The 71,918-nt window shown below is 39.8% G+C and overlaps 2 protein-coding genes across 2 annotated transcripts; both read right to left on the bottom strand.

Annotated features, from left to right (window-relative positions):
• Window positions 1-17,728: 17,728 nt before the first annotated feature.
• On the bottom strand, window positions 17,729-47,589 carry LOC149796354 (uncharacterized). Its single transcript, XM_089960212.1, has 3 exons — window positions 47,232-47,589; window positions 19,495-19,806; window positions 17,729-19,093 (listed from the first exon to the last, which is right to left on the bottom strand). The coding sequence occupies exons 2-3, from the start codon at window positions 19,798-19,800 to the stop codon at window positions 18,245-18,247; spliced, it is 1,155 nt and encodes a 384-aa protein (XP_089816338.1). The 5' UTR covers window positions 19,801-19,806; window positions 47,232-47,589; the 3' UTR covers window positions 17,729-18,244.
• LOC149796355 (general transcription factor II-I repeat domain-containing protein 2A-like) lies at window positions 26,520-27,419 on the bottom strand. The gene has a single exon (XM_089960219.1). It carries the CDS (start codon window positions 27,417-27,419, stop codon window positions 26,520-26,522), a length of 900 nt encoding a protein of 299 aa, XP_089816345.1.
• Window positions 47,590-71,918: the final 24,329 nt, after the last annotated feature.

Here is a 71,918-nt window from a genome sequence, read left to right as displayed (position 1 = left end):
CACACACACACACACATACAGAGGGAAGAGGAAAAAACAAATTCCAAATATACTATCAACACAGAAGGGAGATGATACAAACCCCAAATAAACTATCCACACAAACGTACGCGAACACATACAAACCCCAAATATACTATCAACACAGAGTGAAGAAGTAAAAGTTTTTTGAAAGCACCTAAGCCCTCACCTGCAATGACCAACTCTGCCAAACACCTACATCCCACCCCACCCCACCCCCCACTCCCAACACTACAAAACCCATTTAACCCGTTATTTTATGGCATCAGTGTGTGATTTAGGAAACATCAAGACACAAAATAATGGAGGAATAGACTGACTATTGTTTACCGACTTGCATGCCTAAAGAGCGTGCGTGAAGGAAAACATCCTTCCATTTCAATTCTAACTAAAACATGATCCAGAGGGATAGAGATAGGTGAAAGGGCACAATTTCATAAAGTGTGAGTAGAAAACAAAACACGCCATCCTTATTATAGAATGTCAAGACCAAGAGACACTTACGTGTTCTTTCTGGTCTATTCTCTTTTAGAAGGTAGTATGAAATTTCACATCAGGGCCAACGCATCGGCTCACATTGTCAATTTTTCCATTTCCATGTCTTTACTGGCACAAGTTCTTCATCATCTTCAATTTCTTCTTCTTCTGAATCCCTCTTCTCTGTTTCGTCTTGTTTTTGTTTATTCTCTTTTCTCGTAGGGCACTCTGAATTCCAGTGTCCTTTCTCCTGACAACGATATTAGGTATCTTGACTTTTGTCTCTCTTTCTTAGACGAAGCAGGTATTCTGGAGACAAATACCCATTTACCTTTGCAGATATAGCAAACTTCATTAGCACTTACACACTTTCGTATGACTCTTATCAAATCAACGACCAAAAGAGTAAGTTTTGTTGCCACTTTCGCATGTGAATTATGCTTTCGTATGACTTTTAGCAAATATTTGACCAGCAGGTCGATCTGTGCTGACTCTTCCATCTTTGATCGTTTGAGAGCGGAATGAATACTCTGACGCTAAGACACTCTCCTTATATACAGAGACCTGCTGCGTATGAAACCTAGTCAAATGTAATTTTGCAATAAGATGAAACGATTTCATTGAGGAAGTAAAAGGCAATGATGTACCGTATCGCCTCACACAAAACCTGAAGTGTTAGTTCAAATCCGTGTCAGCGATTTCGAAGACGACATAACTGGGCTTTAATCAATGCTCTCCATTTCTGCCACAAAACCACGAGTCCTGATTCACGCCAAAAGAAATTTCGTTCGGTCCATAAAAAATAGTATCACATCTGAGAAACGCAAAAACGAACTTCCAGAAAACTGAGAACGACGGCTTACACCTACAACGTAAATGTATGAGTTCAAGTAGTGCGTAAAACTTAGTCAAATTAAATTTTTATAGTCAAGACGAAACGATCTCTTTTCGAAGAAGAAAGCAGACACCAAACGACAATGGCGATCCGTGTCACACAACACTTTTCAAAATGTGTATGATCAGAGGTTTATTTAGCGATCTGCACGGTTAAATTAAATGTTGATGTATTTTGCAATAAGACGGACACAATTTCCATGGGATCGCCCATGGTACGATTGTTCGTGCATTAGTTTAATTTTTAAAAATATTTTTTTATATAAATCGCCTATAGGATAGACCCAGTAAAGCATGGCCATTCTCGTCACTGTCTGAATAGCTACTCAAGTCAATTCGAAGCGAACGCGGTAAGAAAATAAGTATAGCCAATGAAATGGCTTACAACGGGTGATGCATTGTTTTGTTCTAGGACTGTGTGGCATAATAATCCCTATGTTCTTGCGCTGTTACCATTACAGTGCAGACACTGAAATGTGAACTTACAAGCCCTCTTTGTGTGTGTGTCTTGTACCATTTCCTCTTACCACATCAAAATACTGAGCGTCAAAGTATTGGTTCGCGTTTTCAAGCTGACCATTTTTTTATATCTCACTTAAACATTTTGACATAAACACTCACATCGGTAGAATCAGAACAGACGTGTTACAGTATTGAGGGGCATGTTATCTTTTTTTTTCAGACTAATAAATTTGGGGTTTGTATGAAGTAAAGAACCGAAAGTACAGTGAAACTCAAGGATGATGACCCAATCTGTCTGTCTATTGATGCATGTATTTACTTAAGAAGAAATATGACCTCTAAAACACAAAGAGATACGGCAAGCATGATTAGATTAAACACAACGATGTTTTTCCTTCACGCCTGTGTAATTTAGAGTTTCAATCGTCTTTGAACACAGACTTGGTCTCCTTTTGTAGGGCTTGAAATAATAAAAAAAAGCTGAAAAATCTTAAGCACTTTGCTATAGATAATTTCATCAACAGACTAAACAACATAAATACCGTTACAACAATAGAAAGCCTTAAATCTTCTATCAAAAAGAAATGCATGAAAAAAATTAAAGATTAACGATAACTAACCAATGAAACCGAATTTAACAAAGGCAATGACATGTGAAGAAATGCCTCTCACTTTGGAAAGGTAGGCGAATGTACTCTGTCATGCACCATCAACTTGAAAAAAATTATAAACAGAGAGAAACCTGAATTCAAAATTCAGTTGTTTTTTTTTTCTTCAAAATTATTTCGTTTCTTTTTTCTTTTTTTTTTTTGGAACAAATCTAAGCACTAATATAGAGTGGAAAAGGGAAAATGCACATACAAGCTTTGATATTTCTGAAAAAATGAGCGGATATTCCTAACGTTCATAACCACCTATATATGCTTGGACTTGTCTGTGACTTATCCACAAAACAAGATGTACATTTTTCTGGTCAAGCTGCAAGTGTGTGCGTGTTTTTGAAAATGGTAAAAACTTGGATATACAATTTTCTCGTGACACTCATAAAGTGAAGAGTCTGTGCAAGTGTCAAAAGCCAAAGTCATATAAGTTTTGTATTTTGTACGGCTTGTAAAGATTTCCACTTTAGGAAATGTGAAGTATCACAAGTTATTATCACAAACAGAAGTGGAACATAGGGGCTTGCAAGAAAGAAAATAACCCAGACAGTTGGTGTCATCAAGAGTGCTAGAGACGGTACCCGAACTTGCTTGCTTGCTTACTTGAATTAAAGTGATTTTCGCTCTAATGGAGCATGTATCACTGGTTTAATAACGCACCGCGTGATTTTTAATTACTCCTGGGGAAGGAAAGAGAGCCTCATCCCCCAGGCTTTTATGTACTCACAGACTATTTTTAAATTTAGCCACTCAGGTGTAGGACTAACTAGTCCTTAACAACCTGACTGAAAGGCTTTACACATGAGTGGGAATTGTCTCACCACACACTCATTTTTCTGTCCGAGCGTGGTAAAGGAGGAAAAAAGGTGCTCAGCAAGACAGCCATGGATGTTAAGTACTCACCAAAACGCTAGCCCGTACTTATTTCAAATCAAGTCCTGTTTTTTTGCTAATAGACAATAATAAGTACCAATAATGTGTTAACCACCTGTGCAATTAGTTCAAATCTAACGAGTCTGTTAAATTTCCTAACATATCTGTCTAATATTAGTACTTAGTGTACATAAAAATAGCCATACTGATCTTATTTAAATTATTATGTCTAAGCGACATATACCAGTTTGGTCACTGTTAGGTTTAAAAAGTTAAGTTTGTTGCAGTGTTCCAATGGGTCAAGTTTGTTTCGAGAATAGTTTAGTCAAGGAGGGATACCAAGCCAAATATGGTTCCCTATTTAATAAAAAGCAATCTTTTGGAGCCCTAAAAAAAGTCTGTTTTTTTCGGTTAGAAGGTAACACGTCTCTCTTTTGCTCTCACTTTCTTTCCCGCACTCCTAGTCACATGATTCTTGATATCAGGAAATGCGTAACCATGATGGGCGGTAATGTAAGCAGCGGCTTCTACCAGTTGACTGAGGGGGTATCCAGTGTAGGTTTGTCTGTAGAATTGGGGAAGAACTCTGACCCCTAATCCCCATTGAGAAGGTCTTGGTTTAAAGGTGTCTAGAGATCTGTAGGCAACGTATTGTATGGCTCTAATAAACTGCCCTGCTATGTTGACGTCATACAATGCTTGATCTAGCCCCATTTCGGTGTACTTTTCAACGAGGGTCAGCGTCCCCCTCCTCCTCCTCAACCGCCTCAATTTCTTTTTCTGGTTCTGATACTAATTCTTGAGATAGTTTCAAATCCGCCGCTATGGTGTCTGTCGCTGTTATTGTTGTTGTGGTTGTTATTTCAGCTGAGATTGCCTGTAGTATCGGAGTGAGAAAAGAACGTAGTGCCTCCGATAATTACATTTGAGTTTGCCATACCGTTTGTCTAAGATAATTGGACCTTTGTTTTGCCACCACTCTTTCCGGGACGGGTTGTTTGTTAGGTATAGTCGGCTGTTGACTAGATGTTATTTGTGTTCTCGAGGTGGGTGGAGTGCTAACTGGCAGAAACCGTAAAGTGGGCAAACGACGTCAAAGAAGTCAAAGTACGTTGGAAAGGATATCCGACCAGTTATCATTCTTGGATCGACGCTTCGCACGTCATCGACTATAAAAAGAAGTGACCATCATTCCCTTTCACACAGATTCAGCTACTGCGATCACTCCTTCACCCAATTCTTCTCTGCAAGATTTACAAAAACAACCCTTGTGGGTGTAGTGTGGAGAACGTGTGCCTAAAACGCAAATCGTCTTTTTCTGCCTTATCTTCGTGGTGTATTGTGTCATCGGGGCAGCCATCGCCAATTTGAGTTTGCAACAAGGAGACAAACAATTGTGGACCATTGTATTGAGCAGTTACATCGATTACCTGCTTCCCAATCCCTCCCTGAAATTCTCCTCGAACGGGAACCACGGGAACCTTGTGTCCAGTGTCAGTGCCAGCCACCACTCCAACAACAACTCCATTTTGGGCGGAGACACTCCTCTGACTTCCAGTATCGCCTCGGAGAGCCACAAAACTCTGGAATTATGAGCAATAACAGCCAATTTTACTTAACCTTACCCAGTGACAGTTCCATGGAGGTGTTTCCCAACAACACGTTGTGCTGTTACACGGTCAAATTACCTCAGACCATCCAATTAGATCACGAAGCCCATTGGGAAGTGGCTTTAGTGGAAATCATTCACCCAACACAAATCAAAAACATCACCGAAAAGCAAAACACTTTCGAGGTGGAAATCCTGAATGCCCAATTGGAGGAAGAAATCAACAAAATCGGGTTTTTAGGGGACACAAGAGCAGCCAGCAATCCAGCCTTCATTATCTACACCTTGAAAATTCCTTCAGGTTATTATTTTAGTGGTGAACATTTGGTGGACACTATTGCGGACAGGTTCAACTTAGCCTTTGGCAAAGCACTGAACAGAGCCAAAAAAAGTGTGAAGATTGAGTACCATAAAGTGGCTCATCGTCTCGTGATCAAATTTCAAGATACATCCTCACTATTTACCCGTCAATAAGTCGTATTTAGACACTGTCAACATTGCTATAAAAGGAGATCTGGGACAAAATATTCCCTTCTCCAAAGGGAAAGTTACAGTGAAACTCCATTTTCGAAAACGGTTCTCTAACGAATTGTAAGTCAAGACAGCGACGAGTGACATTTTCACCCTATAAAATCCGGCCAGATGCGTGTGGAATTTCAGTTTGCAGAAAATCTACGCGCAGATAATACGGTGAACGTCCTCCTGTATGCTGAATTGGACAATACGATATAAGCCAACAGTTTGAGAGAAGTCATTCTACACTATTAGAAGTCATGGAAGACTTTTATCAATGTTTGTATAGTAGGGATTCTTTGGACATGGAATGTGAAGATCCTGAGGAAGGAGAACCCCAAGACAAAGACGAAGAAGTCAACATGATGAAGTCTAGATGGCCAGAACAAGAATCACATATAGTTTCCTGTTATGCTATAGTCTTGACAGAAAAAAAATTAAGGAATTGATCAAGAAATATTGCTATGGATGTCATAACGATCATCCCAGTCAAATTCAACACGATAAATGCTAATGCTGAGTCAAGAAGAAAAATTGGACGAATATCTGGACGAAGCTTGGAGTCTCATCTCGGAAGAAGACGTGTTACAACAGTGGTATAAAGGCTTGCGTGAACATTATTGTCCTCCATTAACAACTCAAGAGATCCATCGCATCGAAGCTCTGTTGGATCAGAGTTGGGAGACAAGGCGAAGAAAACGATTACTTGTCAGACATTTTCAAGCAGAAAGTCAGGATCGAATTGATGACTTAAGAAAAAAAACAAAATATGGATACCTGAGAACTTTATTACCTTTTGAACCACAGTTCGTATACGGCTTCTTGGAATCCTGTCGTCTGTGCTAAAGATGAACTCCCTCATCGCAAACCTAAAGACCATCAAGCTTACGTGATCAACACGGACGACAGTCATCTCCCAGGAACCCACTGGGTAGCCGTCTACTTTCCTCAAGAAGGATGTGTGGAATATTTCGATTCGTACGGATTGCCCCCTTTGGAAGACGATATCATCGACTTTATGAGAAGAAATGCTCAAACCACCCGATTCAATAACGTGAAATTACAAGGCACAGATTCCTTGGTGTGTGGACAGTACTGTGTGTATTTTCTGCATCATCGCAGCCTGGGCTATTCCTTAGAACATTTAGTGACTCATTTTGATCCTCGTTCTTCTGCTAGAAACGATGTGAAAGTAGATCGATGGTTTTGTGACCATTATGCTTATCTTTTGTCTCAAGCTAGGAAACGTAGTGTCCATCAATGGCCTAATGATTTCCAACAGTGGAAATCACAATTTCATTCACAACGTTGTCAGCCCTGTTTAAAGTAGAGTGTGAATTAAAAAAAAACGTTTGGTATTTGAAAAAAATGTTTGATGTTATAGTGTTAGATTATTGTTAAAAAAATGTTAGAGTTGTTTGTTAGTATGAATAAAAAAATGTTGTGTTTTGAAGAAAAAAATGCCTTTGTGGTTTGTTTGGCTATAGGAATGTTGAATTGATGCTCTTTGACTTCTTTCTATCCCTCCCATAACACTATTTGAACGTTCCGGCTCGAAAACCGTGTAGCAATGTTTTCCTTCACGTCCGCGCTTTGACAATACAAACGGGAAGTCTCCAGTCTGCCCATCCATTGTTAACTTATCTTCCTACGAAGATGTGCTCAAGATTAGCCAAGTTGAACGAAGCCTATGTGAATTTGCATAGGGTCATGACAAGTCTGATACCGAGACCTGAAGAGATAGACAATATCATAATGTTGAAAGTCACTGAAGACCTGAAAGAAGAGCTCTTCAAGGAGGAATTCAAGAAGGAGAAAGAAGAATGGATGGAGAAGTACAGACTTCCTAAACGGCAGAGAGAGCAGCAACAGCAGCAGCATGAACCTGACAGAGGCTTTGTCGATTGTCGTATCGACACCAAAGAGTTCTTCTTCTCTTTTCCGAAGAAGCAGACCTTATCCTGTGAGAAAGCCTGTCGTCAGAGGAGGCCGCCATCTTATAACCTAAGCGATCGCCATAGCTTCAAGTTCCCAAAAAATTTCAGGGCTACCATATACTCTCGAAAAGAAATAACATTCCATTGCCTTTGATATGTTAGTCAGTTAGAAGAAAAAATACAGAAGTGAGTCTATCAGCACATGATTTCTTTATCTTGGTTAGAAAGTGTGACTCTAAGTTGTTCGTTTCCGTCGATTATCAAAATTTTAAAAATAGTAATATTCTGTAAAAAAGTGAGTGAATGTTTCTTTTAGGTCTGTGCGTTTTTTTTTTTTTTGTTTTTTTTTGTTGGTGATAATATGGATAATGTAAGTTCGGGTACAACGAAATTAAAATAATTAGGCCCAGAACTCGGTGTGGAGGGAAGAAATATACGCAACAGCAGCGGGAGCAAGAAATGCAGACCTAGCCAGTTAGCATTGAGGCATTCTGCGTTTGACACGACTTGATTTGAAATAAGTACGGGCTAGCGTTTTGGTGAGTACTTAACATCCATGGCTGTCTTGCTGAGCACCTTTTTTCCTCCTTTACCACGCTCGGACAGAAAAATGAGTGTGTGGTGAGACAATTCCCACTCATGTGTAAAGCCTTTCAGTCAGGTTGTTAAGGACTAGTTAGTCCTACACCTGAGTGGCTAAATTTAAAAATAGTCTGTGAGTACATAAAAGCCTGGGGGATGAGGCTCTCTTTCCTTCCCCAGGAGTAATTAAAAATCACGCGGTGCGTTATTAAACCAGTGATACATGCTCCATTAGAGCGAAAATCACTTTAATTCAAGTAAGCAAGCAAGCAAGTTCGGGTACCGTCTCTAGCACTCTTGATGACACCAACTGTCTGGGTTATTTTCTTTCTTGCAAGCCCCTATGTTCCACTTCTGTTTGTGATAATAACTTGTGATACTTCACATTTCCTAAAGTGGAAATCTTTACAAGCCGTACAAAATACAAAACTTATATGACTTTGGCTTTTGACACTTGCACAGACTCTTCACTTTATGAGTGTCACGAGAAAATTGTATATCCAAGTTTTTACCATTTTCAAAAACACGCACACACTTGCAGCTTGACCAGAAAAATGTACATCTTGTTTTGTGGATAAGTCACAGACAAGTCCAAGCATATATAGGTGGTTATGAACGTTAGGAATATCCGCTCATTTTTTCAGAAATATCAAAGCTTGTATGTGCATTTTCCCTTTTCCACTCTATATTAGTGCTTAGATTTGTTCCAAAAAAAAAAAAGAAAAAAGAAACGAAATAATTTTGAAGAAAAAAAAAACAACTGAATTTTGAATTCAGGTTTCTCTCTGTTTATAATTTTTTTCAAGTTGATGGTGCATGACAGAGTACATTCGCCTACCTTTCCAAAGTGAGAGGCATTTCTTCACATGTCATTGCCTTTGTTAAATTCGGTTTCATTGGTTAGTTATCGTTAATCTTTAATTTTTTTCATGCATTTCTTTTTGATAGAAGATTTAAGGCTTTCTATTGTTGTAACGGTATTTATGTTGTTTAGTCTGTTGATGAAATTATCTATAGCAAAGTGCTTAAGATTTTTCAGCTTTTTTTTATTATTTCAAGCCCTACAAAAGGAGACCAAGTTTGTGTTCAAAGACGATTGAAACTCTAAATTACACAGGCGTGAAGGAAAAACATCGTTGTGTTTAATCTAATCATGCTTGCCGTATCTCTTTGTGTTTTAGAGGTCATATTTCTTCTTAAGTAAATACATGCATCAATAGACAGACAGATTGGGTCATCATCCTTGAGTTTCACTGTACTTTCGGTTCTTTACTTCATACAAACCCCAAATTTATTAGTCTGAAAAAAAAAGATAACATGCCCCTCAATACTGTAACACGTCTGTTCTGATTCTACCGATGTGAGTGTTTATGTCAAAATGTTTAAGTGAGATATAAAAAAATGGTCAGCTTGAAAACGCGAACCAATACTGTGACGCTCAGTATTTTGATGTGGTAAGAGGAAATGGTACAAGACACACACACAAAGAGGGCTTGTAAGTTCACATTTCAGTGTCTGCACTGTAATGGTAACAGCGCAAGAACATAGGGATTATTATGCCACACAGTCCTAGAACAAAACAATGCATCACCCGTTGTAAGCCATTTCATTGGCTATACTTATTTTCTTACCGCGTTCGCTTCGAATTGACTTGAGTAGCTATTCAGACAGTGACGAGAATGGCCATGCTTTACTGGGTCTATCCTATAGGCGATTTATATAAAAAAATATTTTTAAAAATTAAACTAATGCACGAACAATCGTACCATGGGCGATCCCATGGAAATTGTGTCCGTCTTATTGCAAAATACATCAACATTTAATTTAACCGTGCAGATCGCTAAATAAACCTCTGATCATACACATTTTGAAAAGTGTTGTGTGACACGGATCGCCATTGTCGTTTGGTGTCTGCTTTCTTCTTCGAAAAGAGATCGTTTCGTCTTGACTATAAAAATTTAATTTGACTAAGTTTTACGCACTACTTGAACTCATACATTTACGTTGTAGGTGTAAGCCGTCGTTCTCAGTTTTCTGGAAGTTCGTTTTTGCGTTTCTCAGATGTGATACTATTTTTTATGGACCGAACGAAATTTCTTTTGGCGTGAATCAGGACTCGTGGTTTTGTGGCAGAAATGGAGAGCATTGATTAAAGCCCAGTTATGTCGTCTTCGAAATCGCTGACACGGATTTAAACTAACACTTCAGGTTTTGTGTGAGGCGATACGGTACATCATTGCCTTTTACTTCCTCAATGAAATCGTTTCATCTTATTGCAAAATTACATTTGACTAGGTTTCATACGCAGCAGGTCTCTGTATATAAGGAGAGTGTCTTAGCGTCAGAGTATTCATTCCGCTCTCAAACGATCAAAGATGGAAGAGTCAGCACAGATCGACCTGCTGGTCAAATATTTGCTAAAAGTCATACGAAAGCATAATTCACATGCGAAAGTGGCAACAAAACTTACTCTTTTGGTCGTTGATTTGATAAGAGTCATACGAAAGTGTGTAAGTGCTAATGAAGTTTGCTATATCTGCAAAGGTAAATGGGTATTTGTCTCCAGAATACCTGCTTCGTCTAAGAAAGAGAGACAAAAGTCAAGATACCTAATATCGTTGTCAGGAGAAAGGACACTGGAATTCAGAGTGCCCTACGAGAAAAGAGAATAAACAAAAACAAGACGAAACAGAGAAGAGGGATTCAGAAGAAGAAGAAATTGAAGATGATGAAGAACTTGTGCCAGTAAAGACATGGAAATGGAAAAATTGACAATGTGAGCCGATGCGTTGGCCCTGATGTGAAATTTCATACTACCTTCTAAAAGAGAATAGACCAGAAAGAACACGTAAGTGTCTCTTGGTCTTGACATTCTATAATAAGGATGGCGTGTTTTGTTTTCTACTCACACTTTATGAAATTGTGCCCTTTCACCTATCTCTATCCCTCTGGATCATGTTTTAGTTAGAATTGAAATGGAAGGATGTTTTCCTTCACGCACGCTCTTTAGGCATGCAAGTCGGTAAACAATAGTCAGTCTATTCCTCCATTATTTTGTGTCTTGATGTTTCCTAAATCACACACTGATGCCATAAAATAACGGGTTAAATGGGTTTTGTAGTGTTGGGAGTGGGGGGTGGGGTGGGGTGGGGTGTAGGTGTTTGGCAGAGTTGGTCATTGCAGGTGAGGGCTTAGGTGCTTTCAAAAAACTTTTACTTCTTCACTCTGTGTTGATAGTATATTTGGGGTTTGTATGCGTTCGCGTACGTTTGTGTGGATAGTTTATTTGGGGTTTGTATCATCTCCCTTCTGTGTTAATAGTATATTTGGGGTTTGTTTTTTCCTCTTCCCTCTGTATGTGTGTGTGTGTGTGTATGTGTGTATGTGTGTGTGTGTGTGTGTGTGTGTGTCTGCGCGCGTACGTTGTGTGGGTGTGTGTATTGGTCTCTGTTTGTCCGTATAAAACTCACTTTATCCCTATCAGATACACTCTACCTACCTACCTACAGTAGCGCGTATTCAGGTCAGCCACTTGCAACACTGTTGATATTTATCCCTAGTGTTCAGTACAGTGACGTCACTGACGCTGGAAATTTCGAGACTATAAATATCGACTTGGGGATTTCCACATTTTGTAGCTATACATATATACTAGAATTCATAAACAGGAACGTCACTCAAGCTGAGGCTATAAAAATATAGTGGGATTTTCCAAAGGAAAAATCCACAAGTTGGAGCTATAAATAGATAGTGGGATTTCATAGGAATTTCAGCTGATTATAGATACATAGGTATTTATCCACGATCGTCACAAAATGGAGCGAAAAAATTGAAAAAGAAGAAGAAAATGAGAAGAGGAAGAAAGAAGAAGAGGAGGAAGAGAAGAAAGAAGAGGAGGAGAAAAAAAAAGAAGAAAAAGAGTGTAGGTGAGAAAATAAGAAGTTGGTGGAGGAAAAGAAGAAATTAGAAGCAGAAGAAGAAGAAGAAGAAAACCCAAAGGCCCTTTTCAGGGCCCCCCATATTTCTCGAAAAGAGATAGCCTTTCATTGCCTACCCTTTTTTATTTTGTTTTTTATTTTTTTTAAAAATAGAGACCCTCCCTGTTTCAATTTTACATAGACCCTATACAGTCCCAGGGGTTTTTTGGCCATGTTAAATTTACATAGACCCTATATTGTCCCACGGTTTTTGGCCATGTTAATTCCCATAGACCCTATATTGTCCCACGATTTTTGGCCATGTTAATTCCCATAGACCCTATATGTTCCCACGATTTTTCTCCATGTTAAATTTACATAGACCCTATATGTTCCCAAGGGTATTTTTAATGATGTCCCATAGACCCTATAGGATCCCCATTCACTACTTATATATATATATATATATATATATATATATATATATATATATATATATATATATATATATATATATATATATATACTGTGACAATCTAATGCATCATCATACTTAGGTATAAATAATACCTTGCTCATATTTGTTGATAATTCTGTACAATGATCATACCTGTTGTTTCTTAAACATGTTATGTTCTAAAAACTGATTTTTGTTAATTAAATATGAAAATGTCCAAAGGATGCTCCCCCCCCTCTCTGGACCATCGTAGCAAGGTACTGGATAAAATCTATGAAGTGACGAGAGTAGAGAATCTTCGTTTGTGTCATCCCATGATGTCTCTGGACTTATGAATGACGGTAAAAGTTAAGTCAAACTGACAATAGGATGTTTGTTTGTGTGTGTGTGTTTGAGAGAGAGAGAGAGAGAGAGAGAGAGAGAGAGAGAGAGTTTTAATGTCAAACCGACCAGAGAGAGAGAGAGGAAGAGTTTTATGGTCGGAGGTACTGTTACTAAAGCAGAATAATGACTTATATCAACTGTAAAAATATCAAAATATTTTAATTACCTCTTGTTGATTCGTCATTTGGATTAGTTTCGATTCCATATTAATTTCTATGCATCGGTACGTGAATGGCTAAGCGTTCATGTGAATGGCGTAGCAACCAAGTGTTTGCAGTGCTCTACTTTTATCATTAAAACCAACTTTCATGTTTAATTAATAAGTGTGTGTTATATTGATTTAATCAATGTGAAGAAACATAGACCTAAAAAAGAAAACAATCAACTTATCAATATGCAAAGGCGATTGTGAATAGCCACAAAAAGCAAAGAACTACATTTTGTAGCGGACACACTCAAGGATGTGAGGAGTTTATTCACTCGGTCAATACACAGCTGCCTGTATTAAATCTTTACTCCGTTCAAATGGCAATTATATGCATTTGTATGTGGCATAAATAAAATATATGTATAATATGTAAATAAAATATATGTATAATATGTACGCTGTATCAATGATATACCACTCGTTGTATAAATTTTTCATTTAAAGGAAACTCTGCAAGCCTCGTTTCCTTTTAATGAAAAATTTATATATCTCGTTGTATATGACTGATACAGCGTATATTATATATATATATATATATATATATATATATATATATATATATATATATATATATATATAATGTGACAATCTAATGCACCATCATACTTAGGTATAAATAATGCCTTGGTCATATTTGTTGATAATTCTGTACAATGATCATATCTGTCGATAACTCCATGCATTAATCGTATTCCTTGACAAAGGATATCATTTGTGATTACGTGTATACGACGTATGTTTTAATCCTATCCGTTCATTTATCTGTTGATGAACTTTATTCGTATGAGTATGGTAGGGTTTTGAGTTGTTCCAGTTTAGTTTATAAGAGGCGGAAAAGGGTGTGAGCTAATGTATCAGAGATTCAATCATCATTAATTCGCATTATTTACAGAACTCTCATTCATGTGCCTGTGTTTTATGTCTTGGCTATACCCACAAATCACACCCGGTTTCATCCTGATACAATTTCAGTATGGTCAAAAGCACGACACTGATGTTGTGATAAATGTTGCAGTTGAAACCAAACGCCGAGTTCTTACTGCAAAGCATTATCACAACGGTATGGTTACTATATATTTCTACGCTATGTAAGGCAAAGTATTTTTTATTCGTATGTATTGATTTATTGATCGCGGTTTTTGTCCTATTAAACTTCTTGGAAAAAGAGGTATTATCATTAGTTTTAAAAATATAAAGGCTGCTGTTTAGTGACAGGGGAGTTATGAACATCTATAAGAGATTTTTTTATTGCATGCTAACAGCTTGAGATTAAGGAAACATTGTTTGCTTACTCCAATTATTTGAATATGCAATCATCGAATCACAAATAAAAGCAAATGTACATTGTGTGGTCAACACTGTAATAAATATATTATGTATACTATACATTGTCTATAAATTCTGGCATACATGACACTTTTATTCACAATACAAATCACTGTATATTTACAGTAATAAAAACAGAACAGAAAAATATATATAATCACTAATCACTCTGATGTTAATAATTTCTTTTGTAACAACACTCTAAGTGCCACCAGCAAGACTAATGTTCTTTTTATCAGTAATTCGTCTTGGCTTAACGTAGCATGAAACTGTAAAGCCAAATTCTGTCTTGGCTTAAAACAGTATGAAACTGTAAAGCCAAATTCTGCCTTGGCTTAAAAGAGTATGAAACTTTAAGGCCAAATTCTGTCTTAGCTTAAAACAGTATGAAACTTTAAAGCCAAATTCGTCTTGGCTTAAACAGTATGAAACTTTAAAGCCAAATTCGTCTTGGCCTAACATAGTATGAAACTGTAAAGCCAAATTCTGTCTTGGCTTAAAACAGTATCAAACTTTAAAGCCAAATTCGTCATGGCTTAAACAGCATCAAACTTTAAAGCTAAATTCTGTCTTGGCTTAAAACAGTATGAAACTTTAAAGCCAAATTCGTCATGGCTTAAAACAGTATGAAACTTTGAAACTTTAAAGCCAAATTCGTCTTGGCTTAAAACAGTATGAAACTTTAAAGCCAAATTCTGTCTTGACTTAAAACAGTATGAAACATTAAAGCCAAATTCGTCTTGGCTTAAAACAGCATGAAACTTTAAAGCCAAATTCGTCATGGCTTAAAACAGTATCAAACTTTAAAGCCAAATTCTATCTTGGCTTAAAACAGTATGAAACTTTAAAGCCAAATTCTGTCATGGCTTAAAACAGTATGAATCTTTAAAGCCAAATTCGTCTTGGCTTAAAACAGTATGAAACTTTAAAGCCAAATTCGTCATGGCTTAAAACAGTATCAAACTTTAAAGCCAAATTCTGTCTTGGCTTAAAACAGTATGAAACTTTAAAGCCAAATTCGTCATGGCTTAAAACAGTATCAAACTTTAAAGCCAAATTCGTCTTGGCTTAAAACAGTATGAAACTTTAAAGCCAAATTCTGTCATGGCTTAAAACAGTATGAATCTTTAAAGCCAAATTCGTCTTGGCTTAAAACAGTATGAAACTTAAAAGCCAAATTCGTCATGGCTTAAAACAGTATCAAACTTTAAAGCCAAATTCTGTCTTGGCTTAAAACAGTATGCAACTTTAAAGCCAAATTCGTCATGGCTTAAAACAGTATCAAACTTTAAAGCCAAATTCTATCTTGGCTTAAAACAGTATGAAACGTTAAAGCCAAATTCTGTCATGGCTTAAAACAGTATGAATCTTTAAAGCCAAATTCGTCTTGGCTTAAAACAGTATCAAACTTTAAAGCCAAATTCTATCTTGGCTTAAAACAGTATGAAACTTTAAAGACAAAATCTGTCATGGCTTAAAACAGTATGAATCTTTAAGGCCAAATTCGTCTTGGCTTAAAACAGTAAGAAACTTTAAAGCCAAATTCGTCATGGCTTAAAACAGCATCAAACTTTAAAGCCAAATTCTGTCTTGGCTTAAAACAGCATGAAACTTTAAAGCCAAGTTCGTCATGGCTTGAAACAGCATAAAACTTTAAAGCCAAATTATGTCTTGGCTTAAAACAGTATGAAACTTTAAAGACAAAATCTGTCATGGCTTAAAACAGTATGAATCTTTAAAACCAAATTCGTCTTGGCTTAAAACAGTAAGAAACTTTAAAGCCAAATTCGTCATGGCTTAAAACAGCATCAAACTTTAAAGCCAAATTCTGTCTTGGCTTAAAACAGCATGAAACTTTAAAGCCAAGTTCGTCATGGCTTGAAACAGCATAAAACTTTAAAGCCAAATTATGTCTTGGCTTAAAACAGTATGAAACTGTAAAGCCACATTCTGTCTTGGCTTAAAACAGTATGAAACTGTAAAGCCACATTCTGTCTTGGCTTAAAAGAGTTTGAAACTTTGAAACTTTAAAGTCAAATTTGTCTTGGCTTAAAACAGTATGAAAATTTAAAGCCAAATTCGTCTTGGCTAAAAACAGTGTGAAACTGTAAAGCCAAATTTGTCTTGGCTTAAAACAGCATGAAACTGTAAAGCCACATTCTGTCTTGGCTTAAAACAGTATGAAACTGTAAAGCCAAATTCTGTCTTGGCTTAAAACAGTATGAAACTTTAAGGCTAAATACTGTCTTGGCTTAAAACAGTATGAAACTGTAAAGCCAAATTCGGTCTTGGCTTAAAACAGTATGAAACTGTAAAGAAAAATTCTGTCTTGGCTACAAAGCCGGTCGGCACTAGCTTAGTTGTTATTATATGACAAACATAAACAATTACACTGATTTGATACCCTCTTTTACCGAATATGCATTACCAATTACTCAAATCTGCATCACTGTTTTCTGGCATTGAATGAAATTTTGAAGCAAACTCAGTAATGACATGGTTATGATCAACACAACTGATATTAATGGCATGGTTATGATCAACAAAACTGATATTATTGGCATGGTTATGATCAACAAAACTGATATTAATGGCATGGTTATGATATCAATGGCATGGTTATGATCAACAAAACTGATATTAATGGCATGGTTATGATCAACAAAACTGATATTAATGGCATGGTTATGATCAACAAAACTGATATTAATGGCATGGTTATGATCAACAAAACTGATATTAATGGCATGGTTATGATATCAATGGCATGGTTATGATCAACAAAACTGATATTAATGGCATGGTTATGATCAACAAAACTGATATTAATGGCATGGTTATGATCAACAAAACTGATATTAATGGCATGGTTATAATATCAATGGCATGGTTATGATCAACAAAACTGATATTAATGGCATGGTTATGATCAACAAAACTGATATTATTGGCATGGTTATGATCAACAAAACTGATATTAATGGCATGGTTATGATCAACAAAACTGATATTAATGGCATGGTTATGATATCAATGGCATGGTTATGATCAACAAAACTGATATTAATGGCATGATTATGATCAACAAAACTGATATTAATGGCATGGTTATGATCAACAAAACTGATATTAATGGCATGGTTATGATCAACAAAACTGATATTAATGGCATGGTTATGATCAACAAAACTGATATTAATGGCATGGTTATGATCAACAAAACTGATATTAATGGCATGGTTATGATCAACAAAACTGATATTAATGGCATGATTATGATCAACAAAACTGATATTAATGGCATGGTTATGATCAACAAAACTGATATTAATGGCATGGTTATGATCAACAAAACTGATATTATAGGCATGATTATGATCAACAAAACTGATATTAATGGCATGGTTATGATCAACAAAACTGATATTAATGGCATGGTTATGATCAACAAAACTGATATTAATGGCATGGTTATGATCAACAAAACTGATATTAATGGCATGGTTATGATCAACAAAACTGATATTATTGGCACGGTTATGATCAACAAAACTGATATTATTAGGGTTCCTTCTGTATACGTTTAAGAATAATCCCATCAATTTGTCAAATGTGTCAGATGTAATCTAGGAATATTTTATTAGGGTTGCATACCTAATTTAATCTTTTTCTTGTTGAATTTTAATTTCTTATTTAGAAGGAGGACAATAAAACGATAGTAATCCCTCAACCGTACCTCAAAAAGAATCATAATCCATAATACATAATCAAGATTTCTACTGACAATATGGCTAACATTTCGTTGTTACGTTTTTCATATAGTATCTTTTTCACATAAAGATAAACTCTGCGATCAAAGGTATTGAATTTGGAGCATAAAAGTCGATATTACTTTGTTTGAAAACTGCCTCATTTTAAGTTTTTGCTAGAGACACCTTTTAACATAGATACCAAGAGTAGCTAATGCTGCAAATGCTGTAGCTAATGCTGTAAATAAAATCCATCTAGGATCATGTTTTGCCTTCTTAGATGACTCAAAATTATTAATGAATTGTCTTACTTCAGTTTGAAAACTTAGATGCTTGATGTTCTCCTTGTAAACTTTCAAAGCAGATTTAATTTTAGAAGCAGTTTCTTCTTGAGTCGAATCGATATTTGAGATAAAATCGTTGAAATATTCCTGAACACATTCTATTCGTTGGTGTATGCTCCAGCAGCTCTTATTTTGTTCCTCGGTGAAACTAGCACTGTTGCGTTCAACACACCTTGTAAGCGTTTTTAGTGCAGCTTTAACGTCATCATACTTATCTTCCAAGTGCCGTAACGGCATCATTAAATCCTTTCTTTTAGAAATCACAGGAAGGTCAGGGTCAAGTTGGTTTAAAGATACCAATTCGCATGTAAGTGGTGATCCCCTGCCTTCGCTTATTTTCTTCACTTCACTTGTAAAACGCATGAGTGCTTTTAAAAGTCCACCTAGGTCTGTTGGTATTTCTCCTTCAAGAGTGGTGGAGTAGTAGCTGATATTCATTTCGGACAAATGTTCATTCGTTCTAAGTTCAATATTACTCCCTAAGGCTATTTTTTTTTCATCTGACTGAAACGCTGCGTTTACCCTCCCCTTTATCACGCCAACTATTTTAGGATCGGTTGCCTTTGTGTAGATCCTGGCCACGAGGTCACCTCCGTAGACTATGGATCGAATATAATGGGTTCCACTGCTGCTTCTTTTCCAACCCATCTGCGGTTGTGAGCTTGTCAGAGTTTCGGACAACTATGAAAACAGAAAACATAAAACTTTCCAAATCGAGAAACCCGCTGTTGTAAAATTTAAGGAAGAACTGAGTTATTAGATATAGACTGTGAAAGAACAACAACAGATAACAAATACGTTCTGGTTTGCTTGGTGATGTGTATCATCGACACATCAGTGATCTGGAAACAGAATATCATATTATATAACTCCGAAGTCGAAACTTTGGTAAAAAAAAAAACTTGACTTTGCTTTAATAAAAATTGTAACCTTTCTGAATGATTTTCAACTTTGATTTTAAAAATGATTTTATTGTTATTTGTGGTTTACAGTTATTTATGAATTACCGTGTTTCTAAAATATGGATACAAGTTTTAAAAGACTTCATGATATGACAAACGCTTTTCCACAAAACTACTCACTGTTGTCACGTGGGCTCTCAGTAGAATCTCTAGCGTTTTTTCGCACCTTTCTTCCTTTATATAAGTTCCTATCCCTTCCATACTGAGATGTCCAGCTTTGACCTTCAATGACAAGTCGCTTGAGATGTCAAGGACATTGTTTACGTCAACGGAACTTTCAATAACCTCACACGCGATCGTCATGGATGGGCATTCCATGGTTGTTTTAGTCAACTCGGAAAATATGTCGAGTCCAATACTATTATCCTGTATGTTGAAGGCTCTGCCCAGGATCATGCCCGGTTGAAAAGGAACCGTTTCTGTCATTTGGTACTGAAACAATTACACAACATAGATTTAATCATGTATACACACGTTCAGTGATATTAATCATTAATAATAAGCAACGGCTAAAACTTGTATCAAGTGCGAAGAAGGATTATTATCAACAGTAGATATTAATATTCTTTAATCTAATAAATGACTGTATCTGCGACGAAAAGTTCAATAACATATAAGAAGAATTTAAGAAAATTACATGAGTTTAACTTTTACCATTGCGACGATTATGCGTGCAGAACGATTCAATTGAACAATAAATAGATCATGTATGCTTTTCATGTAAGCCCTACGTGATAATATAGCTACATTGTATGCAATTTCAGCTAAAAAGAAAAAAGTAAAGTTTGTTTCTTCAACATACAATCATATCGTCCAGCAGGTAGTCTGGTATCGATACGACGTGCTAGTGCTGTTTCTTCCATACAGGAGAAAGCAACTAAATAATGTGTCTGGTAACAATCTGTTATATGTAAGATCTTTAAGCTGTTGAACCTTTCATGATAACAACACAGCAAAAACATGGATTTTTTTGCATAGTTAAAGAATATACCTCATGAATTAACCGACCTTGAGCATTTTGTGATTTCGATAGTTTTCTTACCCATGACTTCATTGTACATTTATTACGGTAGTAAATGGATGCTTATTACCAAACAATGTATTGGACTACATTTACTGCTTTGTCAAGCCCCCCCCCCCAACAGCCCCTAATAAAAATCTCGGATTATTCAAGTAAACATTAACGTGTTTGGATATAAACATCCATCTGCAGACCGAGAACCACCATCCATCTAACTACGAAACCTATCACTATTTGCACATTTAATTCATAATATTAACGAAAACTGGACAAACAAAATAAAATAAAATACATTTTAAAGGCAATACGGAAAATATACAACACTGCCTCTTACATACATTGTAAGAATACAGGCAAAGCAATTAGATGGTTTGTTATTATAGGTCGAAATGTTTTAAATGTAAGTGTGATAGGAGAATACAATATATATCTCTTGACAAACATTCCAAAATAAAATTACATATAAAGTATGATGAAGAATACACGAAGCACAAAATTTGAGGATAGTAAGAATACATATGTATGAACCGATGAAATAAAGAATTACCGAATCAATGAAGGAGGAACATAAATAGCAAACTTGCAAGCGAGAACTATATTTCTTCGTGATTGAGGTGAATTATGAAATTCTTAACATGTATTGACATATGCGCGTTAGAGAGGTTAAAACTCACATGCACGGAACGAAATGCCTACAAGAACGCATATAGACGAAAAAACACCCCACTCACAAACAGCCATAAACAGACCAATAATTGTCCGTAAAAATCAACTCTCGTCCTTAAAACATCAAGTTTTTACAAACCAACGGAGATTCTAAGAGGTAAATGCCTACACTTAGAAAAGCCAATATATAATGGTCATGTCATCATGATCAACACTTGTTCTTACAAACCAACATACATAGCACGAAACGTATATGGAGGAAATTATTTGTGTTCGATCACACCTTTGACGAATTCAGATTTACGTGCAAATTTTGGTGGATCAACATGTTAAAGGTATGGCCAAGCCACAGTGCCTCCTAACTTTAACAACCTGACCTTTCGGCAGTCACTTAGCAAAGTTAGCAAACTCTTGTTTCCATATGCCCAATCCAAATTTTTTCGAGTCAATTACATCCTTCAAGTGGAAGGTCTGTTTGTGTAATCAACAATCTACACCCACTTATTGCTAACGTAATCAAGAAACCACACACACTTATTGCTAATTATGAAGTGCATATAAGGCGAGACGAATTCCTTATTCACAAATGGGTAAATCATTATTAATCGCAGCACTGTTAAAACAAATCGCATTATGTTAAGTTTTGGTCATCATGTCTCTGCATGCACTTGTTTCGGATTTTCAACAAAGAATCACACACACACACACACACATACACACACACGCACGCGTGCGCGCGAATGGGTCGTCCTAAATTCAAAAAGCAGTCGTATCGTCTTGTGGAATCTGTTCTTAAAAAGTAGTTGGTAAGCCACGAAGTCTTGAATGGTGTCGTTTAATTATTCCCACTGAATTCGATGTAACACCGCTCCGGTGGCCTAAGTGGTTTGAGCGTCCGCCTCAAACGCTGGATATCGAGTGTTTCAATCCCTGCTGTGTCATATCAAAGGCTTACAAAAATGGTACTAGCAGCTGCCACGCTTGGCGCAAAGCATTAAGATGTTAGCGTTAGGACTGATCGGCATGATGTCAGGATAATGTGACTGGGTGGGACATGATGCCACATGTCTGTGGCATGATGCCCAGTGCTAGACATCACTATAAACTGCCTATTACATTCGGGTTAAAAGGATACACAAACATCAAGAGTCCTGCAACTTTAATTAATGTCCTGGCCAACTGTTAGAACTAACAGCTAGAATCAGATACAGGTACTTAGAGTGAAATCATGCTTATAACACATCCATTCTTAAGAGGAAACTTTATGTTTTCGATACAATATCTTTTGTTTTAATTTACTGGCTTGGTACGTCAGTAAAATGACAAAATTTGTATAAAGCTTATGATACTACTAAAATGCATGAAGCTTAGAGTCACTACTGTTAACTTCCATACGAGAGTCTTGAATTTCGTCAGTAACCATCCAGAATAGTGAAAATCCAACAAACTGGTTACCGTCTATATCCGCATAAATTTCTTATAATTCCAAAAATAGAATACACTGAAGTTCGAAAAATCAAGGAATCCTTAGATATTCCAGTAGGTTGCTCGGTGCCTTTGAAGTGTACTCAACACGCCAGTATCGTTTGTCATTTAATTCCTACATACTTCAGTTATATGCGATATAATCCATCTATATTCCCATGTTGTTTACCGATCCTGTGCTTTACAATGAAGTTGTAAGGCTGGAGTGCCATATACTTTCTAAGCAGTCGCTGATTCTCGCTTTGCATTTGATTTAGCCATGTCAATGGGTTGTGGTCAGTCACAATTTCAAATGTTGTCCCTGACAGGTAATACCTTAACGAATCAATCGACCAAACGAACGCAAGACATTTCTTCTCGATAGCTGCATATTGCTCCTCTCGCGGAAGACGTTTCCGGTTTAGATAGGCCACCGCTTGTTCTTCACCGTCCACTGTAAGGCTTAGAATATCCTGAAATTTGTTGCCAAGATTTCTAATACCCTGTCGTTGCTCCGTTGTCAAGTTTACCCCCAGCTTAGCTCCAGCGTCACCTTCTTCTGCTGATGGTGGCAAATCAGTGTCCTCACCATCATTCTCGATTGCCTGCGTTGCCAGCAGCACAGTACGCTTGTACTCACGCATTAAGTTTACATGAGAAGTTACCGTACCGTGCCTACCGGGAACAGATACCAGGTAGTTGCCATTGTTTACATTTTGGACCACACGATAAGGTCCCTGCCATTGTGCCTCCAGTTTGGATGACGGCAAGAAAATAAGGACTTCATCCCCTGGACTAAATTATCCTGTCTTCATGTGACGATCGTACAATGCCTGATTTTCCTTTGGCGATTCAACTAGAAGCTTCTCATGCATATTCGCAATATGCTCCATAGCTGACTTCTTCCTGCTATCCTTTTCTACTAGAAACAAGCCTCGTAAAATTGGCATTTGCCCTCAACTCGGCCAACCATGCAACACCACTAGGTCTTTCTCAAAGGGTGCGAATCCAGTTACCTCGTGTGGGACTTCGCGGTATGCAAACAACAAATATGGTAACATCTCATCTCATTCATTCTTGCTGTCTGTACTAAATTTCCGCAACACTGACTTTAACATTCTACCTTTCCATTCGCTTGTGAGTGATAAGGTGTTGTGGCAATTCCACGAATTCCCAATAACTCATACAATTGTTTCAGTAAGGTGCTAGTGAAGTTGGCCCCTTTGTCTGTTAATATAACCCTTGGAAAACCAACACAGCTAAACATCTCAATTAGTATTCTTTCTACACTCGTTATCTCCAACCCTGCAGAGGACAAGCTTTAGGATATCTCGTTGCATCACCAATCACCGTCAGATTGTATTTGTATCGAGACTTGTTCTAGATAACGGTCCTATAATATCCACTGCAATTTTTGAGAACGGTTCCGTTATCACCGGTTTAAAACCATTGGTGCTTTCTCGCCTGCAGTCAGTTTTGCTGTCATCTGGCATTCATCACACGATGCACAATATCTTTTTACATCGAAAAGCATTCCAGGCCAAAATAACGATTGGAGAATCCTCTCTTTTGTTTTCTACAAACCCAAGTGACCTGCAAGGGGTCGATCGTGTGCCAGCTCCATTATCATTTTTCGTAATCTTGCTGGTACAACTATTTGTTCCCCTCCACGCGAACCATCACCAGATTGCCATTTCCGCTGCAAAACATCAGTCTCTCAGAAGAATGACATTGGCTCCTCCTCAGCCTCTTCACGAGTAGTAAATGACTTCTCTCTAAAACTTTGCAGTGAAATATCCGCAATCTGTAGTTTTGACTACATGTCTGCATTCGTTGCTTAAAGTTTGCCAACTTCAATGTCATCACGCTGATCAGTATCTTCTGTCTCGATGCTGTTGTTGACAACTTCATTCTTATCCTGATCCTCACATTGATAGTGTTTTCCACAGTCATCTCATCGTAGACTCCTTTTACCATCGATCTCGTAACAACAAATGACCCCTTCTTGCTAAGTATATTCATCCCCAATAGGGCTTGAGCGGCTAAATTTGAAACTAGCTCCACTTGCGCTGGTCCCTTATAACGCGGTGTGTCGATATTTACCACAGCCAACTGTGTGGTAAATGGCTGACCCACTTCTGTATATAATGTAACTTTGTGCGCCTCCAGATTGCAACTCTCGTTACCGAAATCTTCTCTTAACAAGGTCATATTGGAGCCAGTGTCCTTCATAAACACGATCTCGCGCCCATTTACACATCCTGTTTCCGAAATAGGCCTCTCACCAGATGTTGGCTTAACAAAACAAGTTGCTGAGTTGCCACGCTGTTTCATATCATCTGTTGGACAATACCTTGCAACATGTCGCCATTGCTTGCATCGATAACACTTCCTATTCTTATGTTTGGTCTGGTCATTCGTCCATGTTAATTTTGCTTGCTGCTGTAAATTATGAATATTTGTCTTGTTACTATTTACATTTACATTTTAACGAAACATATTCTTTAGCCATTGGTGTTGGGAATATAATCTTCTGCAGCCTCTACAACTGGACTATAGCCTTCGTACCTCTTAATCCACTGTACTTGATCTTGTGGCAAGGCTTTCAAGAAAATGTCCTCACGAAGACAAATAATTAGGTCACTATCATCCAAGAAACGCTTTATGTGTTGATCAATCCTAGACATCAGACCGCGATATGTCTCAGTGCTTTCCTTCTTCGTGTTAAACAATGCAGTGAAATGTTCACGCTGTCTCTTTCCAAAGCGATCAATCAGTCTTTTCCCGAGTTCCAGGTAATCGCCACAAGCTTGAGTTGCAACACATCTAGTCTCCCCTGTCAAAAGAGTTCTTAGCTGTAATACTTTCAACTCACCAGACCACTTAGCATGCTTTGCAATTGTTTCAAACTCAGAAAGTCACAATATTTTCTCCTCATTCATGGTCATATGCCTGAAGCTTGACCTTAAATGGCATTGACGATGTTTTTCCGTCGCGTTTTCTTGATGTTTTACTCTTTTTAACTCAATTTCAAGACGCTTCTTTTCTAATCTGAATTTCTGTCCTTCCGTTTCCCATTTAAGCTCCTTCTGTCATAACTCCAATTATCTTTCATTTTTCTTTGCGCTAGTTTTTCGCTTTGTTTCCTTGGGTGGTTGCATGTGCTCAAGGTTAAGTTCCTCTAATACTCCAGAATCTCAGTATCTGTAAATTCCATTAAATTCTGTGCTGCCACTTTTCTTCGTGGTCGTCCTGAAGCAACCGTTACTCCCTCGACTTCTATGTCATCAGCAACCAACATAATGGCTAACTATAATACAGTGGTTCCCAAGCCTTTCAAGTAGAGGGCCATATCTACTATTTTCGGTAATTAAGCGGACCACAACATTATAAAGCTATAAATGTTTATCAATGTTTATAAAATTATAAAAATCGTGTAATATCATTCTTAAATTTCTTTACTTTCAGCAACCAAATTCTAATACTTTAAAAGCAGTCAGTGTCAATCCTACGCTACAGTCATTTTCAGTTTTAAATCAAATGTTCATTTAACCATTTTAAATCAGTTTCGAAAACCGATATCAATATAATTAATTTACAATTATAACTGTTCTTCACAACCAGTTACTGAAGTTCAGATGCCAGTTTATCAATGTCTGGGCACAAAGCTGTCGTGCCCAAAGTCATAAGCGTAGCTAGGTTACTGTCAGTCTGGAACGTTGCACGTTTTTTATAATTGTCATTGCGGAAAATGACTGCTAGCATCTATAAGTCCAACCAAGACGACAAATATATATCTGTGCGAATGAACCCAAGTGTTCAACTTGTTCGACAGGCAATAGTCGCCAGAATGAGATCATATGATCAGCTGAGGGTGAAGCAGGCAGATCCAGGAATTTGCATCTCAGTGCAGAATTGCATTTCAAATCAATTACTTCGTGCTGTAGGTTTTGCTGTAATTGGCAGATCGTGGCATCCGGAAATACGAACGGATTTATGAAGAGGGCAACATTATCCTCCTCTGTTGTGAACTCTTGAAATCTCGACTGAAAGATATCCAGAAGACTTTCCACTTTATCCTTGTACTGTAACAGGTCAATTTTTTTTCCACCACAAGTGTCTTCAGAGTTGGAAACGCCTCTAAAGTCCCTTCTGTCAGCTGTCTGATAAACAGGTGCAGTTTCATTTTAAATGCAGAAATGTCATCGCACAAATTTGTCAACAGTTTGTCTTTTCCCTGAAGCCTCGGATTTAAAGAGTTTAAATGAGACGTGATGTCCACCAAAAATACCAGGTCATTTAGCCAGTCATCATTCAGGAGACATTCCAGTTCTGTAGGCGATTCATCTATTTCACACAAAAACAGATAGACACTATTTTTCAGTGCCCAGAAACGTGACAGTACTTTCCCTTTAGACAGCCATCTGACTTCGCAGTGTATCAGTAGCTCACCGTATTCCTCGTTCAGGTCTGATAGAAACTGTCTGAACTCACGCCTGTTCAGCGCCTTGCTTCGAATTTTGTTTACACATCTCAGAACAACATCCATGATATGTTTCAGATTTAATGTCATTCCACACAGTGCTTCCTGGTGAATGATACAATGATATTTTAATATAGTGCGGTCAAGAAACTGTTCCAATAATGCCAGACATCCAGATTCTTTACCCGTCAAAGCCAGAGTACCGTCGGTGCATACACTATCCAATTTTGTCCATTCTGTGTTGTTTTTCTCTACACACAACGTCAGAGTTTCAAACAGATCAATTCCTTTGGTAGTCGCATGAATCGATTCAAGTCCTAGAAGTTCTTCAATGACTTCAAAATTATCGTTTATTGCTCGAACAAAAACTACGATCTGAGCTGTGTCAGAAATGTCAGTGGATTCGTCCATTGCCAATGAATTTTTTTTAACAATTTTTAACATGTGTTGCAACTTGACGATGAACATCGCTGGCCAACTCTTCAACTCGCCTAGCCGTATTATTATTAGACAAAGGAATCTGATCAAATTTTGTCTCGCACTTTTTATCGAAAAGCATTTTAGCAGCAATTTTAAGCGAAGGCTTTATTATTTCTTCCGCATCGGTGAACGGCTTCTTTTTGCGAGTCAACAGAAGAGCGATTTCGTACGACGCAACAACAGCACTCTTGCTCTGTTCTTTAGCCTTGGTGAAAAATGACTGCTGACTGGTCAGAGAACCTTCTTTCTTAGCTATGAAATCTTTTCTTAACTCCGAACCAACCGGAATGTGTGGTCGTGTAGTGTCGTTCCAGATTGAATTTTTTCGTAACAGAAACAAATCCGCAGATTAAGCAAACCGGTTAACCACTACGACTAGGTACAAACATAAATTTCTCCGTCCATTCTGCGTTGAATTCACGACAAGCAAAGTCCTCACATTTTCGCTTATTAGCATTGTTTGATTCTACGTTAGCCACGTTCATGCTTATCGGCTTTAACGGTAAATTTATATTTGAAAAATCTAATTTCAACACCAAACTGCAGACTACTAAACAGTTGTAACAGATGACATCATGGCGTCTTACGCACTCTGATTGGTCGACAAGGCTGGGAAAAGGGAATTTCCAAACGTTTCGTTCGCTAACTCATCGGGCGCATTCGATACTTATATCCGAGCACAACAACCACGCGCAGAGCGTATTATCGAAAGCCGACGGTGCTCCGAGTGCTCGACCAAAATGACAGACTTCTTAGACTTAGAAATAACATTCTAGACTCTAGAATACTGTAGATCGCGCATTATTGCAACTTTCGTCTAGTTATTATTTATTTATTTGAACGTCAATAAATGTTTGAAATTATTAAAATACATTATGGTAAATATAGAGGCCTCGCGGGCCATTTTCTGAGAGCTGACGGGCCACAAGTTGCCCGCGGGCCGTGGTTTGGGAACCTCTGAACTATATGTACGTACTCTGAGTTCTATCACTTTCTTCACTGCCATTGGACTAGCTTTTCTAATCTACAAATTTATGGGCTTATACGTGTACACTTGATACACACTTTGCACTCAGCAATCAACAACTGTACGTTATGCACATAGTACAACGAGTCAGTGCTACTATTACACACATATTCGCTGAATCCATAGCTCCCAGAAGTGTCGAATACAATTCCAAAGTATTGAACAATTCTAAATAATTTACACAGGATTATTGCAGTCCGCTGCCACCAAAATGTTACATTCGGGTTCAAAGGACACACATATACAAAGCATGGGTCCTACAACTTTATGTAAAATAAAGCTAAAATCTTCACAAAAACTAAATGCCAGTGTTGCTTACAGTACCAAGCCATGCTACATAACTGCCGGCACTTCCACTCTGCTCTTGTGTTTGTAGAGGTTAGAGATAAGGGATTGTAATTAATTTAACATTTGTGCCTTAGTCAAGGGCATGAACTGGTCCAGGGTCAGTTAGCCATGCGAAGATAAACAACAGAATGGAACCTGTTGACAGTCTCTGTTATCAAATATCAAATAATGTTCTGGCCAACTGTCACTACTAACAGCTAGAATCAGATACAGGCACTGAGAGTGAGATCATGATGATAGCACTGCCACATTGCATATATTGTAGCGATATTACTCAAATTGTTAATGCTACGTTTAATATTTAAAACACACACACATACACACTGTAAGGCAACAACAGAGGTCCTCCGAATGTGCTAAAGCTGTCGTCAATTTTAGCTTTCTGATACCAATGGTTATTCTTTTTACCGTGTACGCTTTGCGTTTCACTTGAATATGTACAAAGCCCCTGCAAATGCTTTTGCTCAGTTCAGAAGGTAAACAATAAATACCCTCCTTTTCTAAAACATACATGATGACAATAATGAGGGCAGATCATGATAATAATGAGGGCAGATCAAAACAAGTTAATGATATCTGGCATGCTTAAGATAAGTGTTATCTTTATACTCTCATTTATGAAGTTTGACCCTACAACTGAAACACTGTACTAATGTTCTTAGTCTCCTCATTCATGAAGTTTCACCCTACAACTGAATTACTAATGTTCTTAGTCTCCTTGACCCATGTAGACAACTTTACCCTCGCTAATAAGTTGGGAGTAGCTCCTGCCAATATCTAGGCTACTTCCTATTAAACGCCTGCAATCGACTGAGAAAAACCCCCACTAATTACCAGGCATTACCACGAGACACTTGAATGCTTCCTTGATTTGTGCTTCTTCATGAACTTGTTTAATCCAGAATAGTTTATGAGTCGGAGAATGGCATTCATATATGGTCACATTAGATGTGTCCCTTTTAATAGTGGAACAATGTCTTGCTGAATAACTTTGGTTGCAGCGCACAGCATTACTCGGGTCGCATGTGCACATCATCGCAATCCACTTCATTAAATTTGGAGTCACTAATCCCATACCATAGTTTAGGTGCCGAATTCATCATCCTCCGTGAACGCGTTTGCTAAGAATAATGGGGATTTTTCAGCTGTTTATGCTCTCGGTACTGGTAGCAGTATCTGTTAGGTCCACCAATGACAAAATCAAAACTTATCTCTTCGGGATGTTCGTCCTTCCAAGCTCGCTCCTAAACGTTCGTCTTCGATGTGTGGGCGTTAGCATCCAGGCCGACAGGAAACTAAAGGAAGTAATCTACTAAATGATCCTAGATGCAATACAACTGTAAACGGGATTTGGCTGGCACGTAATCAGTAATGATTATTTTTCAAAATTTCTCGGAGGGTGTGTGTGTGTGTGTGTGTGTGTGTTTGAAAAAATTCCACGACGTCTTCGTAGTTCACAAAGATAAAATATTGAAGAAAGCTTTCACTTCTTTGATGAGTATTTCATTATCGTAAATGAGCTGAAAGTATTGATTAGGACTCTCCAAGCATTTGGTTTTTGGCAACATCTGACAATAAGCATGTTTTCCCATAAAACAATTAAGCATGACGTTAGCAAACGATCGTCTTCCCTTCCTTCTTTCTATTTCACGTTTTCCTATCCGATGCATCCTAGGGATCGGTACCTTGCCTTGAAATGGTCCTTTTCATCTGGACTATGACACCAGGAGAGACAAACGCTGACTTCAGAAACTCGTTGAGGTTACCTGGAGTACATTCATCATCCTGTTAGTATTGTTCTATGATTAGAAAGAACAAATTTCGTAAACTTGTAATATTTGGTATCCTAGATCGAGAATATGACACAATTCTACATTTACCCATGTTTCTGTCAAAGCGCGTTTTTAGTCATGATGACGAAAAGAATGTTGTTGATAACGCTGATCAACACACGTACGACATAAGGGAAACATCAAATTTCCATAACAATGACGATGCAACACCAAAGGAAAGTACAAGTTCGTCGGTACAGATTTTCCATTTGATCAAATGTTGTCGGAAGTGTTTCATGCAATGTCGTTCATAACACCCTGGACTCATGAATGTCCCCCTGCAGATAGAGCAATGAATCTTGACCTTCAGGAACGCAAAATCTTGATGCTAAATAGCCACGACATCTCTCCCCACAATAAATATGTTGTTATTGAATAATGAATTATTGATTCCTCATTTGACATAATTGTAAGTGTATCAGAAAAATCCTTTAATGCTAGCAATTCCATCTAACTGATTTTTGCAATGATAAACGTGAATGTATTTTCCATCAGGAAACCTGGATCTCGAAAACAAGATCTGCACGAACTTTAAAAGTATAACCAGCTGTCTACAAGTATTGAAGTTCCTGCATATCAGAAGCTCCACATACTTGCGGCAACAGAAGTTTCTGCTTGTCTTCGTTATGTTTTGGTATGTCCGATCGTTCATCAATAATCGTCTCAATTGAACTGTATCGTTCTTCTCAGCATAAGTTCGAGACATCACGATGACACGAGCTAAACACGTCAGCAGTATAGGGGGTTAGTTTAGCCTCAATGGGAATTAGCATTACAGACCCCCCACCCGGGCAAGTTTAGCCTCAATGGAAATTTGACATTAACCACCCTGGGCAAGTATAGCCTCAATGGAAATTTAACATGAGCAAAAAACCCTGGGCAAGTTTAGCCTCAATGGAATTTAACATTGGAAGAAAAAGACGTTTGGGCCTGTTGAGCCTCAAGGGGAAATGGAATAGGGTTGGGACCCTATTTTTTAAAGAAAAAAAAGGGTAGGCAATGGAAAGTCAGTCTCTTTTCGAGAAATAGGAGTGGCCCTGAAAAGGGCCTTTGGGTTTCTTCTTCTAATTTCTTCTATTTCTAAACCAACTTCTTATTTTCTGTCCTACAGTCTTTCTCTTCTTTTCTTTCTTTTTCCCTTTTTTTCTTCTTCTTCTTTTCCTATTCTTTCTTCCTCTTCTCATTTTCTTCTTCTTTTTCAATTTTTTCATTCCATGCTCTTATCCTTATCCTTTCCTCTTCATCCTCCTTTTCCTCCTTTATTTCTTTCATCACATCACTTATCATGTCCTTTACTTTTCGTAAGTTGTTAATCTCCATCTTCACTCGATGGGGACTATAAGGATAGTGATCTTCGTTTAGCCTCACTAGCATTTGCTCCATCATGCCCAAATTGTCCAGGACGTCTTGCAATGTTTGCATTTTATCGAGGTGGTTTGAAGCCATCTTTTCTGTAGAATGGTTTGAATGACGAATACTGTGGATTCTTATACGAAAAGCGCGGACGTGATGGAAAACATCCTCCTAGAAAAAAATTGATATTACCTAGATTAGAACTTAAAACGCGCGGACGTGATGGAAAACATCCCCGACTTTTCTCATTTCATATGATCTACTATCCACATACGTGAAGCATCAATAAACAAACCCCTAATCTGCTATTTACACACGCAAAGCATTAAAATGAAACCCAAATTTACTATCCACACCGGGGCCCCGAGTGGCCGAGTGGTCTAAAGCGCTCTTCGTTACGGATCACTGCCATCTCACCTCTGTCTGCGGCGGTTCGAGTCTAAGATTCAGCCAATGTGGGCATGTGAGAAAGCTTGCCAGTAGCTTCTCGTGGGTCGGTGGTTCTTTCCGGGGTTTTCCGGGTTCTTCCTCCACCATTAATACTGGCCGCCATGTATAGCCTATCGTGCTGAAAAATGGCGTTAAACCCAACAACAACAACAACAACTATCCACACCAACCTACATCAGCGCTTACAAACTCAAACACAAACACTATAAAAGAAAGAGTCAGTGTTTATATTCACACTACTCTACATACACACATTGACAAATCGATTGTTATTTCTTTTCTAAAGGTTTGGGTAGCCCTGAAAAGGGCTGTTTGTTTTTTAACTCCAGTGACACCTGGTTAATGATGGCACCTTCCAGGTCTGGCACCTCACACACATCTTCTTCCCCAGTCTCCTTTTACCTTTCTTCTTGGGAGTGCAGAGGCGGGATAAGTGGCTTCAGAATCCCAATTTTCTGTCTCTGGGATTCTGAAATTTCCTCTCTCCTTTTCCTCCTCTTCTTTTTTTCTTCTTTCCTCCTCCTCTTTTATCCTTGCCTCTTCGACAATGGCCTCCGCGGCCAGTTCATTTAGTATGCGCCTGGCATATTCCAGGTGCATCTGGAGTTCTAGGAGTTTCACAATTCTGGTATTCATTGTCTTGTCAACGAATGAACAGGGTAGCTAAACTGCCCAGCGAGTTTCAATTTATACTAAAAGCGCGGACGTGAAGGAAAACATCCCCTAAAACAAAATTGATCTTACCTAACAACGCGCGGACCTAAAAGAAACACTCACTCACTTTTTTATACTACCCATCACTATTCTAAAACATTTTATTAAACAAATAATATACTATTCACATACGCAAAGCAATCCTATCCATCCCCAAATCTACTCTCCCCACACCTCAAACAGCAAAGAACAACAAAAAAAACATGCTCTTAATCTACTATCCACACAAACGTACGTGAGCACTTACAAACACACAATCCTATACACAAATACATACACTCACACTATAAAAAGAGTCAGTGTTTATATTCACACTACTCTACCTACACACATTGGCAAATCGATTGTTATTTCTTTTCTAGAGTATTGGGGTAGCCCTGAAAAGGGCTGGTTTCTTTTTCTTTTTTTTTTTGTTTGCTATGGCAATCTTTTAGTTTCTAAGAATGCGATGTCCTCTGAGGATAGACTTTCTGGCGATAGGTCTGCTTCTTCGGAAAGAGAAGAAGAACTCTTTGGTGTCGATACGACAATCGACAAAGCCTCTGTCAGGTTCAGGTTGCTGCTGCTGCTGCTGCTGTTGTTGTTGTTGCTGCTGTCCCTGAAGTCTCTATTTCTCTGTCCATTCTTCTTTCTCCCTGTTCACTTCTTATCTGAAGAGCTCTTCTATCAGGTCTTCAGTGACTTTTAACATTCTCACATTCTCTATCTCTTCTGGCCTCGGTATCAGACTGTGTCTGACCCTATGCAAATTCACGTAGGCTTCGTTTAGCTTAGATAGTTTGGAGCACAACTTCGTAGGAGGATGAGTCGACAATGGATGGTTAGACTGGAAACTACACCGGTTCTTAAAGTCAGAGCGCGGACGTGAAGAAAAACATCCCTCTACGGTTTTCGAGCCGCAACGTTCAATGAGTGTCATGAGAGAGATAGTAAAAAGTCAAAGAGCATGAATCAACATTCTTATAGGCAAACAAAAGACAAAGGCATTTTTTTCAAAACACAACATTTTTTTATTCAAAAATCAATTAACACTAACCAACAACTCTAATATTTTTAACAATAATCCAACAATATAACATCAAACAATCTCAAACAATTTTTTTTCAAATCACAAACATTTTTTTCAAATCACAAACATTTTTTTAATTAACACTCTACTTAAACAGGGCTGACAACGTTGTGAATGAAATTGTGATTTCCACTGTTGGAAGTCATTAGGCCATTGATGGACACTACGTTTCCTAGCTTGAGACAAAAGGTAAGCATAATGGTCACAAAACCATTGATCTACTTTCACATCGTTTCTAGAAGAAGAACGAGGATCAAAATGAGTCACTAAATGTTCTAAGGAATAGCCCAGGCTGCGATGATGCAGAAATACACACAATATTGTCCACACACCAAGGAATCTGTGCCTTGTAATTTCACATTATTGAATCGGGTGGTTTGAGCATTTCTTCTCATAAAGTCGATGATATCGTCTTCCAAAGGGGGCAATCCGTACGAATCGAAATATTCCACACATCCTTCTTGAGGAAAGAAAACAGCTACCCAGTGGGTTCCTGGGAGATGACTGTCGTCCGTGTTGATCACATCAGCTAGATGGTGTTGAGGTTTGCGATGAGGGAGTTCATCTTTAGCACAGACGACAGGATTCCAAGAAGCCGTATACGAACTGTGGTTCAAAAGGTAATAAAGTTCCCAAGTATCCATGTTTTGTGTGGTTTTTTTCTTCTTCACAGGTAATAATAAGTCATCAATTCGATCCTGACTATTTGCTTGAAAATGTCTGACAAATAACCGTTTCTTCGTTTCGTCTCCTCAGTCTGATTCAGGAGAGCTTCGATGCGATCGATCTCTTGAGTGGTTAATGGTGGACAAGAATGTTCACGCAAGTCTTTATACCACTGATGCAACACGACTTCGTCCGAGATGAGACTCCAAGCTTCGTCCAGATACTCGTCCAATTTTTCTTCTTCACTCAGCATCAGGCATTTATCGTGTTGAATTTGACTGGGATGATCGTTTTGACATCCATAGCAATCTTTCTTGATCAATTCCGTCATTTTTTCGACCAAGTGTTTGGCAAAACAGGAGACTAAATGGGCTTCTTGTTCTGGCCATCTCGACTTCATCATGACAACTTCTTCGTCTTTGTCTTGGGATTCTCCTTCCACGGTCTCCTCACATTCCATCTCCAAAGTTTCTCCACTAGGTAAAGAGGGATAACAGTCTTCCATAGCTTCTAATAGTCTAGAATGACTTCTCTCAAACTGTTGATTTCTATGGTATTATCGAACTCTGCATACAGGATGACGTTCATTGTCTCTTTCACTTCTTCTGCAAACTGAAGTTCCACACGAATCTGGCCGGACTTTATAGGGTGAAAATGTCCCTCGTCACTGCCTTGGTCTGGAGTGAAATCAAAAGCCCACAAAGCATAGCCTCCTGCGTAATCTTCGTACGTAATGCCGTGACTGGTGTTGGTCGCTAACTGGCCGGTGGCTTCGTACAGGGACAAGTACGATCTCAAGTAATTCATCTTCGTGTCACTAAAGTCAGGTTCGAAAGGTCTGGTCCACAAGGTCTTGCCATCGCGACTGACTTCGATTTTCTTCACCTTAAAGTGTTTAAACTTAAAAGGATTTTTTGTGAAGTCTCCGTTGAAGGCTGAATTCTTGACCATACCAAGGATTAAACGTTTGGGTAACTGTCCTTGAAACAGATGATCTTCGATCATGGAATGATGTCCAGTGGGAATGGTGAAGGTTTTCACTTCCATGCGTCGTATGGGATATTTGGCGGTCGTTCTGACTAATGTCGTTTCCCACTTTGGGTAACACTTCCACGCGTCGTACGTAGAGTTTGACCTCCTCAATTTTGCTTTTAGGATTGCCACCAGTAGTAGCATCAGCATCAGCCAACAGATGGAAAGCAGCACTGCTACGATTCAGTCTCAAGCGAAGACTTACACCGTTCAGCAAATATTTCTCTTGCAACGACATGTCCAAATGCAAACGATCCATCAGTTCTAAACTCTTTCCATTTAGTATTTTGTTTCTTCGTTCTACAAATCCCTCATTGGTGTCTACTTTTTTTTTTTGGTCATCACTAATACCTGTTTTATCAAAATCGCCCGCTTCGTCAGGTTCCCATAGCACGCAAGCATTGAGATGGGTGTTCTTGGCATCTATTCCATACGTCAAGAGATTTTCCAGGTAGGCACGGTAAGGGTAAGTATCCATGCTGCTACTGACCAGTTTGTTATTCAAGTACAAGTCCACTGAGCTGAACAAGGAATGCATGCAATTGTTGACGGGAGCTACTTTATCTTCGCCGCTTATAGAATCTCCTCCCTTATCTAGAACTTTGACTTTCAAGTACAAGTAACTACTATTCAGATCGATGTAATCTTTGGGCTGTCCCTTGATTTCAAACTCGATGGGAGCAGAATCCGTCATTGAGGAGACGGGATGAAATTCCACCCACTGGGATTCTTGCATCGTCATCATGGTGGGGGGCATGGCAAACAGATCCAGTTCCGACTTGGAACAGGCGCAAGACTCTCGGTGCATCATTTTTTCTCTGTGTCTCAATAATCGAAAACGTCCAAGTCTCGAACGGTTCTTCTTTTCTTGACCTTTCTAGCTTTAGACGTGTGAAGTCTGGTGAAAGGGTGTTTCTTCGTCGTCTCTTTCTGCCTTGTCCTTGCTGAATGCATGACTCGGTAGCGTGCAGGGCATTTATAGGTGTGTCTCGTCGGCCCAAAAGGTCTTTACCCGTTTGTAGCAAGACATTTTTGCCTGCCCTCATGATGGCTTCTTTGGGGTTTTGTTTGTCGATGATGACATTTTGGAGAAATTCTTTGCCTTGTGTCAGTGCCGCATCTTTCAAGGCGTGCAATCCGCGTGTCACCATCGGTTTCAACACCGGGGCCACCGAACGAAAGGCCGATTTTAACATATCTCCTGAACCGTGTCCTCGCTGTCGAGCAACCCCTCGGTACACTGGATACATGACTTACGAATCGTGAGAGAACCGTTTTCGAAAATGGAGTTTCACCGTGACTTTTCCTTTGGTGAATGGAATATTTTGTCCCAGATCTTCTTTTATAGCAATGTTGATCGTGTCCAAAAACGACTTGCTGACAGGCAAATAGTGAGGATGGACAAATTCGCGGTGAACGTGGTAAGTGTTTATACCTTCCTCGTCATTGGCCGTGGCAGAATTTACTTTGAAAGGAATGACACGCAGTAAAGGTACGGAGGTGTGTCCCACCACGTTGTACTCCACCACATCGGAGTACACGAAGATCAAATTCAGTCCCTGGTTCAGTTCTACCGGGAAACGAAAATACCTCGCAAAATTCAAATTTGATGAGTAGACGGTGAGACAGTTTGTGGTACTCAATGGTGACACGTCTTTTTAGTCCGGTCAGAACTTTGTCAAATGATGCATAGAATTTGTCAGCGATGGCCTCCACCAGATGTTGACCACTAAAATAATGGCCTGAGTTAATTATAAAGTGATAAACGCAAAAAGGAGGAGAAGTGTCACTGCTGATGCGGGGTATTGGGGTCTTGGGAAGTGATTTATATTGAGAAGTGGTCGTCATGGTTTCCTGCACTGTTGGGTCCAGAATTTCGACGTCAAAACTGTTTGAGTTTCAGTGATGTTTTTGATTTGTGTTGGGTGAATCATTTCTACCAAAGCCACTTCCCAATGGGCTTCGTGATTTAATGTGATGGCCTGAGGTAATTTGGCCGGGTAACAGCACAACGTGTTGTGGGGAAACACCTCCATGGAACTGTCACTGGGTAAGGTTAAGTAAAATTGGTTTTGGTGACTCATAATTCCAGAGTTCTGTGGCTGTCCGAGGGGTTACTGGACGTCAGAGGCGTGTCTCCGCCCAAAATGGGGTTCTGGTTGTGGTTGTTGTTGGAGTGGTGACTGGCACTGGCACTGGACACAAGGTTTCCGTGGTTCCCGTTCGAAGAGAATTTCAGGGAGGGATTAGGAAGCAGGTAACCGATGCAACTGCTCAATAAAATGGTCCACAATTGTTTGTCTCCTTGTTGCAAAATCAAATTGGCAATGGCTGCCCCGATGACACAATACACCACGAAGATTTGGCAGAAAAAGACGATTTGCGTTTTAGGCACACGTTCTCCACACCACACCCACAAGGGTTGTTTTTGTAAATCTTGCACAGAAGAACTGGGTGAAGTAGTGGTCGACGTAGCTGCGTCGGTGTGAAAGGGCATGATGGTCACTTCTTTTTATAGTCGATGACTTGCGAAGCGTCGATGCAAGAATCAAAACTGGGTGGATATCCTTTCCAACGTACTTTGACTTCTTTGACATGTCGTTTGCCCACTTTACGGGTTCTGCGTTCGAGAATGCTTTCGATGTCGTACACGTCGTCTTCTGTTTTGGTGACACATTGTAACTCGGGCAAATAAAACGTTCCTTTGAGCACTTCTCCGTTCATGTCTTCCAATTTATAGACGGCAGGATGACGGCCATGCACTCGTCCAGTGACACGAAACAATTCGGTCGTCCAGTTAGGTAAGTAACCTTTGTCGAAAGTGCCTTTGGTTTTGCCAATGCGCACCCAATCTCCTACGGTCAACTCTCCACTTTTCTTGGGGACAGCCCTCGTTGGGAACGTACCAAACAGGCGCTCAAACACCAGCACTTGGTTGTCGGGAGTCATTTCTTGCGGGGTACGTCCGATGCTTCGATGGTAAGATTGGTTGTACGCTTGCACCAGGTGCGGTAAGATTTCGATGTACTTCAGAGTGTGGTGATGCGTAAAATATTTCCACATGCGTTCTTTCAAAGTGCGTTGAAAACGTTCCACGATGCTGGCTTTGGTTTCGGGATTCTCGGTGGTAAAAAAAATGAATGTCACGTTTCTTTAATTCTTTTTGGAAAGCTTGGTTCAGAAATTCGGTGCCTTTGTCCGTTTGCCATCGAAGAGGGTGACGACCGCTTTGTTTCAACACCCGTTGCAGGGCTCGCACTAACTCGCTGCTCGATTTGGAAGTCAAGGGCACGACCCAGGCAAATTTGGAAAAGACGTCGATGACACAAAACAAATATTTGTAGCCACGATTGTAGCTGGCTAAATGAGAGACATCGGCTAAATCGGCTTGCCATTGATGATCGATGCCTTCCACTCGGGTGCGACTTCTGGCAAACTTGCGTCGAATGGGTTTGTGTAAAGTGTAGGTAGCTTGTTCTTGTAACCATCGTTGCACTTGAGGTAAACGGAGACTTTTCAGTCGCGTTTTGGCAGCACGATACAATTTTTGAACTCCTGCGTAACCTGCAGGATGGGAGGGATCGTAGTAAATGCTGGCTAAGACTTTTTCCATTTTTGTGTGTTAATAAGTTACCCACTCTTCGGTGATGCTACTTTGGGTGGGACGAAAGGGTGGTTTAGAAACGGATTTACGTGTCCGATGGGCTACGGGAGTAGAAGTCGAAGGTAGTGGTGGAGGTGGCAATGGAATGGCTTTGGTCTTCTTTTCTTTTTTCACTTCTGGTTTCCCTTCTTTCTTTTTCACTTCTGTCAAAGGAGGAGTGGACATCATCTTTTTAACCCAAGCTTTCATTTCTTCTCGTTGGGGTGTGGTGGACGGGGTCAACAAGGATGCTGAAATTTTACTCGAAAGGGGAGCTGCTGACGGTGTTTGAAACACTTCTCGCATCTCTTCTTCCTGAGGTCTTCGTGTGGTAGCATCTATGGTGACCCCTGGGGATGGTAGTAGTGGTGGCGGTGGTAGTGATGATGGTGCTGGACTTTTCATCAAGGTCTTAAAATCTTTCAGAGTGGGTAGAGCTGTTTCGTCTAAAGCTTTCTGGTGAAAGAGTTGCAGTCGTTGCAAGAGTTGACCGTACTTTTGCGATTTTTCTGTTTCGGACAAATCTTGGCGATCCATCAAGGACTGCAATTCGTGTTGTAACTGGGACATCTCGCTCAAATTGGGATTGGGAGGTAAATGCGGGGTGCGTTGTTCTTGACAACGATGGTATTCCATCCATCGTTTGTAAGGCACTAAAGCTAGTTTTCGTCCTTCCATGGGATTGTGAGGGGTCGATTCTGAGATCTTGGGACTTCCAAGCTCCCACCAGTGCTACCAACATGGTTCCCAAGACTCCTTTCAGTATGGGGCCTAACAAGAGGGCTAAAATGCCTCCACGTTGGACCAACATCTTCTTCTTTTGACGAATGGGAATTTTCTTTTGAACCATTTGGCGAAGAACGTGACGATGTTTGCCTAAGCATTGTTTCTGGTGTTTGGAAAAGGGATCGTGCCTTTCAAGACGTTCAAACAGCATTCGTATACGGTATCGATGACCTCTTTGAACGCCGATTGAATGAGTTTTCTTCGTAGGGGTGGAGAAGCTTTGGACAGGACAGATAACATGTCCCCATGTTTGACTAAACGAGGAGGCAGTCCTTTCCTTTTCTTTCCTTGGGGTTGTTTAGAAGAGGGATGTTTTGGAGGGTGACATCTTCAGGAGCACCAAAACACTGATACCCTACTTGGTAACACACCTTTTTTTATACTGGAACGCGTCGCCACTGATTGTCTTTACGTCGTATCAACTTCAGGACAGGCATGACACGTCGTGCAGGGGTACGCAATGGACTAAATCGAGCCAGTTCTTGCTTGGACCAATCCAGTAAACTTTGTAACATGCCCGATCTTTCTTGGACTTTAATTTTGGGAGAAGGTACTTTGTGAGCAGCAGCCACTGCCACTAAATTGGAGGGTCCTGCCACTGGGGAAGTTCTTGGGGTCATCAACGGAGAAGTTCTTGGTGTGATCAATGTCTCCAAGTACTCTTCAGTTCTTGGTATCATCAACGGAGAAGTGGATGAACGTGAGGCTGCCGAAGACGCAGTCACCGCCATGGCAGGTCGTGGTTTGCGAGTGTAAAGTTGAGTCCTGGCCGAAGTGCCTCTCTTGCGACTAGTTTTCTTTTGTGGGCTTTTCTTTTTCTGGGGACTTTTGTTCTGTTTCTTTTTCAGGGGGCTTCTTTTCTTTTTCGGGGTGGTGTCTGGTAAGAGGAGGGTCCCGCCACTGGAGAAGTTCTCCTTGGGGACCTGGTCTTTTTCTTCTTTTTGACTTTTTTCTTGGGAAGAAGTTTGGGGGCATTAGGATCCCATCTTAAGAGAGAACGAATGATGACCCCTCCTAGAGTACCGCTCCCTCCAGGTTTCAAAATGATTCGTTTTTTGGTTTGAGTGTCGATGCGGGGATCGGCCAGTTGGGTCAAAGCGACTTTTTTCGATCAAAAAAGCGTTTGGTTTGATGAGGAATCTGAATGATCCCTTGGAGTAATTGACGTGCCGTCACCGTGAACCATCGTAAGACTTCTATGAGACTAGCTTCTAAGACACGAGCTCGTATTTGTGGATTTTTTTCTCGACTGATGCCATACAAGGCACGAATCAAGTCCACGATGTGATGACAAATGTGACATTTTTTTTCCTGAACATACCTGTGCCTTGGCATTATTGGTACGTAGGTCTTGTCCACACGTAGGGCACAATCTCAGGAGTTGACAAGCACATTTCTGCTATGAACCTTGCGTCTTGAGATGTTGTTGGTAACAGGCAGGGGTGACAAACGTGCGCAGACAAGCAGGACAATGTACTCTTTCTTGTCCTTCGCTCAGACAGGGTGGAGCATTTCAATCCGCAATGTTTGCGTTGCTCTTGATTGTTATAGCCACAGTCACATTTCTGACAGTAATAACTGTATCGCAGAAATGCAGTGATACTGGTAATGGTATCGAAATGGTCATCGTGATATTAGACATGAATGTATTTTCCGTCCTTAAAGTCTTGGCCTCGAAACAACAGAGGTCCGCGCACTTCTTGAGGGTGCACTTTCAAGGTGTAGCGTGGAGCTAGGGCATCTTGGAATTGTTGCATCTCAGGAATGCCACAGGGTGTGTATTTGGGCAAGTCGGCTTGTTGTAACAGGAGTTCTGCTTCGTTTCGTTGTTTGGCTCGGTCCGATTGTCGAATAGTTTTCCAGGCTCTTTTCCATTATGTCATGTCGTTCTTGTTGGCATAGGTTCGTCCCACCACGATGGCACGGGCTAAACACATCTGGTCTTGAGAATTGTGAATTTGGACGAGACTCTTTTTGGTGCTGCGAAGGTCGTTCACCAGTAACACCTTATTGCGTTGTCCGGTCCCTTGAGGAGGAGAGCCGTGGGTCATGTCCAGTGTGGCTTTTCCATCGGTGATGTCAAACTGGTCATTAGATTGTTGCACGTGTTGAATCTTGTCCATAACTTTGGAAGGGGTTAGTTCTGCGGGTCTGCTAAACTCGATCCAAACAGAGGATTTCAAACCATCGTGTTCTATGGAAAGTCTCAAGCGATCGTCTTCTTTGGGTTGACATTGTCGCTTGAGTGCGGTGAGCGAAGAATCCCACACCCCAGTGATGAACCCTTCTGCTTTCTCTAACGGTACTTCAGCCTTGAAATCTTTAAACTTCACCGGGTATTTGTAAGTCGTGGTTCTAAATTTTCTAGAGGAGCGCTTTTCCGTCTCTCGAATGGAATAGTACTTTTTAGGGTTGACTAAGGGTGGTGAACTTTGTTTAGAGGGTTCGAATTCTGGTTCACTCATGTCCTCTTCAAAATCACTGGCATGAATTTGTGCCAAGATTTCAGCCCTGGTACGAGGCGATAGATCACGTTTCTGCCTCTTACTTTCTTCTTCTTTCTTCTCGAATGAATATGATCGTTTCATCTTGAGTGCAAAACGTCAAATGACTTAAGTTTAAACACCATAGACTAATTTATAGTCATGGCAGACCAGAGTATATAAAAGGGTGTGTCTTGTCCTTTCACTATTCATTTCACTCTCAAACGGAGCACAACGATGGAAGAGACTAGCCAAATCGAACGTTTCATCAGAGCTTTGCGAGGAGTCATTAGAAAATTCTCTTCAGACCAGCCGACGGACTACTCTCCTTCCTTTCAAGATAAAAGTGAAGATACTTGCTATATCTGTCAGAAGAAAGGGCATTATTCTTCAGAGTGTCCAGACCGTCAAAAATGAAAAGCAGGGGCTAGAAAAGACAAAAGTCAAGATACCTGTCATTATTGTCAAGAAAAAGGACATTGGTCTCCAGATTGCCCAAAACAGAAACAAGAGGAGTCAGAAGAAAAGAGGGATTCTTCAGAAGAGAGGGATTCTTCAGAGGAAGAAAGCAGCCAGGTGAAGAAAAAGAACAGGTGAAGAAAAGAAGAAGGGAAGAAAGTGAGGAGGAAGAGGAGGTAAAGACTGTGACGGTGAAGAAATTGAAAAAACAGAGAGAGTAAAAAAAGAAACAAAAGAAGTGAATGTACTTTCTAAAGTGTTCTGTTGTGAATTGTGAATTGGATTGTAACTATTGAGAAAAGAATAAATTAATTATATAAGGTAAGTGTCTTTGAGTTTTGGTTTTAAAATAAGAAGCTACACTCACGCACTCATATACACGTACTATAAGGGTAAAATGGGTTGATTTTTTTTTGAGTTATTGGCAATTGAAATTGTATTTCTTTTCGAGAGACGTGGGTGGCCCTGAAAAGGGCCTTTGGTTTTTTTGGTGTAGGGGTGAGTTTAAGCAATCAACTTTAACTGCCTTAAGCCTTTGCCACGGCCGAGGCCTACTTCTGATGATGATGATTTGGTTGAAATCACTAAGGGTGGTACGGTAGGCTTAGTCACAGGGTTGGCGTGTTTAGCTCGGGAAGGTCGTATTCTCTTCGGTCGTGATAAAGAAGTCTGATACATTTGTTTCAGACTTCTTAACTCCGCTAAAATGTCCAACAGTACCGTGACCGTTTGATTTTCACCCTCTTGTTTCTTTGCTGCTACTTCTTCTTGTTGTTGTTTTTTTCTTACCTCTTCTTGTTGCTGTTGCTGTTGCTGTAGGAGAAAAGCTTGTTCCGCTTCCTTTTGTCGTTGTATAAATTTCTCCAATTCTTCTTTCTGTCTCTGTCTAAAATTCTCCACTTGCGGTAATGAAGAAGGAGACGAAGGTTCCGGAACAAATTCTTGCGAGGTAAGAAAATCCACAAAATCCCAATGTACCTCTTCTGAAAGTAAGTCCGGGTTCCCTTGGGCGGTCTCCACTGCTGGTGCACACCAGTTAATCGTTTTCTGAGTTTCCGTCATGTTGAATCACTGTCGCATAGATTGACTGCACACAGGCGCTAGCGAATCTATATAGACCACGTGACGTCACAGACTGCTCTCTTCGGATTGGATACGGGCTGACTGAATTTTGTCACGCGTGTTTGGATTAGTCAATGAACTCAATCCGTTTCAATCCTTCCTCTCCCTATAAATAAGCGCAGTTCAGCGCAATCACTCACCTGTTCTCGGAGCCTCAAGATGTGGACCGACGTTCAATCTTCCACCCGTGTGTCAACAATGATGTTCAGGACGGACATACCCATGTATGTCCGGTCCAAGTGGACTGTTGTCGATAGGACATATACTAGTCTATGGATGAGAAGAGTTTACATAGAAAGACAAGGATGCCTCAAGAGGGTACTTGTGTATGGACCTGCCGTTAGAAGGAGTTTAAGAAGAAGATGTGACAGAAGCCGTCTATGTTAATTTTAACATAAAACCAAAGGCCCTTTTCAGGGCCACTCCTATTTCTCGAAAAGAGACTGACCTTCCATTGCCTACCCTTTTTTTTCTTTAAAAAATAGGGTCCCAACCCTATTCCATTTCCCCTTGAGGCTCAACAGGCCCAAACGTCTTTTTCTTCCAATGTTAAATTCCATTGAGGCTAAACTTGCCCAGGGTTTTTTTGCCCATGTTAAATTTCCATTGAGGCTAACCTTGCCCAGGAATTTAATGTTAAATTTCCATTGAGGCTAAACTTGCCCGGGGGGGGGGTCTGTAATGCTAATTCCCATTGAGGCTAAACTAACCCCTTATACTACTCACGTCTGCTCTTGATGGCCATTAATATACACGATACAGTGTTTAGACCTGCGAAGATTATCCACCAATAACGTATTCCGTCGCCCGCCGCCTCTTGGAGGTAAAACGTGTGCCACGTGAAGAGTCGCTTTGCCATCCGTTAAGTTAAGAAACGTCATTTGATTGTTGATTAGAATGAATTGAATTTTGTCAATAAGTCTGGAAGGTGATAATTATGTTGGTGTATTGACTTCTATTCAAACTGGAGACTTCAAATTGTCATGACTAATGATGTTACGGATCGGCGGTCTTAAACTAAGTAACAGAATAGAGTGAAAACCCACAAGTTATGTAAAACTGAAAGCATATTTCCCTAAAGTGTCAAGTGGAAAAGTAAAATTAACTTAAAGTATGATGAATACAATTCTAAACATCTATGTTATATAAAGTCCAAAAGTATCGAGTAATCCGAATGAGTTTCAAAGGTATTCCGAATGACGATCTATATTGTGCTGAGGGATCAACAGTTGATAGGAATCACTGTGATATAATCCCCAAATGTCTTTAAATGAATTCACACTAATTCCGTAACATAATAAATCCAATAGCCTTTAAATGAATTCACAGTAATTCCTTAACAGCAATTATCCCATTTAATCTGAATAGTTTTAGCACTAAAAAATTAAAAATGATTAAATTAAATAAATGAATTCCTCTCAACATCACTGAATAACTTCCAAGACTGATGATACTAATAGGAATGCCTAATTCTACTGTTATGTATATTTTATTTACTTGTATCTGATTTAATATATATTTATTTCAATTGAATCGTTTGTCAGTTTTAATTTTTTAGTTTTTATTACAGGCTATTGCTATTATAATGTAAATCTATTCTCTATAGATGATAATTTTTTAGAAAATAGTTCGACCTTGACTGTTAGTTTATAAACACCAGGTGTTGATCTAAATCCTGACCTTGTTTAAAAATTTGTAGTATCTACGTAAACAAGTTCTATTTTATTGTAACATTATTGGCTGTTGTCGAGGTGATGATGGGATTTCGGGTTTAAGATGTGAACAATTTTTTCTTCCTTTTTTCTTAGAGTAAAATGATTGGTTTTCGTCAGAGCCACAGTGGGTAGACGTGATCTTTAACAAGTACCTAGTTTCTATAAGCTTCTGTTTTGAAGAGTTATTCTCAATATAAGCTGGGCTGTTAAACTGGCAGTTGAATATTGTGCATTTTGGAGTTATTTCAAATCACTTGGATTCAAAAGGATTAATTCTGTTATTTTACTGGAAAATACATGTGCTCATGTGAGATTCTTAATCAAAGACAGTTCTCATAAAAAATGTATTCAGCTATCAAAAACCGGAGTGATAATTCTTGTTTCTACAAGGAAACTGTAGAATTCAGCTCAATTGATTTCACCATACGTCATCTTGGATTCTTCTTCGGGATTCGAACTTGAAAGCACTAGAACATTTTGTTATTAGGACTTCACAAATTTTATTCTTGGATTATTCTTGGATTAGTTTGGATTTGATTCTATAAAACCGTCAGTTCATATTTTTTCATTTTTAGAGAATTTTTCCAGGGAAATAAATTGTTGTATTTTTCAAAGCTTGTTGTTTTCACTCTTTCTTGTGTTATTGTTTATTCATATCTAAACAGGTGACATAAGACTACGTAATACGTGGAAGACTTGTTTTATTTTTGTTTTGTTTTTTTTTTTTTTGGTTTTGTTTATAATCAAAAGGAGGCATTAAGTGTGCATTTAATATTACGTCTATAATATTCAACTTTATCGCCAAAAGGAAACGAAACTACGTCTATTACGCCTTAATATTCAACTTTATCGCCAAAAGGAAACGAAACTACGTCTATTACGCCTTAATATTCAACTTTATCGCCAAAAAGAATAGAAACTACGTCTATTACGTCTTCAATATTCAACTTTATCGCAAAAAGGAATCGAAACTACGCCTTTGGTCGTCATAATGCAAAGAAGGAAACAACATAGAAAGTAAAAAGATTGTATCTGAGAACTTACCTGATTGATTGATTTTGAGCGGAATGTTGAAATCAATAACCATATATTCTTTTCTTTTCTTTTCTTTGTTTTCTTCAGATTCTGTCGTTATTCCTAAATGGTGTTATTTTGAAACATTATAGAATAAAGACAACAGGACATCGCGACATGCTTGATAATGCGTTCATTTATCCGTCCCAATGACGCACAAAGTGTAAACAAACCGGAACACACAGTTTGATGAAAGAGAGAACTCCTCCACATAGATCATGCAATATTCACAACTATACTAGCTAACGTGTGCGTACTGGCGTTATCTATTCGAATCATGTCACTAAAATAGTTTTAAAATGACTAAGCAGATACAAAGTTATAAATAACAGATTTGCTTTCCTGGTTAGTGTTTACTACCCTTTGTCAACTGACCCAGTAACGTTTCAGTTTAGTTTCAAGAAATGACTGATTATCGTTTTATTGATCATTCACATTAATTTATTATGAAACATTAAGTACCACTCTTGAACTAGATGCCTGATGACGTATTTCAAGTAGCCAGGCGAGGATATATCGCTATTTTCCAGTCATAGCCTCTATGTTTACAGCGATACCATTGTCAAGCGACAGGTGTGTTATAGCTAAAATAATAAATATATCGTGATATTTATTACTACTGTATACACTGTACATAACTGTACATAGTCTGATCCTCTCTCCCTTATTCCTTCTGTACACACACTATAATATTCACACACATGTGCATGTATGTATGTATGTATGTATGTATGTATGTATGTATGTGTGTGTGTGTGTGTGTGTGTGTGTGTGTGTGTGTGTGCATGCATGCATACATGTTTGTATGCATGTATGTATAGTAGTAATTATATACACCACTCTTGGGTCGATGGGACTTACCAATGAAAATGGCAGAGAACAGGAATCGAGGAACAATGTGACTGCTACTGGGGGGGGGGCAATGGAAATTTAATATGGTTGACGTCAAGGTAATGGACACTAATGGAAATAGGCAACAGTGTTACAAGTGGCTGACAATCGGGCAGTGAATTAGCAAATGTGTTCCAGACCGCGAGAAGAAAGTGACAACTAGGAAGAAATTCAAAAGGAGAGACAGAGTGAAAGGGCAAGAAATGAACTTTAATGATGTGTTGTGAAATTTCATTGTGATTTTCAAAAAAGGAATATACAAAAGAAAAGTAAGTGACTGTTTATCTAGATTTGTATAGTATTGATAAACACGCACAAACACACACACACACACACACATACACACCATTCCATCATGATGGGGTAATGGAAGTTTGGATACTGTGAATGAAACATTTGATAGTGTAGGTAATGAATATTATGTTTCTGCTATTACACGATATCCATTTCGTCTGATAGTAGGTAGGGGACACAACACAAGACATTTTGGATTGTGTGTATGTGAAATTGGATTTTAGAGGTAATATGATGTTTGATAGTTTACATGTAGTTTGTTTCAAAATACTTCCCAGGTTTTGTAGATTGTTGGTGTATGGAAACTACACAAGGCACTTTGAAGTGTGTGTGCGTGCGTGTGTGTGTGTGTGTGTGTGTGTGTGTGTGGATGGATGGATGGGTGGATGGATGGATGATGTAGATGGTGTGATGGATAATATGTTGTGAGATTTCATCGCCTTCTCTTAAACTCTTTTCTGACAATAGATGTTTTGTAAAGTGTGGGTGTTGGATGGTGTAGGTGGTGTGTGATTATATGTTTGTGAGATTTCTTCAAATTTTTAACTCTGGTGGATGGTATATAAGGTGTGTGATAGTATGTTTGTGAGATTTTATTTTCTTCTTCTAAACAATACCCTTATCGTCTGATAGTTGGTGTAGATTTTATAACTACGCAAGGGGTATTTGGATTGTGTGTATGGGTTGTTGGTATTATTTCATCATCTTCTTTTACACACTACCCCAACACTCTTGTTTTAGTAGGTGTGGGATTTAAGAGACTACACAAAGAGGTTTGGATTGTGTGTATGGGGTATTGAATTGAATGGATGGTGTGATGGATAGTATATTTGCAAGATTTCATCTCTTTCGTTCATACTCTAAGCTAACACCAAGGCATTTCGGATTGTGTGTATGGGATATTGGATTGTATACGTGGTGTGATGAATAATATTGTTGTAGTGTGATGGATAGTAGGTTTGTGACATTTGATTTTGTTTGAAAACTCTACGCTCACATATGGCCTTATGGATAGTTTGTGCATGGGATGTTAAATGGCATATAAGGTTTGTGAGAGTATTAATGTTGGTCTTCATCTTCATTTCTTACACTCTAAGCTAACACAATGTGTTTTGGATAGTTTGAGTATGGGGTGTTTGATGGTATAGTTCTTTTGTGATTGTATGTTTGTGAGATTTTATCTCCTGTTGTTACACTCTAAGCTAACAGATGGTCTTTTGGATAGTGTGTTTATTGGGTGTGGGATGTTATAGGTGGTATGTGATCGTATGATTTTGAGATTTCATCTCCTGCTCTTAAACACTAAGCTAACACAAGGTGTTTAGATAGTATGTATACGGGGTGTGGGATGCTATAGTTGGTGTGTAATTGTGTGTTTGTGAAATTTCATATACTGCTCTTACACTATAAGCTAACACAAGGTGTTTGGGATATTGTGTGTATCGGGCGTTTGAATGTTTTATAAGGTGTTTGTGAACATGTTTGTGAGACTCTGTGTGTGTGTCTAATTGGACGATTCAAGCTTAAAACCCATTTCCATTACCCTTCTTCTTTTACCCTATGAACCGTTTTTGAGGCCATAGAATCTCCAGCATATAAACTCAATGGCTCATATAACTTACTTAGACTAGCGCAAATCGAGGTCAACTCGAGCACTGTTACTACGTCACTGTCCAATTGAGGTCACTTTGTATTCACAGTAAATAATAAATTCCATCCAAATGAAATAATAGACACAACAATACAAATGATTCTGCTTCAAGATTTTACAGCAAAAATGAATCATTAATGAATAATGTCTAAACAACCAAGATGATATATAAAAAAGCAAAGACATAAAAATTGCCAGAATGTAAGACAAAAGTCCATTTCTAGAACAATCTTCACTAAAATCAGAATAACGAATGTGCTAGCATCATGCAGGCTAGACATTTTTATGGGAGAATTCCAATATCCTATTCTAACACAGAGAACTTGATTCTGGACAAGGTCAAGTTAAAATTACAATTAGACATTACACATCCCCTTATTAAAAGATATATTTAGACACCAAAATTTTCTTTTAGTTATTAGTCAAATATACGTGATTCAAAATTACTCAGTTTGAATTCTTAAGAATGGAATATACATGAATGAATATAGTACTTTTTTACACGTGAAAGTGCATTAGAGTATCTTTCCCTTGATGTGCCTGACGAAAATATTATATTCCTGCAATATCAAGTTTCATCTTGCCTATAAAATAAATGGATTGTGATCGCTAAATACAATAATCGGAGAAGACGTTGAACTAATATACGCTTCAAAGTGTTGCAAGCCAACATCAAAACTAAATAATCTGTCTTGATTGTAGAACAATTTCTTTGGTACTTATTTAAGGTTTCAGAAAAATAGCAAACTGGATGATCTACACCATTTGTGTCTTCTAGAAACTATATTTCACCATCCACAACATCGCTTGCATCAACATACATTTTAAATGAATATCTGAAATTTGGAGCTGAAAGAAATGGTGCACTCTTAAATATAGCCTTTAACTCTTATAATGCCTCCTGGAATTTTTCAGACCATGAAATTTCTTTTACTTACTTAACAAATTAGTCATGGTTAAAGCAATGATGGAAATACTGGAACAAAACTTCCTATAATTTCCAGCCACACTCACAAATCGCATCATTTGCGTTTTTCTAATAGGCACAAGGAATTCAGGGTTCGCATTCGCCTTATGTTCTGTAGTTTTGTCCGTGTCCCACGATATGTCCTAGAAATATTACACAAGTACGGCGAAACTCATCGCTGCTCAAATTAAAATTGTCAAATTTGCAGTTGTGTTTGTTTTTCTCTTTCCTTTTTCTCCAGTTTCAATTGTTGCTCCTCCTTCTCTTTCTGCAAATGACTTTGTCTTTCTTTTTCCTAAAGCTTAAGCTTTCTTAACTTGTATTTTAATTTCAATTCCATTACGTTTATGTTAGAGCTTTATACAGACATGCTAATCAAACCTAAAACACCTTTATCAAAAAACATTCTTTACTTCCAAATATTGAACCAAAATATTTGTTAGTTCTGCTTCGTTAAAGAAGCATTCGCCTCAGAGAGATCATATTGTTTTCCAAGCTTTCCTGCGTTGGTTTTAAATAAAGTTCTTCACGTTAGATGACATTGCGAAAGCTTGTTGGTTTCACTATTAATTTCTCGAACATGTGAGATAATACCTGGGACTTAGAACATTCCGAAACAAAGTGAATTTAAATTTCAGAAACAAAGTTTTCCGTAATATTTTAGAGAAATTCGTACCTCGTACACGAACTCCCAATTTTCTATTAAGAAGTCACTTTTGGGGTCTCTGGAATGTGCAGATAATTTTCAGCAGCTACTTTCTTGTCTGAATTCGACTCTTTTGGTCTTGCAGTGAAGTGGATGGTGTTAGTTCAGGCTCATTTATGGCATACACTTGTGCTAACACTTCAGTCAGCGTATATGATGACACCAAACTTCGTCGTAGTCGCTTGACTTAACCTGATTCAAAACGTTTATTTGATTAAAGTACCCTACATGTGGAGAGGTCTTATCACCCCTTCAGTGTCTGATCCTATTTCGAACACCACTGGAATTTAATTAGAACTTTATTCATTTGGACCGGAAAAAGAACGTTTTGAACTTTTAAAAAAAATTTAATTCGCAATACTGTGAGTTCTTTAGAAATTTCCAAATTGTATTTTAGGGAAATAAATTATGTGTTGGATTTTACCAAACTTGTTGAATTTTGCTCTTTTCCATTACTTATCTTAAGACCATAGAATACAAACAACTTGTAAATGAAGCAACACCTCATGACGAAACGTCTTCAAGACAAGTGATGTGCTGTGAGATAATGACTGAATTTCTTGTACCAGTAGAGTCCATTTGGCAAACGTGTGAATATTTCATTAAAAAAGACATTCCTTTAAATGAAGTGTTTAGCACATTCCGAACTGAGCGTGTGCATTTACCACTACTAAGTCAATGTTAAAGTGAAACGCAACCTCAGAATCATTTAACTATTTTTAAACTATTTTCACAGTAAAAGAAGTCAGATTCTTGGGCGGGGGGTGGAGGGGAGAACTATTATAGATACAAAACACTGCATGGATATAAAGCGTAAAATGCTGTGACTTTTGTCATCAGTGCTGCACCAAATCCCATGTAAGGAAATCAGTGACAGTGTTCAAGACTTAGTGGATTGTCAATCACAGTTAAAGGAACACGACGACACAATTCCGTTCAATTCTGTGTGTGTGTGTGTGTGTGTGTGCGCGCGCGTGCGTGCGTGCGTGTGTTTGACTACTTTTCTCGGATTTCGTTAACCAGCAGGTTCGCTCTAGACAATTTTAAACGGCGTATGCAGCAAAGACACGACAGCCAAAACTTCATATGTGAGGGAAAACTCATTGTGTTACGAATAACGATGAATATGAGTTACATACCTCCTTGTTAAGAAGACATTTTTTCGTATTTTATCAATGCTTTATATTTCCTTGGAAGTGTATAGTCAGATGCATATTTAATTAATAGCGTGTCCGTGATGGTAAATTGTTGCAAAAATCTTTACGTAGTCTTTGAGTTAAAGACCAGTCTTGTTTACAGTTAGACTTGTTTTTTCCGTTAATTCACATCTAGGGCGAGTGAAAACGTGCATAAATAGATATTTAGTCAACAAATAATTCATTCTTGTTCTATATCAGTCTATGAGAAATCCATTATCAGAGTTTACAGTGGTATTGTTGATGTCATATAGGATACGAGAGGAGTTATTTATTTAGAATATTCATTGTAATTACTACAGTGCTTATCGACTTTTGGACTAATCCATTAATTTAAATTTGTATGAATTATTCAAATACATTCCGCATAGCATCAGGACATTCAAAACTATCGGAATACATCCGGAACATTAATTATGTTTGGATTTGGAATAGGACATTTCGGATTATATAGAATTTAATTCACAAAATCTGTAAATGTATTTTAATTTTCACTTTTTATTGCAGAGAAATATATTTCTTCTTGATTTTTCTTAAATTATTGGTTTCACTTCTTTCTATTACATATTTTAAGAACTAAAGTCGTAACAATAGCCACTTTCACCAAAAGGTTTACGACTTGAAGGGTGTACGTGACTGGAAAAGTTTTGACTTCAATGCATAAATAAAAGAGGTGGACATTAATGACAGATATAAGAAAATCAACAACTTAGAACCAGCCAGAAAATGGCCAGAAGTGAAAATAACAATCCGAAATAGGAACAAATCCAAAATAGGAATGAATTTGATTGCTCAGTCCTCTCCTCATATACATCGTCAAGAGTCTATTACAACTATATCTCTCAGTATAACCTACGTGACAGGTCTTACTCCTCAATCTAATATTTCACAGTACCTCTTCAAAAGCCCTAACCCAACCAGCTGGAGTTTACTTACTTCTTCTCATAATCCACCTGACCCCACCAGCTGATGAAAAATTACCCCAAACTTGCCAACATGTTTCATTATTAGAAACTCGACATACTTGTATAGACCCTATACAATCTGCAGGCACTGTAATATCTTAAAATAGAATCTATACCCGTGAACAAAATGGGCTATGTAATATATTTTTTATAGATAATCACTACAATTTACAGTCATGAACAAAAATTACACGTAATATAGACACAGGCATGAGCTAAGAGTAAAAAAACAGTAATGATACGGAGCAAAAGATACCATTAGTACTCTATGGAGACTAAAGGTTATAGTTTTGATTCTACATTAAACGTTGCCAGCTATTTGCTTCATTTGATTTGGAAGATACTTTGTTTGGATAGCATTCTGTCATCTGGGCGACAATTTACAAGCATCCTCTGACATTCATAAGTCATTTGTGCTAAATCACTGAAGCGTCTATGAATTATATTAGTTTCGGTCAGACCTCAACTGTTGACCTGTATTTTGCATCACATAACTGGATATCTGTTTAGATACAAATTTAAATATTTTCAGAATTAGTATTGATAAATATACCATTCGTATAGATTCACGCCAGGAATTGCTTACCATGAATTCTTGGTAACTGTGTTTTGCTTCTTTCTATTCAGAATATTGGAATCCGATACCACAGAGGGTTCTGAATTTACTTTCTGGAATAAGAACATGTGCATAGATTTCATGTGTATAGAAGATTTTATGTGCATAGATTTCATGCGTATAGAAGATTTTATGTGCATAGATTTCATGTGTATAGAAGATTTTATGTGCATAGATTTCATGTGTATAGAAGATTTTATGTGTACAGATTTCATGTGTATAGAAGATTTTATGTGCATAGATTTCATGTGTATAGAAGATTTTATGTGCATAGATTTCATGTGTATAGAAGATTTTATGTGTATAGATTTCATGCCCCGTGACTTGATTTTCGTTTTTCCAATAGCCTGCAGCCGGTTTACGTTTCATCCTCACCTCGGGATTCCGTAATAACGCTGATTTTCATTACACAATTATTGCAAATATCCAATATAAGTAGTGAATGGGGATACTAGAGTCTCAATGGGAATTAGCATTAAAAACACCCCTGGGAACATATAGCCTCAATGGAAATTTAACATGGAGAAAAATCGTGGGAACATATAGCCTCAAGGGAATTTAACATGGAGAAAAATTGTGGGACGATATAGCCTCAAGAGGAATTGAACATGGGAATAGGGACTGTATAGCGTCAAAGGAATTTAAACAGGGTGGGACTGTATAGCGTCAAGGGAAATTGAACATGGGATTTTTTTTTAAAAAAAAAAAAAATTTTTAAAAAGGGGTAGGCAATTGAAAGTCATTCTCTTTTCGAGAAATGTGGGTGGCCCTGAAGAGGGCCTTTGGGTTTTTTCTTCTTCTAACTCCTTAACTTCTTCCACCATCCTCTTATTTTTTCCATCATTCCTTTCTTCTTCTTTTCTGTTTCCGGCATCCAGTCCGGGTGACCCATGGCTCGGAACTTCTCTTGGATTTTCATCCAGTTAGCGTTTAGTTTCTCTAGTTCTTCCTTTTTCTTTCTATTTTCTTCTTCTTTTCTTTCCTTTGACCACTTTTCTTTGATCTTCTTGACCTCTTCGGTCAGCACATTCCTCATTATTTCTTCCGCTTTCTTAAGCTTGTCTAAGCCCCACTTCACAAAAGACCAATCTGTCCATTCTACAATGTCTTCTAAAAAACACCTTACACTCGTTACATAAACTATGGCTTCTTTCAACTTGCCTACTTTCACATACGGTGGGTTAATTAAACCTCTGATTCTCTTCTCCTCATCCTCTATCATTTATTTTACAATATCGATGGCTAAGTGGAGGCTGGTTACTTGTCTTGAGACGAAGTCTTTTGTCACTGCATGCCTCCATTCCTGTTCAAGCCTTTCTGCTACATTCAATCCATCCACCATCCAATACCAACTTCCCATAAGGTTGGTATACAAAGCTGAAGCTGCTGGCATCTTCTTGTTTGCTTATTCCGGAGAATGGGCTCCAATGGCAAACACTGTTAGTTTTATAGTTAAAGCGCGGACGTGATGGAAAACATCCCCCTAAGACATAAAATTGATCTTACCTAGATCATGACCAAACAACGCGCGGACGTGAAGGAAAACATCCCCCTACTTTTCTCATTTCATATGATCTACTATCCACATACGTTAACCATCAATAAACTAACCCCAAATGTACTATTTACACACGCCAATCATTAAAATTAAATCCATAATCTACTATCCACACAATCGTACGTGAGCGGTTACAAAACCCAAACGATACTCTCCACATACACTAAGAAACAATTAACTAACCCATAATCTACTATTCACACAAACGTACGTGAGCGCTTACAAACACAAACACACAAAACAAATACACTCACACTATAAAAAAAGAGTCAGTGTTTACATTCACACTACTCTACCTTCACACATTGGCAAATTGATGGTTATTTCTTTTCTAGAGTTATTGGGGTAGCCCTGAAAAGGGCTGTTTTTTTTAACTTCATGGACACCTGGTCAATGGTGGCACCTTCCAGGCCTGGCGCCACATACACATCTTGTTCCCCAGTTGCTTTTTACTTTCTTTGGGGAGAGAGCAGAGGCAGGATAAATAGCTTCAGAATCCCAATTTTCTGTCTCTGGGATTCTGAAATTTCTTCTTCTTCTCTCTTTTTCCTCCTCTTCTTTGTTTCTTCTCTCCTCCTCTTCTTTGTATCTTCTCTCCGCCTCTTCTTTGTATCTTCTCTCCTCCTCTTCTTTGTGTCTTCTCTCCTCCTCTCTTATCCTTCCCTCTTCTACAATGGCCTCCGCGGCCAGTTCGTTCAACAGGCGCCTGGCATATTCCAGATGCACATGAAGTTCCAACAGTTTCGCTAGTCTGGTGTTCATTCTCATGTTGATCAATCAACAAGGGTAGCTGGACTGCCGAACAAGTTTCAATTTATACTAAAAGTGCGGACGTGAAGGAAAACATCCCCCTAAAAACATAAAATTGATCTTCCCTAGATCATGACCAAACAACGCGCGGACCTAAAAGAAACACTCACTCACTTTTTTATACTACGCATCACTATTCTAAAATTTTTTTTCATTAATCACTTCAATATACTATCCACATACGCAAAGTAATCTAACCTTAAATCTACTCTCCCCACACCTCAAACACCAAAAAAAGACATGATCTTAATCTGCTATCCATACCAACGTACGTGAGCACTTGCAAACACACAATCCTATACACAAACACATACCCTCACACTATAAAAAAGAGTTAGTGTTTATATTCACACTACTCTACCTACACACATTGGCAAATTGATGGTTATTTCTTTTCTAGAGTATTGGGGTAGCCCTGAAAAGGGCTGTTTTTTTTTTGTTTGCTATGGCAATCTTTTACTTTCTAAGAATGCGATGTCCTCTGAGGATGGACTTTCTGGCGATAGGTCTGCTTCTTCGGAAAGAGAAGAAGAACTCTTTGGTGTCGATACGACAATCGACAAAGCCTCTGTCAGGTCCAGGTTGCTGTTGTTGTTGTTGTTGTTGCTGCTCCTGTCTCTGAAGTCTGTACTTCTCTGTCCATTCGTCTTTCTCCCTGTTCATTTCTTCTCTGAAGAGCTCTTCTATCAGGTCTTCAGTGACTTTTAACATTCTCACATTCTCTGTCTCTTCTGGTTTGGGTATCAGACTGTGTCTGACCCTATGCAAATTTACGTAGGCTTCGTTTAGCTTAGCTAGTTTGGAGCACATCTTCGTAGGAGGATGAGTCGACAATGGATGGTTAGACTGGAAACAACCCCGGTTCTTAAAGTCAAAGCGCGGACGTGAAGGAAAACATCCCTCCACGGTTTTCGAGCCGCAACGTTCAATAAGTGTCATGAGAGGGATAGTAAGAAGTCAAAGAGCATGAGTCAAACATTCTTATAGCCAAACAAAAGACAAAGGCATTTTTTTCAAAACACAACATTTTTTATTGAAAAATCACTTAACACTAAACAACAACTCTAACATTTCTTAACAATAATCCAACCCTATAACATCAAACATTTTTTTCAAATCACAGAAATTTTTTCAACTTTAAACAGGGCTGACAACGTTGTGAATGAAATTGTGATTTCCACTGTTGGAAGTCATTAGGCCATTGATGGACACTACGTTTCCTAGCTTGAGACAAAAGATAAGGATAACGGTCACAGAACCATCGATCTACTTTCACATCATTTCTAGAAGAAGAACGAGGATCAAAATGAGTCACTAAATGTTCTAAGGAATAGCCCAGGCTGCGATGATGCAGAAAATACACGCAATATTGTCCACACACCAAGGAATCTGTGCCTTGTAATTTCACATTATTGAATCGGGTGGTTTGAGCATTTCTTCTCATAAAGTCAATGATATCGTCTTCCAAAGGGGGCAATCCGTACGAATCAAAGTATTCCACACATCCTTCTTGAGGAAAGTAAACGGCTACCCAGTGGGTTCCTGGGAGATGACTGTCGTCCGTGTTGATCACGTAAGCTTGATGGTCTTGAGGTTTGCGATGAGGGAGTTCATCTTTAGCACAGACGACAGGATTCCAAGAAGCCATATACGAACTGTGGTTCAAAAGGTAATAAAGTTCCCAGGTATCCATTTGTGTGGTTTTTTTCTTTACAGGTAATAATAAGTCGTCAATTCGATCCTGACTTCTTGCTTGAAAATGTCTGACAAATAACAGTTTCTTCGTTTCGTCTCCTCACTTTGATTCAGGAGAGCTTCGATACGATCGATCTCTTGAGTGGTTAATGGTGGACAAGAATGCTCACGCAAGTCTTTATACCACTGATGCAACACGATTTCGTCCGAGATGAGACTCCAAGCTTCGTCCAGATACTCGTCCAATTTTTCTTCTTGACTCAACATCAGGCATTTATCGTGTAGAATTTGACTGGGATGATCGTTTTGACATCCATAGCACTCTTTTTTGATCAATTCCGTCATTTTTTCAACCAAGTGTTTGGCAAAACAGGAGACTAAATGGGCTTCTTGTTCTGGCCATCTTGACTTCATCATAATATCTTCTTCGTCTTTGTCTTGGGATTTTTCTTCCACAGTTTCCTCACATTTCATTTCCAAAGTTTCTCCACTAGGTAAAGAGGGATAACAGTCTTCGATGCCTTCTAATAGTCTAGAATGACTTCTCTCAAACTGTTGATTTCTATGGTATTATCGAATTCGGCATACAGGATATCGTTCACCGTCTCTGATAGATTTCTAGTAAACTGAAGTTCCACACGAATCTGGCCGGATTTTATAGGGTGGAAATGTCCCTCGTCGCTGCCTTGGTCAGGAGTGAAATCGAAAGCCCACAAAGCGTAGCCTCCTTCATAATCCTCGTACGTAATGCCGTGACTGGTGTTGGTTCCTAACTGGCCGGTGGCTTCGTACAGGGACATGTACGACCTCAAGTAATTCTTCGTGTCACCAAACTTAGGCTCAAACGGTCGGGTACACAGTGTCTTGCCATCGCGACTGACTTCGATCTTGGACACGTCAAAGTGTTTAAAGTTGAAAGGATTTTTATCGAAGGCTCCGTTGAAGGCTGCATTATCGACGTTACCAAGGATTAATCGTTTAGGTAACTGTCCTTGAAACAGATCTTCTTGGATCATGGATCTCTGTCCAGCAGAAATGGTGAAGGTTTTCACTTCCACGCGACGTATTGGATACTAGGCGGTCGTCCTGCTAAACGTCTGACTGACGTCGTTTCCCACTTTAGGCAACACTTCCACACGACGCACGTAAAGTCGGGCTTCTTGAATGACAGTTGTGTATTCATCGGTATGGGCCATTAAATGGAAAGCGGCACTGCTACGATTCAGTCTCAGACGGATATCCACCCCGTTCAGCAAATACTTTTCTTGTAACCACATGTCCAAATGCAAACGATCCATCAGTTCTAAACTCCGACTTAGTGCAATTTTCTTTCTTCGTTCTATAAATCCCGATAAATTTTGAGCATCCCCATCAATTGTAGCGCTGTTGAACTTTACACCTAATGCGTCAGGCTTCCATACCACGCAAGCATCCAGATGAGTGTTCTTGGCTTCTTTTCCGTACGTCAAGAGATTTTCCAGGTACGCTCGGTAAGGGTAAGTATCCATGCTGCTGCTGACCAGTTTGTTATTCAAATACAAGTCCACTCCACTGAACAAGGAATGCATGAAATTGTTGACGGGAGCTACTCTGGACGTATTAATGAGAGGGCCACCGTCCGCTTCGGTTACTTTCACTTTCAAGTACAAGTAACTGCTATTCAGATCGATGTAATCTTCGGGCTGTCCTTTGATTTCAAACTCGATGGGAGCTGAATCGGTCAATCAGGAGACGGGGTGAAATTCCACCCATTGGGATTCTTGCATCGTCATCATGGTGGGGGGCATGGCAAACAGATCCAGTTCCGACTTGGAACAAGCGCAAGACTCTCGGTGCATCATTTTTTGTCTCTTTCTCAATAATCGAAAACGTCTAAGTCTCGAACGGTTCTTCTTTTCTTGGCCTTTCTAGCTTGAAGTCTGGTGAAAGGGTATTTACTTCGTTGTCTCTATCTGCCTTGTCCTTGCTGAATGCATGACTCGGTAGCGTGCAGGGCATTTATAGGTGTGTCTCGTCGGCCCAAAAGGTCTTTACCCGTTTGCAGCAAGACATTTTTGCCTGCCCTCATGAAGGCTTCTTTAGGGTTTTGTTTGTCGATGATGACATTTTGGAGAAATTATTTGCCTTGCGTCAGTGCCGCGTCTTTCAAGGCGTGCAATCCGCGTGTCACCATCGGTTTCAACACCGGGGCCACCGAACGAAAGGCCGATTTTAACATATCTCCTGAACCGTGTCCTCGCTGTCGAGCAACCCCTCGGTACACTGGATACATGACTTACGAGTCGTGAGAGAACCGTTTTCGAAAATGGAGTTTCACCGTGACTTTTCCTTTGGTCAATGGAATATTTTGTCCCAAATCTCCTTTTATAGCAATGTTGACTGTGTCCAAATACGACTTGCTGACAGGCAAATAGTGAGGATGGACAAATTCGCGGTGAACATGGTAAGTGTTTCCACCTTCCTCGTCAGCGTTCGTGGCAGAATCCACTTTGAAATGAATGACATGCAGTAACGGCACGGAGGTGTGTCCCACCACGTTGTACTCCACTACATCGGAGTACACGAACATCAAATTCAGTCCTTGGTTCAGTTCTACCGGGGTACGAAATAACTTGCTAAAAGACTCGTTGTAGTAAATGACTGGTAATTCGTTTTTCTTGATCATGGTCTTTCTGATGTCTATGTCTCCGCCCAACATGAAAAACAATTCAGGACAAAATAAGGAAGACAGAATTTTACCCCCCTCAGGAAATTTCATCAGAAAGCGACGAGCTGTTTTGTGGTATTCCAGGGTGACACTTTTTTTGACACTGTCCAAAGCTTTCAGAAACACGACATTAAACCTGGAGCTTATGGTGCTGACCAAACGTTGACCACTAAAATAATAGCCTGGGGGAATGAACAAGTTGTAGGTCCACTTTTGAGTTTTGTCATTATAGGTTTTATTGTCATATTTGACATTCTTATCCAAGTGCTGTTGCATTTGCTCGTCATGAACTTCCACCGTAAAAAAAATTTGATTGGGAAGGACATTGTGGACTTGGGTCGGGTGAATGATTTCCACTAAAGCCACTTCCCAATGGGCTTCGTAATCTAAGGGGATGGCTTGAGGTAATTTGGCCGTGTAACAGCACAACGTGTTGTGGGGAAACACCTCCATGGAACTGTCACTGGGTAAGGTTAAGTAAAATAGGTTTTCGTGACTCATAATTCCAGAGTTCTGTGGCTGTCCGAGGGGTTACTGGACGTCAAAGGCGTGTCTCCGCTCAAAATGGGGTTGTTATTGTGGTTGGAGTTGTGACTGACACTGGCACTGGACACAAGGTTCCCGTAGTTCCCGTTCGAGGTGAATTTCAGGGAGGGATTGGGAAGCAGGTAACCGATGCAACTGCTCAATAAAATGGTCCACAATTGTTTGTCTCCTTGTTGCAAACTCAAATTGGCAATGGCTGCTCCGATGACACAATACACCACGAAGATTTGGCAGAAAAAGACGATTTGCGTTTTAGGCACACGTTCTCCACACCACACCCACAAGGGTTGTTTTTGTAAATCTTGCACAGAAGAACTAGGTGAAGGAGGAGTGGTCGACGTAGCTGCGTCTGTGTGAAAGGGCATGATGGTCACTTCTTTTTATAGTCGATGACTTGCGAAGCGTCGATCCAAGAATCAAAACTGGGTGGATATCCTTTCCAACGTACTTTGACTTCTCTGACACGTCGTTTGCCCACTTTACGGGTTCTGCGTTCGAGAATGCTTTCAATGTCGTACACGTCGTCTTCTTTTTTGGTGACACGTTGTAACTCGGGCAAATAAAACGTTCCTTTGAGCACTTCTCCGGTCATGTCTTCCAATTTATAGACGGCAGGATGACGGCCATGCACTCGTCCAGTGACGCGAAACAGTTCGGTCGTCCAGTTAGGTAAGTAACCTTTGTCGAAAGTGCGTTTGGTTTTGCCAATGCACACCCAATCTCCTACGGCCAACTCTCTACTTTTCTTGGGGACAGCCCTCGTCGGGGACGTACCAAACAGGCGCTCAAACACCAGCACTTCGTTGTCGGGAGTCACTTCTTGCGGGGCACGTTCGACGCTTCGATGGTAAGATTGGTTGTACGCTTGCACCAGGTGCGGTAAGATTTCGATGTACTTCAGAGTGTGGTGATGCGTAAAATATTTCCACATGCGTTCTTTCAAAGTGCGTTGAAAACGTTCCACGATGCTGGCTTTGGTTTCGGGATTCTCGGTGGTAAAAAAAATGAATGTCACGTTTCTTTAATTCTTTTTGGAAAGCTTGGTTCAGAAATTCGGTGCCTTTGTCCGTTTGCCATCGAAGAGGGTGACGACCGCTTTGTTTCAACACCCGTTGCAGGGCTCGCACTAACTCTCTGCTCGATTTGGAAGTCAAGGGCACGACCCAGGCAAATTTGGAAAAGACGTCGATGACACAAAAGAAATATTTGTAGCCACGATTGTAGCTGGCCAAATGAGAGACATCGGCTAAATCGGCTTGCCATTGATGATTGATGCCTTCCACTCGGGTGCGACTTCTGGCAAACTTGCGTCGAATAGGTTTGTGTAAAGTGTAGGTAGCTTGTTCTTGTAACCATCGTTGCACTTGAGGTAAACGGAGACTTTTCAGTCGCGTTTTGGCAGCACGATACAATTTTTGAACTCCTGCGTAACCTGCAGGATGGGAGGGATCGTAGTAAATGCTGGCTAAGACTTTTTCCATTTTTTTGTGTTTGTTGGTGTGTTAATAAGTCACCCACTCTTCGGTGATGCTACTTTGGGTGGGTCGAAAGGGTGGTTTAGAAACGGATTTACGTGTCCGATGGGCCACGGGAGTAGGAGTCGAAGGTAGTGGTGGTGGAGGTGGTAATGCAATGGCTTTGGTTTTCTTTTCTTTTTTCACTTCTGGTTTCCCTTCTTTCTTTTTCACTTCTGTCGAAGGAGGAGTGGGTATCATCTTTTTAACCCAAGCTTTCATTTCTTCTCGTTGGGGTGTGGGGGACGGGGTCAACAAGGATGCTGCAATCTTACTCGAAATGGGAGCTGCTGACGGTGTTTGAAACACTTCTCGCATCTCTTCTTCCTCAGGCCTTCGTGGGGTAGCATCTCTGGTGACCCCTGGGGATGGTAGTATTGGTGGTGGTGGTGGTTATGATGATGGTGCTGGACTTTTCATCAAGGTCTTAAAATCTTTCAGAGTGGGTAGAGCTGTTTCGTCTAAAGCTTTATGGTGAAAGAGTTGCAGTCGTTGCAAGAGTTGACCGTACTTTGCGATTTTTCTGTTTCGGACAAATCTTGGCGATCCATCAAGGACTGCAATTCGTGTTGTAACTGGGACATTTCGCTCAAATTGGGATTGGGAGGTAAATGCGGGGTGCGTTGTTCTTGCCACCGATGGTATTCCATCCATCGTTTGTAAGTCACTAAAGCTAGTTTTCGTCCTTCCATGGGGTTGTCAGGGGTCGATTCTGAGATCTTGGGACTTCCGAGGGCCTTTTTATCTTGCTCCCACCAGTCCTCCCAACATGGTTCCCAAGACTCCTTTCAGTATGGGGCCTAACAAGAGGGGTAAAATGCCTCCACGTTGAACCAACATCTTCCTCTTTTGACGAATGGGAATTTTCTTTTGAACCATTTGGCGAAGAACGTGACGATGCTTGCTTAAGCATTGTTTCTGGTGTTTGGACAAAGGGATCGTGCCTTTCAAGACGTTCAAACAGCATTCGCACACGGTATCGATGACCTCTTTGGAGGCCGATTGAATGAGTTTTTTTCGTAGAGGTGGAGAAGCTTTGGACAGGACAGATAACATGTCCCCATGTTTGAGTAAACGGGGTGGTAGTCCTTTCCTTTTCTTTCCTTGCAGTTTTCTGGAGGGTGACATCTTTGAGTCTTCAGGAGCACCAAAAAAAACACTGACACCCTACTTGGTCACACACATCTTTTTTATACTGGAACGCGTCGCCACTGATTGTCTTTACGTCGTATAAATTTGAGGACAGGCATGACACGTCGTGCAGGGGTACGTAACGGACTAAATCGAGCCAGTTCTTGCTTGTACAAATCCAGTAAACTTTGTAACATGCCCGATCTTTCTTGAACTTTGATTTTGGGAGAAGGTACTTTGTGAGCAGCAGCCACTGCCACTAAATTGGAGGGTCCTGACACTGGGGAAGTTCTTTTTGGGGTCATCAACGGAGAAGTTCTTGGTGTGATCAACGTCTCCAAGTACTCTTCAGTTGTTGGTGTCATCAACGGAGAAGTGGATGGACGTGAGGCTGCCGGAGACGCGGTCCCCGCTGTGGCAGGTCGTGGTTTGCGAGTGTAAAGTTGCGTCCTGGCCGAAGTGCCTCTCTTGCGACTAGTTTTCTTCTGTGGACTTTTCTTTTTCTGGGGACTTTTTCTCTGTTTCTTTTTCTGTGGGCTTCTTTTCTTTTTCCGGGGTGACGTCTGGTAAGAGGAGGGTCCCGCCACTGGAGAAGTTCTCCTTGGGGACCTGGTCTTTTTCTTCTTCTTGTTGGAGCTTCGTTTGACTTTTTTCTTGGGGAGAAGTTTGGGGGCATTAGGATCCCATCTTAAGAGAAAGCGAATGATGACCCCTCCTAGAGTACCGCTCCCTCCAGGTTTCAAAATGATTTGTTTTTTGGTTTGAGTGTCGATGCGGAGATCGGCCAGTTGGACCAAAGCGACTTTGTTTCGATCAAAAAAGCGTTTGGTTTGATGAGGAATCTGAATGATTCCTTGGAGTAATTGACGTGCCGTCACCGTGAACCATCGTAAAACTTCTTTGAGACTAGCTTCTAAGACACGAGCTCGTATTTGTGGATTTTTTTCTCGACTGATGCCATACAAGGCACGAATCAATTTGACGGGAAGATGCGACTGAAGGGACGTCATGTTCAAAATGTGTGAGACAGACGAAAAGGGTCTGAGGTTTTTATAGATTTTTTTATGTGGAGTGAAATTAAGTCTAGGACGGAGACGTGTACAGGACAGGCCCTCCGTCTTGGCACCAGTGGTGAAACAAGTGGGTACGAAATCGCAAATCCTCGGGGGTCGTAGGTTTCAAATCGACGAGTAAATAGGCGTGTGGCGTTTGAGTGACATCGTCGTACGCCTGAGTCAGCCAATGTGTCCCTAACTGTTTTGCTAAGACTTGCACTTGCGATTTATCTCGAGGGCTTTTAAACAAGACCACGTAATGCGCATTGAGACTGATGGTGCGATGGGCTTTACTTTGTTGAAACAAATTTTGGGTGATGTAAACGACACTGGCATTACGGTGATGCCCTTTGCGCGTGAACCACAGTTTAATTTCTTCTTCGTCTTCTCCTAACATGTCGTCGAAAATGACCAAATGGGTTTGACGGGAGTCAGAGACGATGCCGTCGTCTTCTTTAGGAATGCCTTCCACAAACACGATGGAATCGCCTTGACTTTCTCGCAAGAGGCTGTACGCCGATTGCCACTCTTTGTAACACCACACGATCCGTTGAGGGGGTCGATCGATCAAATGTTTATGTTCGATCAAACGTTTGACGAATTCGGTTTTGCCTGAACAGCTAGGTCCAGCAATGAGTATGTTAAAGGGATGGCGAAGATACAAAGCCTCCCAACTGGCACGATCTAAGTGTTCGTCGATGACTTTGACAGTAGAGGAAGATGGAGCAGAGACAGCCGAGGTAGCCATAGTGTGAGAAATGTCACTTATGACACGAAAACAAACAAGACGAGAGTTTATATACTTTTTTCAGAACACGTTTATTGAATGTTTCAAATATGAACAACACGAAAGACAAAAATACATAAAAGCCAAATAATGTACAGGAATAAAAAACATATCAAAATGATCAAAGTGTAATATAAACAAGTGTCTGTACAACATGTTTTGGGTAACCAAGATGTCCTAGGGACAGTGTGTAATGTTCTTACAGTCTCTACATGAGGCATTGTCACACAAGTGTCCTCCCGGAATGACCTTTCAGGAATGACCATGACAGTCCTGTCCTGAAGCGAGTGGTTTTATCGGTGACGGGTTCTTCTGGCACTGTCAATAACACAGGTTGTTGAAAAGTAACTTTTTTCCTTGAACAACTCTTGTGCATACTGAGCCACTTCTTGGGTCCAAGCCTCAAAACCCCCCTTTTTCCAGTCACGAACATCTGTCCAATGGGGGTGTAAGTCACAAGCGACACACACATCGTCATACACGTCTTCGGTAGCTAAAAGTTGACGAATCTTTTTTTCCTGTTGAGGTCGAGAAGTATCCAGATGAAAACGCAAGGCTTTGAGCAAAAGGAGTTTTTCGTGACCATTTAAGGCCATGGGGGTATGGTAAGTACTGATCGTAAAGAGTCCACAAGGAATCGGCTGGTAAACGAAATCCCAGAAAACAAGTCACTAAGACACACACCACTTGTCGACCCAAATTGAATGGATACAGTTCTTGTAATAATCGATGGTAATGATCCACGGTTTGAACATGGTCATTGAGTTCCTTCCACGGAATCTGTTCAATCACTTGTGACATAAGCCGTGGCATGGATTCCTGTTTTTATGCTCTCTTTTTTTCGGAAGCAATACACGTACATTCTACCCAGACATTTTCGTTCTCCAGTAGGAAATCTAGAATACTGTAACCTACAGTTCAAACTTTGATTAGAAGTTTTCTCTTCTACTAAGCAGATTTCACGTAACATATGTTGGTAGTCCTTTAACTCGTTTTCCTCAATGCGTTGCTCTAGGTGAATCTCGAAGTAACCAAAATGATGAACATTTCGTTCATTCACTAACTCACTAACAAGGTCTGACCACTGAAACAATTTCTGACGAATCAGTTCTCTTATACCATTCAGGTACCAGTGGTTTAAGATCTGGTGAAGTAACGGATGCAATTGTTCTTTACGTTTGACTTTATTTTCACCAGCTCTCGGTAAATCCTTTCTCTCAACTCCTCAGGCAAGCCCAAAATGTTCTCTTGTAAAGTATCCATAAGTATATACACTGTTTTTGGAATCCTTGGGTGGTGGCCAATAGCCTCGATTACCTTTGTGCCTGATGCAATATCCACTCATAATCAGTCTTCTTATACTTTGGAACGGAGCATAATTTAAAAACGGTTGAATAACTTTGCGTTTGCGTTTCACTTGTATTTTGATCAGTTCTCGTTAAATGCGTTCTCTCAACTCCACAGGCAAGGCACGAATGTTCTCTAGCAAAGTATCCATGAATAGGTCAGTCCGTACAATTCACAATCTTCTCCTAGAGCAAAAGTAATCCACATAGTGGGTAATTTCTGGCCACTGCCATGCAGGATAACGTCCAAGAATGTCACTGAACTCTTTTGATGTAAACGGTCAAGAGTAATACAATAGGACGAATGCACACTTGACCCAAAGAAATCTAACACACTGGTTGACTTTTTTCACTTTCCTCTTGTGAATTTTTCGGCACAAAAGATCTACAGTCACCCATGGAGATTTCACTCTGGCAAGTCCCTGCCAAACTTCCTTTTAAATCTTCTCTTGCAGTTCTTTAGGTAATGACTCGATATCGTTTTTGAAATGAAGTTTAAATACTGGTCTCGGTGATGTCCAACGTTTGACTCCTAGCCAATCTGGTTTCTTCTTCGTCAACGACATGGTAAGTTACTTTAATGTCTCGGTCCCACTAAGGGTAAGTAATGACAATTCGGTGACCATCGAGCATGTTCTACGTAGGCCGAATCTTGCTGTTCCCAGTGGTGAAGTGACACACCGCAACTGAAGCACTTGACTTTATCTCCTTCGCCCAAGTAGAAAAATCCGGCTCTGGCTAATTCTTCGGGGGTCGGGCCTCCCAGATACTTAGGCCATTTTCCTTTGAACGATTGAAGACGATTTTCAAAGTCGCAGTATTCCGACAAACGCACAGGAAACGAATATTAGTCTTTCACAGGTTCGTTTCGATGAGGGTTGGGTGACATGAACAGGAGTTTGCTCAGAGCTGAATGACATCCGTAGGGGGGTAGACGTGTAGGTGAGCATTCCCCTTTAAAACGAAACCCAGTAAAATGTCCAAGAGCACGAGCGGCATCACTTTCGCATCCCTCAGGTTTGACACGCACAGCATCACTTTCCATGATAGGGGTAGTGACACTAAAGTTCCCATGATGCTTTACGGCATCGGTAAGGTCACAACGTACAGCATCGTACCCATCGCAAGGCTCACAATCGCATTCCACTTCCGAAGCCCCACACTTGAATTGTGCCTTTCTAAACAACTTGTTTTGTGTTTCTCTGAAAGTATTCATCTTGTTCGCTCGGTCTTGGTAGTCACAATGAACTATCGATCTTGCCTAGGGTTCTTTTTTATATACAGACCAATACCGATGTGTCCATACGGTAAGGTGAAATGATTGGGAAGTCGAACTCTCTTCTGGTACACGATTTGATAGACTTTTTCCAAGGGCCGACTGACGATGTGGTGAGTGGGTAAACGTACAATCTTTTTCGGTTGATAGGTGGTCACTTTAAAATTTACATCCTCTCCCGATTGCAAGGCTTCTTTCAATACCCCAAAATTGACCACACGACTGGTACGATAATTCAGAGTCAGTCCTTTCACTTTGCACGTCGTGTGCACTTCTCCTTGTGGGTCCCGGTATTCGTAGCCGTAATTTTTGGGACCGCCACTGACGAAACTTAGAATCTTGTCGTCAGGATGCTCGTCTGTCCATGCTCCTAAACGGTCTCCTTCGATGTCAGGGTGCTGTCGACTCGGGTGATGGATGTAAATGCAACTGTCCGTGTCAAAGTAAAGGACACGTTCCCCTAACAGTTCTAAAGCTTCGTACAATTTTAAGCGAGCATGCGCTTCACGTATGCCGCAATGATGACATTTCCAAAGGAGTCGTCTTGTACAAAGTCCAGATCTTCTTCGTAATTGACCAAGATCAAATTCTCTCGAACGACGTCCACATGTTTCATGAATTTGGTTTTGTCGTGAATCATCTGAAAGTAGCGGGAAGGTTCTGTCAAATATTCCGTCTTGGGTAAACACGGTCGTTGTGCCATTTTACCCCACAAGCAATTTAACATCACTTTGGCAAACGATCGCCTGCCTTCGTTTTTCTCGATGTGGTCTAAAGTGATGCCTTCTTGTTCATAGTATTTCTCTTTGAATTGTATTTGGTCTTCGGGAGTGTGACACCAGGAAGGATAGCCGCTAGCTTCTTGCTTCATTTTCAAAAAGGCATCCACTTAGTCTGCGAAAATGCCTTTCTCACTGGGGTCACCCTTGTGGTATTCTTGTGTCTTGGGAAAGTGGCAAATTTCGTACACTTCTAACAGTTGGTATCCCATGTCCAGAGCTTTGAACAATTCTACGCTGACCCAGGTTCCCGACAAGGCACGTTCTTCCTGGGTGTGCTGACAAGGTTGGTCTTGGTTGCACGTTTCGGCACAAGTACTGCACAATGGAAACATCAGTTTGCCTTGGCAATGGTGAGGTAACACGGGATGGTACAAGTCAGTGGGAGGCAAAACTTTACACTTGATCAGACCTTCGTATTGTCGAATGTTTTTCAGGTCGATGTGTTCCGTTAACAATTGCGGGTGCCCTACAGGAAAGCGACAATATTTGCACACGTAGGGATACAGCGAACACACGTCCAAGTATTTGATTTCTTCTCCTTTCTCTTCGTCGGCTTGGTACAGCAAACAGGTGGCATTGGTCCTTCCTCCGTACAAACTATCCCTCGGGTTCAGCGGGTCCATGAACTGGTAACTTTCCACGAGGCGTTTAAACTCGGGATCGCTTTTCATACGGTGATCGTACTCGTGTTCCCACATTTCCACTACTTGGTATCCTTCCTGTTCCAACTTTTGGCGTCGCTGACAAGTGTCCTGGTACAAGTCTTCCATGGTTCGTTGTAAAAACTGATTTTTAGTGCCACGGTCAGGGTAACAGACGGGACATCCGTGAAATAAGCAACCGTTAAACTCGTACACGATCTTGGGGTTTTCTAAGTCCCAGCCATCGACCGAATACGTTCCGATGGTCTTTTCGCCCCCTCCGTTGCGGGCATGCTGAATCCACTTGTCTTCCTTGTCGCACAAGTAATGTAACAAGCGTAGGGCTTTGACCGGGTATTGAAGTTTGACAAAGTTGGTCGTTGAGGGCTGATGACAGCCACGGTGTTTTCAGGCATGAATCGTTGTCGATACACTAAGGAACACGCTTTGGCAATGGTGCAAGCTTCTTTCAAAGGATCGACCCCTCCGTGTTCAATGAACAGTTCTCGAAATTTTCCACAGCAACGCCGTAAAATGTCCACGTCGGAAAGACAATACTTTAGCATTTCTTCCTGAAAGTCGAAAGGGTCCGAGGCGTGAGCCTGGTACCAAGCGTAGAAAGCTTCTCGTTGTTCGGTACGCATGTTGTCGGGGTCGTAATAGTGAGCCTCAGGTAAATGGGGTAGAACGGCGTGTTGATTGGCTTCCGTATTGAAAAGGTGTGGAAAGTACCCTTTAGCCATTTCTGTCATTCCAAACGTTTTAGGCATTCAACTCAAAGGCATGGCCAAATAGCTCATCGAATCTTTAAACTGTACTTGTCCCACTTGCATGAAAATGATTTTGGCTCCGTTCAAAGTCACTTTAGGACGCTCGGTGCCTTGTTCCGTATAGTACCTCAAAAGAAACTGTCCATCGTATCCGGAGAAATTGTGAGCCATCATCGTGGCATGACGATGACAATCTCCGTAACGTTCGATGTCCTCTTGGCTCCACGTCTTGTCGATGGGGTCTAAAACGTCTTGTCGATTGGGCAAAATCGGCTAACGTGTTCGGTCCCCGAAAGATTTTTTCACGCCCTCCAGGAATCTTACTGCAGTGAGGGCAATGACTGAAGATAGGTTCTTGAATGCACTTTTCGCACGCCCGATGAGCCACTCAGAAATTAGGAATGTGAATACCGGCCTCTTGCATGCATTCGAAATCGAAAAAGATGAAATTGCCTTTCTTCCTTGTGACCGTCCTCTTTCTCTGGTGGAGGTTGGTATTTTTGCACGTAGCATTGGTGTTTCAAGTCCACGATGTGATGACAAATGTGACATTTTTTCCTGAACATACGTGTGCCTTGGTTCTATTGGTACGTAGGCCTTGTCTACACGTCGGGCACAATCTCAGCAGTTGACAAGCACATTTCTGCTGTGAACCTAGCGTCTTCAGATGTTGTTGCTAACAGGTAGGGCTGACAAACGTGCGCAGACAAGTTGAACAAGGCACTGGTCCTTCGCTCAGACAGGGTGGAGAGG

Source organism: Sinohyriopsis cumingii, chromosome 6 (assembly GCF_028554795.1).
Source record: "Sinohyriopsis cumingii isolate HCF-2022 chromosome 6, ASM2855479v2, whole genome shotgun sequence".
NCBI classification, from domain to species: domain Eukaryota; kingdom Metazoa; phylum Mollusca; class Bivalvia; order Unionida; family Unionidae; genus Sinohyriopsis; species Sinohyriopsis cumingii.
The sequence above is the reverse complement of the archived record's forward strand: the minus strand, read 5'-3'. Positions and strand labels throughout refer to the sequence as shown.

Coding starts and splice junctions, on each gene's coding strand:
- LOC149796354 (XM_089960212.1), bottom strand. CDS start 19,800: ATGACAGAAACGGTTCCTTTTCAACCGGGCATGATCCTGGGCAGAGCC. Junction 19,094..19,494: donor TGAGAGCCCACGTGACAACA/GTGAGTAGTTTT, acceptor CTGTTTTCATAG/TTGTCCGAAACTCTGACAAG.
- LOC149796355 (XM_089960219.1), bottom strand. CDS start 27,419: ATGGACGAATCCACTGACATTTCTGACACAGCTCAGATCGTAGTTTTT.